The 72,089-nt window shown below is 42.5% G+C and overlaps 1 long non-coding RNA gene and 1 other non-coding gene across 2 annotated transcripts; one reads left to right on the top strand and one right to left on the bottom strand.

The window, feature by feature from the left end:
* Positions 1 to 20,051: 20,051 nt before the first annotated feature.
* On the bottom strand, positions 20,052 to 52,368 carry LOC110122282 (uncharacterized). Its single transcript, XR_011489274.1, has 5 exons — positions 52,284 to 52,368; positions 26,435 to 26,562; positions 22,952 to 23,008; positions 20,453 to 20,571; positions 20,052 to 20,338 (listed from the first exon to the last, which is right to left on the bottom strand). It is a non-coding gene; the product is annotated as an uncharacterized lncRNA (long non-coding RNA).
* Positions 43,065 to 43,136, top strand: TRNAF-AAA (transfer RNA phenylalanine (anticodon AAA)). The gene has a single exon. It is a non-coding gene; the product is annotated as a tRNA-Phe (tRNA).
* Positions 52,369 to 72,089: the final 19,721 nt, after the last annotated feature.

The raw sequence follows: 72,089 nt of genomic DNA, 5'->3' as shown, positions 1-72,089 counted from the left end.
TTTCTAGTAAGAATGAGCCCAGTTGCCCCCAACAATAACTTGTTGGGAGTTTGGGATTAAGAGGTACAAACTACCAGGAATAAAATAAAGATACAAAGATGTAATATGCAGCATAGGGAACCTAGTCAATATTGTAATAATAACTTTAAATGGAGTATAATCTATAAAAATACTGAATTTCTATGTTGTAGACCTAAAACTAATATTGTAAGTCAACTATCTTGTTGTTACTGTAGTTCTATAGTTGCTTAAGTTGTGTTCGACTCTTTGCAAACCTATGCAAGGTAACACACCAGGCTCCCCGTCTATGGAATTTCCCAGGCAAGAATACTGGAGTGGGTTGCCATTTCTTTCTCCAGGGAATCTTCCCAACTCAGGGATGGAACTCATGTCTCCAGCTTGGCAGGTAGGTTCTTTGCCACTGAGCCACCAGATAAACTATACCTCAACAACAAAAAAAAAAGAATTGACCAACCCAAAAAAGAATGCCTGGTAAGCTCAAATCTTAGGTCTAAAATTGAAGCAAAATCCTAAAATGAAAAGATAGACTGAACTTGAGGCAACATTTGCAATAATTCCACAGAATTTTTTTAAAAAAAGAATGTTGCTATTTTTTAAAACTCTATCTGAAACTTTTTTTAAGTTTAGAGTTATTTCAAAATAAAAAAATTCTAAGTGCCTTTGATATTTGAAGAATTCATACAATTTCATAAGAAATCACTAAGATCCCAGTAGATGAATGAGTAAGAGTATAAACAGGATACACAACCACAAACACACATACACTCACAAAAAGACAAAAAGGTGGTTAACAGATAAGGCAGAAAAATATTCGATAGCAAAGAAATGCCAATTAAAATAAGATTTCAAGGAATTCACTGGCCGTTCAGTGGTTAGAATTTCAGGGGCGCTTTCACTGAAGAGGAGCATGGGTTCAATCTCTGGTTGGGGAACTAAGATCTTGAAAGCTACATGCATGGCCTAAAAAACAAATAAATAGACAAAAACAATTGTTATAAAAAAGTAAAATAAGACTTCAATATCTGTCAAATTAAGTATTGACTTTCTACTTTTCCCTCTCCCCCCCCACCCCCACTTCTGCTGGAGTGTTTCCTGGTACCCCATCCCAAACCAACTACTTACACTCACATCCTTAACTCAGGTTTTGCTTCCGGGAAGCCCGACCTAAGACAGTTGGCTAAATGAGTAGGAAAGATGGCAGGGATCACCCTCCCAGTGGAAAGAAAGAGTTAAGGGAAGACGTAGGCAGGAGATAAAGGGGAAAGCCAAGGAGGGTTTGCGATGCTTCCTGCTTCAGCCTAATCAGCCTCTTATCCTCATGTTCCCCCAAAGAATTTCAGACGGGAAGACTCTGGGTATCGCTGTGTCCTTAAGTGGCATCTGCCTTCCTAGCAACTCCCCAGTCAGCATTGTCTGCAGACTTCATTAGGCAGCCACAGTTCCCACCCCACCATCCTCCTGTTTCGAGCAGGCTTCGGAAAAGCCAGGCAGAGGTTGGAGCTGCCATCTCCCTCCCGGTAACCTGGGGTTGGCCCTGGGGGCGGGGGCCGGGGTGTTGGAGGCCTCTGAATGTGCTGTGACTGACTTTTAATAAACATTAACGCGGAGGAGGAGATTGGTTAGAGCAAAATTTGCTTCAAATTAGAGCTGGCAAAGCAGGATCCAGTTATCCACGGGAAAGAGCAACTTGTGAGCTGGCCAAGATTATCACGCCATCATCAATCAGGGAGAAAGAAAAACACGCCTTCCCTGGCCTCCTCCCTCCTCCCTCCTCCTCCTCTCGCTAATGCTTTCCAGCCCCAACCCTGGAATGTTTTGTTTAAGGAAAAAGTTGTTGGGCTGTAATTAGTAATTCTATTAGAGTAATACATCTTTATCTAAATAAACACAACCTGCTTTTCCACCCTGAGAAATTACGCGGCAGGGATGGGGGAGGAGAGAAGCAGGCTGAGGTTTTGAGGGCATTGAGTGAATCTGCCCCCCGGTCACATGAGAGTCCTGGAGTCAGTCTGTGGATAAGCAAATGGGCTGATAGGAGATGTGTTATCAGAGGCTGAGTCAGCTCAGCTGGTTTGCACTGACCCCTGGCAACATCCCCAGCCAGCATCACTCCCGCAGCCCCTTCTGTTAAAGATGTTTCCTCCTTAGCAGGGAGCCCAGAAGGATGGGCAGGACTGAGAGATTAATACCAGTGAGCAACCCACCTTCTTTACAGAGAGCAGAAAAGAGAGCATGGGAAGAAATCCACAATCCCAAATACCTGCCTGGGACCTGGAGTTCAAATCATTTTCACACTGAGGATTATACTAACCTGTGTAGCATCCCCTGTCATTTGCCCCTAAAGTTGTTGCTGGTGAGAGGTGAACAGGGCATCAGGATATAAGTCAAAGAGGTTGACATAACATTCTCAAAAAGTGAAACCAACAAATCAGTCTCTGAGAGCAAAAAAATCATCTGGTACTTCTCTCCAGCTAACCTCTTCCAAGGAGTTCTTACATTTGCCTCTGGGCAGTAGAAGACAATTATGCATGCGTGCTCAGTCACTTTGGACTCCTTGTGACACTATGGACTGTAGCCCACCAGGCTCCTCTGATCATGGGATTCTCCAGACAAGAATACTAGAGTGAGTAGCCATTCCCTCTTACAGGGGATCTTCCCGACCCAGGGATGGAACCCGCGTCTCCTGCCTTGCAGGCGGACTTTGTACAACTAAGCCACCAAGGAAGCCTGGAAATTCATTAATTTCTTTCAATTAATGAATCTTTGTTTCATGCATAAAGGGATTGTTCCATATTATAAATGTATACCCTACAGGCTCATTCTAGAAAGTTTTAGAAGAAAAACAAAACTTGTGTGTTGTTGTCAAGCAGTTCTTCATCACAATGAACTGTAGAGAAAAACTTGGCTACATTTTCTTCCAGTCATTTTTCTATGCAAGCTATTTTGGTTTATTTGTCTTATCTAGTTATGACCAAACCATGTAGACTGTGTTTGTTGAATGGCAGCTGTATGCTGATCCAAGGTGAACCAGGATCCAGGTGCCCTCTGAAAGGCGGATACTACCTGAAAATTTGTAGTCACTATGATCTGCCTACCAAGGTCAGGTAAAGACAAAGAATGACTCTCTGGCTATAGTCATTTTTATGGATTGGTGGTTATCTGTGTGCTTTTGTTTGCAAAGCCAATTTTGGAAGATGAGATAGGCAGAGAATATATGAACGGGATGAAGGTTTACAAACACAACCAATAACATCATCATCATCAAAATAATAAAACATTATGACTGGCCCAAATTCTTCTTAACAGATACCAACTCCCTGGGGCATTAGTTGTGAGGGAATGGATCCACCACTTATCATTCCAGGAGGGACCAAAGACCAACAGGAGAGAGTTCACATTCTTATCAACAAAAAGGAAAGCAAAGATAGATTTCTAAGCTGCAATGTCTCCCATGCCTGTAGCTCATCTTTCTAAAGCAATAATAATATCCCACATTGTTGAGCACTTTCTAAACACCACGCTAAATAGATTCTGGTACCAATTCTGATGGGGGATGGTCCTCATATCAACAAGCAATTCTTGGGATACCAAGCAGGTATCTTACAGGTCAACCAGGTCAACTCAATTCTGACACTGCTTACCCAGGGATAACATCAGATTCCACAAGTTCATGGTTCAGTCCTACAAGACCGCCCATCCCTTCCAGATGTCAGTCCCTAGTCCAGGTTTGTCACCTGTAGTTCTGGCCAACTGGCTATAAATCAGAGGTTCTCAAGAGCCCCTCCTTGGGTTCTATTAATTTGCTAGAGCGACTCGCAGAACTCAGGGAAACTTTACTCTACTAGAATGCTCACTAGATTACTGGTTTGTTTTAAAAGGATGTAACTCAGGAACAGGAAGATGGAGGACATGCATAGGGCAGGACATGGGGAAAGGGGCATAGAGCTTCCATGGCCTCCCCAGACTTATCATTCACACATCCCCACAGGTACAGCAGCCCAGAAGCTCTCCAATCTCTGTCCTTCTGAGATTTTGTGGAGGCTTCTTTACATATCCATAAATGATTAAATCATTGGCCACTGACAATTGATTCGCCCTCCATCTTCTCCACCCTCCCCAGAGGGGCAATAGGGTAGGTGCTGAAAGTTTCAACCTTCTCATCATTTGGTTGGTTTCCTGGCAACCAGCTCCCAGCCTTAGGTTACCTCAAGACACCTTTATAGACCTCATCATAGGAAATTCCAAGGCTAATTTAGGAGCTCTGTGCCAGGCACATGATGGAAGATTAAAGGCGTCCCTGTTGGCTCAGATAGTAAAGAATCTGTCTGCAATGCAGGAGACCTGGATTCAATCCCTGGATGGGGAACACCCCTTGTAGAAGGGCATGGCTACCCACTCCAGTATCCTTGCCTGGAGAATTTCATGGACAGAGGAGCCTGGTGGGCTATAGTTCATGGGGTGGCAAAGAATTAGACACAACTGAGTGACTAACACTTTCACTATTATAAATCACACTATGATTATTATGCCAAACTCTTCATGTGCTGTATCCCCTTTCATTCATATAACAACCCCATAACTTAGATACTCTTATCCCCATTTTTAAGGACTAGGAAATATAGACTCAGATGAAGCTAAGCAAACTGCCTGGTGGAAATTTCCAGCTTTTATTAACAATATTTTGATCTGTTCTGAGGGTTGCTGTGAATGGAGCCCAAATGTCCTCTGTCAAGTTGAAAGTCAGCCTTTAATATGGGCCCCGGAGCCAGTTCCCGGCCTCTTTCTGCTGTTCATCATTTGATACATGTGTACACTGGTGACATTTTTATGGCCATTTCACTTTCCTTAACTAGAACATTCCTTTCCTTCATAGATTTTCTTAATATTTAGTGTCAATATTGCCCACTAGCCTGCAAATTCCATGAGAGCGAGGACCATGACTCTCCTTCCACACTGTGCATGGCATGTGGCAGGAACTGGGTAAACATTCACTGAATGAATGTACCCAGTAGGTAGAGATGATGCCACACATTTCTCCTTTGCACCTTGCTCAGAGTGGAACCCAGTCAGTGTCCAGAAAAATCCTGCTTCACCCATGTTTCACCCCCGCAGTAGTTCCTTTGTGTCTCTATAAACTCTACCATCTGTTAAGGTCAACTTCAACTTCCATCTTCTCTACAAAGTTGTTCATAGACATTGCAGTGTCATGAAGAGCACAGGCTTTGATATCAAACAAGCACAGGTTGTAATCCCACTCTACCACTCAGTTGTGTGACATCTGCTCAGGTTCTCGATTCTCTTAGCTTCAACCGTCACATCTGTAAGGTGGGGTAACGTTAGTCCCCACCATGCATGATGATGATTTATGAAAAGTGCTTACAACAGAATCTAGCTTATCATAAATGCTTGTTTAAGGCAAGTTGTTAACATTCAAACTTAATAAATTGCCTGATTTTTTTTATCCATTCAGTTCAGTTCAGTCGCTCAGTTCTGTCTGACTCTTTGCGACCCCATGAACCGCAGCACGCCAGGCCTCCCTGTCCATCACCAACTCCCGGAGTCCACCCAAACCCAAGTCCATTGTGTCAGTGATGCCATCCAACCATCTCATCCTCCATCGTCCCCTTCTCCTGCCCTCAATCTTTCTGAGCATCAGGGTCTTTTGAAATGAGTCAGCTTTTCCCATCAGGTGGCCAAAGTATTGGAGTCTTGGCTTCAACATCAGGCCCTCCAATGAACACCGAGGACTGATCTCCTTTAGGATGGACTGGTTGGATCTCCTTGCAATCCAAGGGACTCTCAAGAGTCTTCTCCAACACCACAGTTCAAAAGCATCAATTCTTCAGTGAGCTCAGCTTTCTTTATAGTCCACTCTCACATCTATACATGACTACTGGAAAAACCATAGCCTTGACTAGACAGACCTTTGTTGGCAAAGTACTGTCTCTGCTTTTCAATATGCTGCCTAGGTTGGTCATTATTTTCTTTCCAAGGGGCAAACATCTTTTAATTTCATGGCTGCAATCACCATCTGCAGTGATTTTGGAGCCCCAAAAATAAAGTCAGCCACTGTTTCCACTGTTTCCCCATCTATTTGCCATGAAGTGATGGGACCGGATGCCATGATCTTAGTTTTCTGAATGTTGAGCTTTAAGCCAACTTTTTCACTCTCCTCTTTCACCTTCATCAAGAGGCTCTTTAGTTCTCCTTCCATTAGTACTATCCTATTTTCTATAGCAGCATGTACTTGTTTGGGTTTTTTAAGAAGGTGGCAGGTCCTTCCAGGTAAGTCCCAGACATGGATTCTGATTCCCTCCTAAATCTTTTAGTGCCACATAAATGGTCATGAGGGTATCCCTGGTGGCTCAAATGGTAAAGGATCCACCTGAAATGCTGGAGACCTAGGTTCAGTCCCTGGGTTGGGAAGATCCCCTAGACAAGGAAATGGCAACCCACTCCAGTATACTTGCCTGGAGAATCCCATGGACAGAGGAGCCTGGTGCGCTACATAGCCCATGGGGTCACAGAGTTGGATACAACCGAGCGACTAACACACTTTCAAATGGTCACGACATGAGAGTAGGTACCCAACAAAAGTATGAATACTTCACAAGGCTCTGTTTATTATTTTTGCTTTGGTTTGCTAGAGAATTTAGGGAATGTTTGAAAACAAAAGAAAAAATTTTTAATTAGCCACAACTTCCAGAACCACTCAGAAATGACCTAGGCTCTTTCCTTGTCATCCTCCCAAACACATGTGAGATTACGCTGTAAAAACAACTCCATGACCTTTATCCTTTTACACGTTTACTATACGTTTTCTCATAACATTAGAAACATAACTAACAGCCTTTTAAGTGACTCTTATTATATGCCACATTTTGACATAGTTTATTCAGTTATTCCCCTGTGGTGTGTACTTCAGTTGCTTCCAACTTCCTGATATGATGAGTAACACTGAAATTAGCTGCTTTGTGCTTAAGCTTTTCTGCATTTTAGATAATAATAGATAAAATAGAGGATCTTACATTAGAGTGTTAGTTAAACCATTTTTGACCCCCATTTATTGTTTTCCCTTCTGTATGCTTCCAAAAGACCCCTCTTGTTGTTTAGTTGCTCAGTCGTGTCTGACTGTTTGTGACCCCATAGACCGCAGCATACCAGGCTTCGTTGTCCATCACAAACTCCCAGAGCTTGCTCAAACTCTTGTCCATTGAGTCGAAGATGCCATCCAACCATCTCATCCTCTGTTGCCCCCTTCTCCTCCTCTCCTCAATCTTTCCCTGCATCAGGGTCTTTTCCAAAGACTCAGCTCTTTGCAACAGGCGGCCAGAGTATTGGAGCTAAAGACCCCTCTGCTTCTCCTTTATAGCAGCACTGCACTCATGACTACTTGTTTAAGTTTTCTCTTCCCTGATAACAGAAAAAACACCCCACTCCATATCTGACACAATGACTTGCTCAAAATACTGGCTCAATAAATATTTTCATACAAATGATTAATCAATCAGGCAGACCCAAGTTGGGCTACTACACTTACCATCTGCATAAACTCAGAGACAAGCCCCTTAACCAAAAACCCCCATAGATGGAGACAGTCAGAAAGCTTAAGTGACCTGTTCAATGTCACATAGCTGGCGACTGCTAGACCAAGAGCTCGTACCCGCATACTCCAGTTGCACAGACCAGTTCTAACCCTCACGATGCTCTCCCCTTGATTGTCCCAGTGCACAAAGTCCTTCCCTCTCACATGCTGAAGCCACACTCACATCTCAGTACATGACACCAAACTCAGTCCAGAAAACACAAGATAGGCTGCCAGCTGGAGGGGCTGACAGTGAGCTCTCCACTCTGCTGTGCCTTTTAGCCAAAGGCATGGGGGCAGCCAAAGCTGTCATCACCTCTGTTCAAACAAGGGAAGACAGAACCAAGAGCCCATCAGGCAATGAACCACCAAGAGTAGAAATTAAATAGGAGGAAGGTTGGCTATACCACCTGTATTTATTTCTTAGCTGTTTTAATAAAGTATTACAAATGCGGTAGCTTAAAACAACAGGAACATTTTCTCAAGCAGTCCTGGAGGCCAGAAGTCAAAACTTCATGTGTGTTGCAAGCTCAAAAAATCCCTCAACATTAAGGGGAGAATCTTTGCCTCTTTTAACTTCTGGTGGCTCCAGGCACTTGTTGGCTTATGGCCATGTACCTCCAGGGTCTGCATCCTGGCCACATCACCTTCTCCTCCATGTAGCTCTCTCAAAACACCCTCCGGCTCTCTCTTATAACAATGCACCTCATGGCATTTAGGGCTCAGGTGAATAATAGAGGATAAATGCCTCCTCTCAAGATCCTTACATTAATCTCCAATTTTACCATATAAGGCAACATCCACAGGTTCTTAGGGTTTGCTATGGCTTGGGTGGGAAGCATTTTTCACTCTACCTTACATCCCATATTTCAGTAACCCCACTACCACCCCCACCAAACACTGAGGATGGCGAGGCTGCCATCTCCCCTGCTCTTGGAATTGGATGTTTCTCCTGCTGCTGTTGCCAGCACCACCCACCCCAAAGTAGTTTCTCTGCTGCCACTGTCTTAGCTTCCGCACATCCCAGCGCAAAGCCTTGAAACTGTCTGTCTGGCTGAGCAGAGGTCATGTACCCCAGCATTGCCTTAAAAGAAGCAGGGGTAGTGAGTACATGTCCTTTGTGATTCTCTAGGCAGAGGAAGACTGGGCCTTTCCCCAAGTCTCATACAGTGGGGAACGCCCAGCATCAAAGGGAGTTCATGTCCTGGACATGGAAAATGACCACTAGCTTCTCCCAGATCTTCTCAGACATTCACAAGGTTCTTGCATGATCACACAGGCAGATGTGTCTAGTTCTTCTGTGCTGATTGCTCATCAGGATTCCATGATTATGCTTGAGAGTAATGTCTAACCACAACCACTATGGCCCCATCTGCTCTAAAAGTACTAGAATCTATGAGCTGTTCACCTTCTCCTTATGACTCCAGAGCTACAAATACATGTGACAACAATGTATCACAAGATATAAAGCAGATATACCTGCCTGTCCTAGGTTATCCCACAGGCAAACTATAGTATGAGCAAAAGAGAGTGTAAGCCCTTTATCTTCTTCCTTTTGAGCAGCGCTATGCTCCCTGAGCCCCCAGCGACTCACTCGTGGGTTTCTATGGAGCTCCACATCCCTGAGCTCTTCCTACTTCCCCTCTCCACGATGCTCAGATTTGAGTCTTTGGACTTGGCCCAGGAAGTGTCTCCATGAAAGTCTCAACTCTTCTACCATCCCGCTTCAGGACAGCTGTGTATGCCATCTCTTCCCTCTTTCTCATTTAGCCAAATGCCCTCCTGTATGGACCATTCCTGACGGTCTTCCTTCATATATAACTCTGCAGTGCAGTGCAGTGCTCAGTCATGCCCAACTCTTTGCAACTTCATGGACTGTAACCAGCCAGGCTCCTCTGTTCATGGGGTTTTTCATACAGGAATACTGGAATGGGTTGCCATTTCCTCCTCCAGGGTGTCTTCCCGGCCCAGGGATCGAACCTGCGTCTCCTGCATCTCCTGCACTGGCACTTACTGAGCACTTTACCACTGAGCCACCAGGGAAAATCCAAACCCAAGACAGTCATATGTTATGTGGTATGTCGTTCTTTGGGAACTTCTTTCCCAGGTGATGAATGAAAACCCCTCAGCAGGTAGCCTGACTCCAGACTAAACTTTCCTTGCCTTTAAACCCAGAACCTGCCATTCCTTCTACCTACAAAGCCCCTCCCTTGTGGGAAAACTCTTAGCCTGCGGAAGAGCTCGGTAAGAGCAGCTTGAATATGTACTCCCTTTCTCCTGGAGGCAGCACTATATATAATTCTAAATCAGGGTAAATCTAAATACAGGCCAAATAAAGGTACGGCCACAGGCTAGGGAAGCACAAAGAAAAGGAATGGCTTGCAGGGCTTCACGGAGAGTATAGAATGTAAATTACCTTTAGAATGTGCATGTCTGGTCCTGTCTGTTTGGGGCCAAACACATCTGGATACACCCAGTTATCTCCAAGTCAGTTTCCACCATCATCTCACACCTGGAAGACTAATCCCTGGCTTTCACCTGTTTCATTTTCCACCAGAAACTAAAGGGATTATCCTCAAAGTAAAATAGACAGGATTGCCCACTCCTGAAATCTTTCAAAAGCTTCCCCTATCACTTTGGGTTATGGGTCGGATTGTGTTTCCCACTCCCTCAATGGAAAAAAAAAATATATATATATACATATATATGTTGACGTCCTCACTTCTAGTACCTGTGAAAGTGACATCACTTTATTTGAGAATAGATTCTTTGCAGATTTAAGGAAGTAGAGATGAGGTCATTAGGGTGGGCCTTAAGGGTGGGCCTTAGTCCAATGTGACTGGTGTCTTTATAAGAAAAGGGGTGTTTGGAAACAGATGTAGACACAGAGGGAAGACAACCATATGAAGACAGGAAGGGACTGGAGTAATGCTGCCATAAACCAAGAAGTGCCTGGGCTACCAGAAGCTGAACAAGGCAAGGAAGGAGACTCCCCTGGGCTTTGGGGGGATATGGCCCTGCCAGCACCTTGATTTCAGGCTGCCAGCCTTCAGAACTGTGCGGCAACACATTTCTACTGTTTTAAGCCACGCAGTTTGTCATACTTTGTTTCGGCGGCCCCAGGAGGCTTCCCAAGTGGCACTACTTGTAAAAGAACCTGCCTGTCAATGCAGGAGACAGAAGAGACGTGAGTTCAATGCCTGGGTCTGGAAGATCCCCTGCTTTCCAAGTAGCACAGTGGTAAAGAATCCACTTGCCAAAGCAGGAGACCAACCAGATGTGGGTTCAGTCCCTGGATGGGGAAGATCCCCTGGAGAAGGAAATGGCCACCCACTCCAGTGTTCTTGCTGGGAGAATCCCATGGATAGAGGAGCCTGGCGGCCTAAGGTCCATGAGGTCACAAAGAGTTGGACACGACTTAGCAACTAAATAACACTACTACAGTCTTCATAACACTACTACTACTTCATTTCTTTATCTACTTTTACATAGCTTACCTCCTCATTGAAATGTCAGCTCCAGGAGAGCAGGGGCCTCCTCCATCAGACTTACCACCTCTCCCCAACTCACATAGCATTGTCCAAATGAACGCTTGTCAAGAGAATAAACGTAGGTTGGAGACAGGGTAACTAGCATAAGCACAGCCACGGAGGCTGGGAGAGTGCGGTAGATTCTCAGCATGCTGAGGGTAGAATCTGGAAGTAGAGAGTAGCATCCTCCTGGTAGACACGTAGCAGATGTTACTTGCTGGAAAGGCCATTACTTGCTGGAAAGGGCATTACTTGCTTGATTGTAGATGTCTCAGGATGCCCACTGGGGCATTTGGGCTTAATTCTGTATTAAAATCGGAATCATCATAGATTTTTGAGCAGTAGTGACCCAAGATGACCTTGCTTTAAGGAGATCTCTCAAGTCAGAGCACAGAGGGTGGATTAGACAGGTGGGCAACTATAGCCAGGGAGATGAGCATGGCATCTATTAAAATGTTCCAGGTGAGAGGTGAAGGGGGCTTGACCCAGGGCAGGAGCCATGGGGATGGAAAAAGACAGATAAGGCAGGGGTTGAATTGACAAGTTTCAGCAGATGATGGCACATGGAGGTGGTGGGTTTGGGAGGGCAGGACACAGTGCCAGCTTCTCTGACAGGAGTGATTGGATACAGCAGGAGTACCTATAGGAGACAACTTTTAAGGAAATGTGTCCAAAAGTAAGGAAGTAAATTTTTTTATTGGTTCCCAGTAAATGAAATGGCTTGGGCTTAACTAAAATGGCTGGTTGCATTTTTAGAGCTTTCCTGCTCAAAAAGCAAGAAATGAGAGTTGATTCTTCCACATGTCCTCCCTCTCTCAGGGAGGGCTTGGCCATCTGGACCACAGGGGAAGCCACCAGACTTTGGCCAGTTAAGCAAGGCCAGGGAAGCCCAGCCCGCCTCTCAAGCCAAAACCTCTCCACTCAGGACATTCAGGACCTCACCCCCACCCCTCAATGAGCCAGGATGAATTTTTAACTCACTATTGATCAGGCAATTTTAAAATCAATTTTAATTAAATGAAAGATTTCTATCAGGATTGCTTCTTTCTGGACAGTAAATTGGGCCTTGTAATAACACTTACATTGGAACATCTCTCATGCAAGTAACAGAGTTCATCATAAATAAGTAAAGACCCTTCTCCTTATTATGCATTTGGGGAAAATCCGAGGTTAGAGATTTTGCCAAGGCCCAGCAGTCATGGAGACAGAAGTGGGGGACCTAAATCATGAGGATGGTGACATCAAATCCCACTCGTACCACTCTCAGCCTCCAAAATCCCTCTCCTTCACATGGAATAAAGAGAAAATAGATCCTTGTCAGTTACTGGAAAAGGGAAATAGGGGGAATTTAACTGATAAAGATGAAGTAAGTTCATTGAGAGGTGTGCATAGAAGATAGTTCATTATCGGAAGGCACTTTCCTAGTTAGAAATAGTCACGCTTGGTTGGCTTATAGAAATGCTGTCCCAACAGAGAGAACACCTGAGCACATCACTACTTCATATTGCCTGTATCTCTGTTTCTGTATCTCGTACTGGGAGACTGGGACACACAGGACCTCGGTCAGAACATCAGCTCAGCTGTCAGGTTTTATCTTCCCCAGACTGCTTCAGCTGGACTTTATCTCATCACCTGTTTGCAGATTTAGTGCTTTTCCAGTTCCTGAACCATTCTTGATGAGGACTTGACCAACTACACATGGGGTACAGACTTGGTATTAAAAGCCTGGACTCTGTGAGGCAGGCATGAGGTCTGATCAGTGGGCTTATCACGGAGCCCCCTTTGCCTGCTCTCTGGAATTATATACTGTCCTTCTAAACTGGATGGCTCCATCAGATAATAGCTCAGGAGATGGTCCTTCATCAGGTATCCCAAGATACAAGATATCCATGACTTCCCTATAGTGAAATTTATTAAGATACATTTTTAATATAGTGTGAAATTTATCTTTTGGTGTACAATTTTATGAAATCTGGCAAGTCCACAGTTGTGTAACCACCACCACCATCAAGATACAGAATGGCTCCATTATCACCCCCCAACAAATTCCCTTCTGTCCCTTTGTAGACAGCGCTACTCCTACCTCTGGAAACCACTGATTGGTTTCTGTTCTATGGTTTTGCCTTTGCCTTTGGAATCCTGCAGCTTCACCTTGTGAGTCTTGCTGCTTTCACTTAGCATAATGCATTTGAGATTCATCTACATTGTTAAGTGTATCAGCTATTCACTTCTCATGATCAAACAGTATTTTATTGTATGGATGTACCACAACTTGTTTATCTATGCACCAGCTGATAGACATTTGGGTTGTTACCAGTTTGGCATGATAAATCTACTATAAACCTTCATACACAGGTTTTTGTGTTAACATCTCTTTTTATCACTCTTAGGTAAATGCTTAGGATTAGGATTCCTAAGTGCCATGGTGAGTGTGTAACTTTCTAAGAAACCACCACACCATCTGCCAGGGAGGCTGGATTAATTTTGCACTCCTGCCAGCTGTATACAAAAACTCCACTTACTGTACATTCTCACAGCCCTTGGCATTTAGTTTGTTTCCCAGTCTAAGTGGCACAATACCTCAGATTTTACCTTGAATAAATGGGTGCCACACTGCTTCCCGCTTTTAGCAACACTGTCAATTACCTATTCAGCCATTTTCCTTCTCCTTTAGTAAGAGAACCCAGATTTTGTTCATCCTCATCCTAGAGGTCATATCCTTCAGGGTAAGCCCAACCTCAGTCAGTGTGTGAATCCTGGTTTCTCCTCTTGGACTTCAGTCGTGGCTCTGATGCTTACTAGTTGTAGCCCTGCATGCTGCTAAGCCACTTCAGTCGTGTCCGACTGCGTGCGACCCCATCCCTGGGATCCCATCCCTGGGATTCTCCAGGGAAGAACACTGGAGTGGGTTGCCATTTCCTTCTCCAATGCATAAAAGTGAAAAGTGAAAGTGAAGTCGCTCAGTCATGTCTGACTCTTCGCGACCCCATGGACTGCAGCCCACCAGGCTCCTCCATCCATGGGATTTTCCAGGCAAGAGTACTGGAGTGGGGTGCCATTGCCTTCTCCGGTAGCCCTGCGTAGCTACCTAAATTCTCAGAGTCTCTGGTTCTCGGGGATAACTGTAGAACCTACACTGAGAGTTGCTTTAAGAGCTGAATGAATCAATGCATGGAAGGTCTTGGTTTTATCCCCTGTACATAAACATTACCATTATTATATTACCAAATGATTTCTCATTCCCTGCATTTTCCTGACAAACTCTAGTATTGAAAAGGTTAATATCCCCAGGCAAGAGGTATTTAAAGACAATTAACCAGATTAAAATCTCACACAGATATTTCAAAACCATTTACTTGTCTCTTGAACAAATAAACTAACAAATTCAAGAGGGCTTTGTTCTCTGAAAAAGAAGTCACCACCGGAATAGGCTCACTGAAGAGATGCCTGGCTAGTTCCTCTGAATCGACTGTTTCCCTGATGTGGGCCTGCACAGACATGCACATGTGGCAGCTGCATCAGACTCTGGCATCAGTGGACAAGGCTTGGTCTGCAGTGGTATCTTCTCTCACCGCAACCCCAGCCTGGGCCCAGTCCTGGCCTCTGGGACTCTCGTTACCCATTAGAATGAGGACTCTCCTCTTGACCAAAGGACTAAAGGGGTATAATTTCATTTTCAGACCATTTATCTTTTAACCTGGGTGGGTGATGAGACATCTGTCTTCTTAAAACATCTGTCTAATCCTCCCATTCAATTTAACTTCTAATAATACAAAGACTATCCCAGATACCATCCAAATAAAGGGAAAGTACTTATGCCAGGGTAAATAGGATATCAAGAAATTCTGGCCTCTGCTTGTTGTGGCTCTTGCCCTATATTCCAGGAAGAGTTTTTCTAGAAGAGTTGCAGGTACCTCCCAAAGGTAACTAATTCATCAAAATATTTTAGAAGTGTCTCTCAAAGAAAATGATCACTATCTTTATTAGAGCCATCAGGAGGAGGGCTTGGGAATCTGAAATTTAACCTTATTGTGCACACTCACGGTTGAAAACCACTGCTTTAGAGCAGTTGGTGGGCTTCTTAGGTAGCTCAGTAATAAAGAACCCACCTGCCAATGCAGGAGATACAAGAGACATGGATTCCCTCCCTGGGTCAGGAAGATCACCTGGAGTAGGAATACCTGCTTCAGTATTCTTACCTGGGAAATGGGGGGTCTGGCAGGCTACAGTCTATGAGGTTGCAAAGAGTCAGACACGACTGAGCAACTGAGCGCTCTTGCATGCACACACACACAGCAGTTGGTAAAGTGTGGCTCATGAGTGAAACACTGTCAGCTGCTTGTTTTTGTAAATAAAGTTTTATTGGCACACAGCCACAGCCGCTTGTTTGCATATAGCCTATGGCTGCTTTCATGCTAAAACAGCAGAGTTGAGCAGTTGTAACAAAAACCATACGGCCCAAAAAACCTAAAATATATGATATTTAGGCTCCTGGCCCTTTACAGGAAAAGTTGGCCAACCCCTGCTTTCAGGAAAAGTCCTGGTGTTATCTGCAATTAAAGTCCTAGGAAATAGAAAGATAGTCTAGGTCTATTACTAGTGTATTGTCTTCCCTCCTTTCATTCTTTTGTGCATATATTTTAAATAATTATGTTAGATAGCCCATATATACATATGATATCCACTAAGGGCCAGCAGACACCATGCTATATGTTAAAAAAAAATACAGTGATCCCCTTGGAGCCCCCATGAGGTTTGTAGTTATGACTTATTTTATCAAATCTAAGTCATCATTGATTAAAGACATCATTATTTTATGCACTATTAAGAAAGAAAAAAAATGCCACCAATTAAATCATGGCACAGTATTCCCTGATGCCTTAGAAATTTTATTTTCTAATTATTAAAACACTCCTTTAGATTTATTTTTATGGCTCTTGGCATACATAAAAAATTATATGCAATACTACTGGTTAAGAGCTACAGTCTCTGGGGTCTTCTTCCAGGTTACTGACCACCCCTACTCTGCAAGTGACTTGCAGACACTCTCCTGATCTTATCAGAAAGTATCAACAAAGAGTTTTCAGACCAGGTTTATATATGTGAGAGCAATGACAGCTATGTCCCAACTGTTACCTGGCCAAAAGTGTTTATAAGAGGCAATCAATCATAACCCATTTTCAGATTTGGTAAATGGCTTTTAAAATATGCACAGCATAGAATTGATAAGATAGGGTTTATTACTTGCTGAAAAAGAAGTCAAGGGAGAGAGAATGGGTCTAGCCAATATGACCTCCCAAAGATGGGTTGAGCCAGAAGGAGCAGAAGGGGTTAGATCTCCTCTGTAATAGGGAGAACCAAGGATGGCCTCTAGCTACTCCATGTCCTCACTACATCATGCCACATGTACTTCAAGAAGTGGTCTGTTTCCACTTGATACTGTGATGCCTTTCAGGGTCCAGGTGTGACCTCATCAATCTCTGAGCTCTAAGAGACATCACAGAGTGTCTGGGAAATAGCACAGGGCTGCAGTCCTCGTTCCTTAAATGAGCAAGTGAAGAAACTTATACAGGTGGACAGGGAGGAGAGGCTTCCCCAGTGAAAGCTCTAGAAAACAATCCTCAAGGCCACCACATGTGATCAAGGATGTCTGAAAGTCACAAATGGGAAGATGTACCCCTCCGGGAGCCTGACCCAGCCTGGAGTCTGCTCAAGGGAAGAACGTAGAAGAATTTCTTAGGATAAGCTTGGGCCTGTGGCATAACAAGGCTAGGTTGGCACCTAAACCTTGGGCTCCAGCCCTGAGACCCCTAGAGGGCTTCTGTGGAAACACCCTGATTTTATCTTCTCAGCGTCACTACGTCAGGGAAGCAGGATTTCGTGTGTGTCTATGGGGAATGCCAACCGCAGGCCTTGCCTTTTCCTTGAATGACCTCAAGAACGGGTGTGGCCAACTCCTCCATAAGTCAAAACAGGTACTGAGTCTACTGCCCACAACGTTCCCTGGGAGCCCAGGGAACAACGTGATCTCTGGAAATCAAGAGAAAAACAAAAAAAGGATATAAACCAGACTGTATTATATTTGTCCTTATAACAACACAGTAGTAAAATAGAACTCTCAATTTTTTTTCTGATGGAAAATTGAGCCCACAAAGGCATCACAGCTCCAACTCCATAAAAGTTATGAGTGGCCCTGAGAGTAGGCATGTGACAGAGGTTATGCCCATCAGAACCTGGTTCTAGGGACATGAGTTATACAGACAGCAGGGCCAAGAGAGGGACTTGTCTGCCATATTGGTCTTAGAAATGCACGTAAATTAGGAACCCTGGAAGGAGGCACAAGCCCACACCATTGTTTACCTCTGAACAGTAGAGGGAATAGGATTGGAGCCTGGGAAATTAAATGAGTTTTGCTTGTTTATTCAGTCAAACAAAACAAGAACTAAATAATAACAATAAAATAATAATGGAAACTCTAACAAAAGCAAATAGCAAATACAGCAAATGAATACTGTTAACAAAACTGAATTGGGAGGGAGATTACTGTTTATTTATTATTTCTGTGTACATATTATATTACATTACATTATGTTTCTGTGTATTTTTAATTTATCTAAAAATAGTGCCCATTCACCCTTGAACCAACAACCACAGGAACCATTCTAGGCCCTCTTCTTTCTGAGGCTTGGTGGCTTAATTTTTCCTTTGATTCTGCAAACTACTTTTATAATTAGGTTCTTTCCTCACTTCCTTCCATTTAATCAAGATGCTGTTTCTGTCGCTTGTAGTCAAGAAATTTTAATCCAATCGAGTGTACTTGTACTGCCAATACAGATGATAGAAATGAAAATTTTTCTAGGGTAGCAGAGGCCCTTTAACGTGGCTTTCACCCAGTCTCAGTTCAGTTCAGTTCAGTCCCTCAGTCACGTCTGACTCTTTGCGACCCCATGAATCACAGCATGTCAGGCCTCCCTGTCCATTACCAGCTCCCGGAGTTTACTCAAACTCATGCCCATCGAGTCAGTGATGCCACCCAGCCATCTCATCTTCTGTTTTCCCCTTCTCCTCCTGCCCCCATCCCTCCCAGCATCAGGGTCTTTTCCAATGAGTCAACTCTTTGCATGAGGTGGCCAAAGTATTGGAGTTTCAGCTTCAGCATCAGTCCTTCCAATGAACACCCAGGGCAGATCTCCTTCAGGATGGACTGGTTGGATCTCCTTGCAGTCCAAGGGACTCTCAAGAGTCTTCTCCAACACCACAGTTCAAAAGCATCAATTTTTTGGCACTCAGCTTTCTTCACAGTCCAACTCTCACATCCATACATGACTACTGGAAAAACCATAGCCTTGACCAGATGGACCTTTGTTGGTCTAGAGGGCCTTAAAATGCCAGTTACATATGGAAGGGGTGGGCTTGGATGAACAGTGGTCCAGGCTTACTGGTCTACCTTGACATCATCTCAGGCTGCATCCTGAGGACAGAGTTCCACAAGCAAAAGGAGCCTTCCTGATCAGGGGAATTGGGATTGGAGAATAGGAAGGTGCATGCAAAAGGTACAGTCACATTTACTAAGTACCAGGTGGTTTAAGGGTACTTCTCCAGCATCCCCTGAAAACCCTGATCATCTTGTGATTCAGATCTGAAAGTAATGAAGAGTGATCACACAATTTATCATTCAAACCAGGATTTCATTTAAGAATGAAAGAGGGTTCTCTTATAATTATGTTGGGACAACAGATATAAACAAAAAATTCCAGGCAAATTGAGACTTGTTGTCACCCTAACTATGAAGCTGAGTTATGTGCCTTGTGTAAGGAGGTCACACAACTACCATTGGCTGAGTTGGGGTCTGGGTGCAATTGCTTTTATCTCTAAAGAGAGAACATTTCTTGGGAATTCTGAGAATCCCATGTATTTGTATAGGGCTTCCCAAGTGGTGCTAGTGGTAAAGAATCTGCCTGCCAATGCAGGAGACTTAAGAGATAATGGTTCAATCCCTGGGTTGGGAAGATCCCCTGGAGGACAAATGGGAAATGGCAACCCACTCCAGTATTCTCACCTGGAGAATTCCATGGACAGAGGAGTCTGGCAAGCTACAGTCCATAGGGTCACAGAGTCAGACACAACTGGATCAATTTACCATTCAAGTATTTATGTGCATAACTGTGTTCCCCCCCAAATTCATATGATGAAGCCCTTGTCCCCAGTACCTGAGAATATAACCATATTTGGAAATACAGGTAAAAGGGGTGGTTAAATTAAAATGAAGTCTTCAGGGTGGGCCTTAATCCAGTCTGACTGGTGTCCTCAAAAGGAAAGGAAATTTGTACACACAAAAAGACACAAGGGATGCGCTTGCCCAGAGAAAGAGACATGTGATCTCACAGCCAGAAGTCACCGTATGCAAACCAGGGAGAGAGGCCTCAGGAGAAACCCAACCTGCAGATATTAATATGCTGACTGCTAGCCCTTCAGGAAGGTGAGAAATAAATATCTGTCATTTAAGGCACTCAGTCTGTAGTACTTTACTCTGGTGATCTTAGCAAACTAACACATCACATATGAGTTGGAAACAAAAAGCAGTGCTAGGGTTTCCCTGGTAGTCCAGTGGCTAAGAATCCACCTTGCAATGAAGTAGTTCAATCTCTGATTTGGGGAGGTCCCACATGCTGCAGGGCAACTAAACCTGTACATCACAACTACTCAGCCCACGCTCTAGAGCCCGTTCTTTGCAACAGGAGAAGCCACCCCAATGAGAAGCCTGCGCACCATAACTAGAGAACATCCCCCGCACGCTGCAACTAGAGAAAAGCCTGTGCAGCAATGAAGACCCAGTGCAGTTAAAATAACAATACTAATAAGAAAAATAAGATAAATTTAAAAGAAAATTTTTATTTATTTTTTTTTAACTGACTTTTTTTTAGTACACGGTTCTATGAGTTTTAACACATGTAGAAGTTCATGTACCCACCACCATTATCAGGATACAAAGAGTTCCACCCCTCATGCTCCCCTTCATACCCCCTCAGAAGGGACGGTGGGACGGGCAGATACAGTCTGACTTCCTGCTATCCCCTTCTTTGCGTGCATGCTTAGTTGGTCAGTTGTGTCCAAATCTTTGCGATCCCGTGGGCCGTAATCCACCAGGCTCCTCTGGCTGTGGGATTCTCCAGGCAAGAATACTGGAATGGGTTGCCATTTCCTACTCCAAAAAGAAAATTTTTAAAGCAATGCTAGAGAATCTGCTAGGATTCTAAAATCTTGGCCCCTCACCTTTGCCTGCATCCCTATGGATCAGCAGTAAAGTCCAGTTTACCATAAAGAGACCCATGAGCTTGCATCCTTGGACAGCAAGGGAGGGGGAGCGTGCCCCTCAAACTGTAGCTATATCAGGTGCCAGGAACATCCGAAGGGACAGGATGAGTGGTGGCAGTCCTGGAGAGGAAAGAGAAAGAAGCCGTGGCCTGGGAGACGGCTTAGCCCCAGGCAGTGCAGCAACCCCGCCCCCATCCCTTCCTTTCCGTCCCTTGTCCCACACCCCACCCCTGCAGACATTAAAGTCAGAAGGTCTGCGTTCCATCCCCCGCCCCCACCAGACACCAGGGAGATTCAATTACATTTAGAGACACAATGTCTGCCTCCCCTGGATTAATTTCCGGATCCTGCCAAAGCTTGTCCTTATCTCTTTTCTCTTGCTGAGAGTAAGAACCCTATAAAATCATCTCTATCAAGGACCAAGAAATAAGCCAGGGCAAGGCTCACATAAGGATCAGGGCCCTGCATCTCTCTGGGTTCAAACCTTACTTGTCTCCTCACATAGATCTGGGAAGGGCCGAAGCTTGACAGCCTGCCACAGAACTCACATACCTCCTTTCTGTCTAAAACGATCCACCCTGTCAGGGCAGTGGGTGGGCCTGGGTTACATAATAGTATTGGCTAAAAGTCCCCCAAATGCCAACCCTGGTGCCGTTCTCCTTTCACAGAGCTTTATTGTTGTTATTCAGTAAGTTGTATCTGACTCTTTGCAACTCCATGGACTCAGCATACCAGGCTCCTCTGTCCTCCACTGTCTCCCGGAGTTTGCTCAAATTCATGTCCAAATTTGAGTCGGTGATGTTATCTAACCACCTCATCCTCTGCTTCCTCCTTCTTCTTTTGCTTTCAATCTTTCCCAGCACCAGGGTCTTCTCCAATGAGTCGGCTCATTGAGTCAGGTGGCCAAATATTGGAACTTCAGCTTCAGTCCTTCCAATGACTATTCAGGGTCGTTTTCCATTAGGACTGACTGGTTTGGTCTCTTTGCTGTCCAAAGGACTCTCAAGCATCTTCTCCAGCACCTCATAATAGTAATTAAAACAGCAGAAGCTAGCACTTACAAAATGTTTAGGAAGCAACCCCTCACTTACATTGTCTTATTTAATCCTCACAACAGCCTCATGAGACAGGGCTGCCTATCTACCTGTGAGGACATGTTTATCCCTATTTTGCAGATTGGTAAACTGTGGCTTACAGAAATTCAGCAACTTGGCCCGAGTCCTGTAGCTAGCAAGGAGAAAAACAAAAATCCCTTTATTGCTAACACCAATGTATCAGCAATTGTCAGAAAAATCAGAGTGTAAGCTTTTGAACTGTGGTGTTGGAGAAGACTCTTGAGAGTCCCTTGGACTGCAAGGAGATCCAACCAGTCCATCCTAAAGGAGATCTGCCCTGGCTGTTCATTGGAAGGACTGATGCTGAAGCTGAAACTCCAATACTTTGGCCACCTCATGCAAAGAGTTGACTCATTGGAAAAGACCCTGATGCTTGGAGGGATTGGGGGCAGGAGGAGAAGGGGACAACAGAGGATGAGATGGCTGGATGGCATCACCAACTTGATGGGCATGAGTTTGAGTAAACTCTGGGAGCTGGTGATGGACAGGGAGGCCTGGCATACTGCGATTCATGGGGTCACAGGGTCAGACACGACTGAGTGACTGAACTGAACTGAACTGAACTGAAGGCAGTCCATGGGGCAGCAATGATGTCCAAATTTTGATTGATACTGTGAATCAAAAAGTAAATAAATAAAACATTCACTGAGTAAATCTGTGTAGTCACGATTTTCAGGCATCATTTTTATTTAATCTGCACAGCAAGCCTATGACCTGAGTACTTTTATCACCACCACTATCATTTTACAGATTAAAAAAATTAAAGCTTGCCAGGGCTCCCCAGCAGAAAAGTGGAAAATCTCAAATCTGAACCATGGTATCCTGAGTTCAGAACTCCTGTTCTAAGCACGACACTCTCTGACCCTTCCTGTGACTGAGATGTTTTGCTGGCTGAGCAGTGAGCTCTGAGTGTGAAGCCAGAGATATATGAAGTGGTAGGAGCAGAGCGCTAAGTTGTAATGTGTACCCTGGGGCTTAGTTCAGAGTCTGAGATACCCCAACTCCAATTTAAGACGTCCGTCTCCCCTCCCCAGCTCAAATTCCCCAGGCTGGCTGGACAGGATTGGATTTCTCGGATGTTGTACTGTTTAATGTTCTTTCAAAGTGTGTTAGACCCCATCGCCCGCAGTTACTCCCAGGTGCAAAATTGTATGCACAAACAGTTACAGCAGCAATTTACTGACTGTGAGCTCAATCAGCCAATTGTGAGCACAATTAGCTGCTCTCTGCTCATTTGGAAGGAGCCAGGGTGATGATTGCCTCTGCAATTAGCCAGTTGTGGGCAGCTCCGTTTGCTCGTGCAATTGTGCACCCTCAAACATTGGAATGTGCAAAAGTGGTACATGCTCTTTGGGCTCCAAGCTTGCAACCTGATGTCCACTTACCAGTCTCTGTACTTATCCATGATGGCCTGCCTCCTGAAGCAGTTTGGAAGCTGCAGCCTTAGGGAAAGATAAGATACCATGACAGATCAAATCTCAAGGAAAGCTACATAGCCAAAAAAAACCAAATCTTCCCATATTTTGGCACAGGACAAGGGACAGAGATGAGACTAACTTGGGCTGGCTTAGGGAAGTCGTGGTTCGGGTTGGGAAGACCTAAACATGAATATAAGGTACTCTTGAAAGTGGAAGTCACTTAGTTGTGTCCAACTATTTATGACCCCAAGGACTATACAGTCCATGGAATTCTCCAGGCCAGAATACTGGAGTGGGTAGCTGTTCCCTTCTCCAGGGGATCTTCCCAACCCAGGGATCGAACCCAGGTCTCCCACATTGCAGGCAGATTCTTGTAGCTCAGATGGTAAAGAATCTGCCTGCAACGCAGGAGACCAGGTTCAATCCCCAGATCGGGCCAGGGTGTGATCCCCAGGTTGGGAAGATACCCTGGGGAAGGGAATGGCAGTCCACTCCAGTATTCTTGCCTGGAGAATCCCCATGGATGGAAGAGCCCTGGTGGGCTACAGTCCATGGAGTTGCAAAGAGTTGGACACGACTTAGCAACTAATACACAAACATGAATAATCTGTGTCCAAGAGAGATCCATACAAAAATGTATCATCTCAGAATGGGGAGCCTTTAGCATTATCAGAAGGACTTGAGTTCAAGAGTCTGAAAACACTAGAAACTGAATCAGCTGGAGGAACTGAAGTGTCATGTAAGTCACTGGTGCAATCAACAATTTTTCTCTCCCTTCTTCCTGTTTCCTGCTTAGAAAAGAAAACACATCCTCCCACTAAAATTGGGCAGATTCCTGACCACCTGTTCCTATTGAGGGAAACCTGGAAATTTAGAGATTTTTTTATTGCAGCTGTCCACAAAATGAGCTGCATTGTGACTGGATTTGTTCTAGTTTTCCCCTTGCTTTGAATTAATTAAAGAGAAAAGTTCACTATATTTTAGCAAGATTTTTTTGCCTTGATAGTCTTTTCTACCTAGAAGCAAGACACCTGTAGGTTTGAAGGAAATCAAAAGGACATGGGACTTAGAGTTTGGTTAACCCAGCTGTTCTGTGAGCCTTCTATAACCTGAAGGGTACCTGTCTACTTGCCAACTATTCTGAAAACTGTGAGAACAATGAAACATTTTCTATAACAGCCAAAATGTGCAAACAACCTAAAAGGCCATCCACCGACAGTGGATAAATAAAATGTGGTATATCCATATGACAGAATATCATTCTGCCTTAAAAAGGAATGAAGTACTTATATTCCATGTAGCATGAGTGAACTCTGAAAACATTGTGTAGCGAAAGAAGCCAGACATGAAAGGCTACATAAGGTATGATTCCAAATAGAAGTGTTTAGAAGAAGCAAATCCATAAAGATAAAAAGCAAATTAGTTGTTGCCACCATGTAGGAGGTAGGACTAATGAGGGACTCCTAATGGATTTGGGGACCTTCTTAGGGTGATGAAAATGTTCTGGATTTAGATAATGAAATTCACTAGTTGAATAACCTTTTGAATATACCGGCATCATGGAATTGCATATTTTAAAGGGTTGAGTTTCATGGTAAGTGAATTACACATCAGTTACAAAAAACTATTAAGAGTAGAGAAAATTTGCTCCTTGGAAGGTTAGAAGCAGAGAACCAGCCTGAGAACATTCTTGCGTTGACTTGTCCACCAGCCACTCAGAGAACCCTGGGAAATAGCCACTGCAGGGAAGAAAGAACTTGAAAGACATTACCGATGTAGGTCACAGCCAAAAAATCATTAAAACAATTACTATATACCAGATTATTTAGGAAGCATTGAGAAGAAAGATTCAATGTCTTTTGATCTAGTGGTAAGGTCACAGGGTGAGGGTAGATTTCAAAAACATTGGTAGACTACTCCCTGGGTCAATATTTCCAAATTTCCATTCAAAATGTTGAGGCACGTAAGACAACATTTTCCTGGACCAGAATGGAAAGCAAAGGTTTACAAGAGAATTTTCCTGAGTCAATGCCTTTTAGCCAGGACAAAGCCAATTCAGTCAAGAGGGTGTTTTGGTTCTTTTTATTTCATATATTGAATATACTGAACTTTTTACTCTTCTTTACATGATATGGATTTTAAGATAGGCAGACAGTTGAATAAGCCAGGAGTCTCAAGTTAAGTATAAAGGGAGGCATAGGTACTCTAAATTAACATTCACCTTCTCCTGTCGAATGGCTCCCCAAGGAGCTATAGACACAAAGGACAACATTCAAGGGCAAATAAAATATTGTGCTATTAGTGACCAGACAAGTCAGTGTCCCAGTTCTCCCTACATCCCACCATTCTGAAACATACTTCTTGAAAGTGGTACCTTTGCACACTACTCCATTTCTTCACTTCACTGTCATTCACACTTCCCTCTGATATCTGCCTTCGCGACTCCCTGCATTCAGTATTTGGTTGATTATGTAAGAAACACATAAATCCTACTAAATTTATCTCATCTCCACTGTGCAATTCATGGTTCAGATCTATAATCCCTGTGTTCAGTCTCTTAAATTTCCCTGAAACATATCTATTCTTGTGCCACCTTAATCCAGGCCACCACCATCTTGTCCCAAATGACCTCAGAGACTTTCTCATTGGCCTGATCTCATCCACACTTGCCCTGCATCATAACGGATCCAAGTTAAAATAATTCATTGGTCCCTTTGTTAAAATTCTAGCCAAGGGTCGCCCCCCCATATACACACTACCATGTGTAAAATAGATAGCTAGTTATAGCACAGGGAACTCAGCTCACTGCTCTGTGATGACCTAGAGGGGTGGGATGGGGGTGGAGGGGGGCTCAAGAAGGAGGAGATAAATATAAACACATACAGCTGGCCAATGAAGTGTGAGCAGAAGTGATATAAGCTGCTGAGTCTTACATTCAGCTACACATTGGAATCATCTAGAGAAATTTAAAACATACTGATACATGAATCTCAACCTCCTGAAATTCTGATTTAATTGGTATTGGGCACAGCCTGGATATTGAAAAAAATTTAAAGTTCCCCTGATGATTCTAAGATGCAGCAAAGTTTGAGATCTGATGAAAGTCACTCCCAGGTCTGGTCCTTAAAAGCATTTGTTTTCTTCATACCCTCCTTTGGAGACCTCAGAGACCAGCCAATCCAAACACAGTAAGCTGTCAACTTGAGAATCTGAGCAATGTGTATCTCTTGATTGGACTTGTAATCTGAACAAGGAGTACATCTCCATTCATTCTGCAAAAAGCACTACCATATTGTAAAATAATTAGCCTCCAAATAATAAAAATAAATGAAAAATAAATAAATAAATAAAACTATCTTAATACAAAGAAAAAATAAGATAAAATTAATCCGCTATCACAGCACAGCCTTCCGACTAATACAGGAAAAAATCATAGAAAGTCGAAACTACCTTCATCATGCCTTAAGGAGTTGTCCTCAATGGAGTGGCCAACACAGCCCTGTTTTTTCTTCACCACTGACACAGGTCACTGCTTCTTCAGAGCATAGAATTGTTGGCTGACTTTTAGAAGGTATAGTCTATAAAACATGAATCATAAACACTAAAATCACAGTGAGATATTCACAGCATAAAGAAGCAGGTAGAAATTGCAACCTGCCAAAAGAACAGTAAGTTCACGTTGCCTTTCTCACACTCATGACAGGATAGTAGCTTTCTACCTGGGTTATGTTATTTAGAAGTACCTTTGGAGTTTTTGAAATACACCCATGGTCATGGCATTATAGATATTGTGATGACACATTAATACGACAGTTACTTCTACAAGGTTTGATTCATGGAGATAAAAATGAGAAGCATCTATCCCTTTAACCAAGAGTTTCTAAATCTTGATCTGGATATTTACCAAATCGGTACCATGCTTTGTCTGCAAGCCACTTAATGAGCTTAGACTCTATTCTTGATTTACCTTTCACATTTTTCTTTATCATGTTGTTAGGTATTGAACAAACACAAAATACAGGGAGGGTAGATGAATCTCAAAAATAGTATTTTTAACAAAAGATGTCATAAAATGTAACTACCATACAATTTCATTTGCATGAAGTTCAAGAACAGGTCAACTGGTCTATAACAATAGTAATCAGAACAGTGGTTGCCTATTTGGGGATAGGTTGTAGATATGACTGAAAAGGGGCATGAAAATTTTTTTCTGGGGTAATGGAAATGTTCTTTTTCTTGATCAAAATGGGTATATTCCTATACACATGTATATCAAATATCAATTGACATTTAGTGGATTGTTACACTTCACTTAAGATCTATATATATCACTGTATATAAATGTTATCTTAATTTTTTAAAGGAAAGGAAAATTTGAAATAAATAATACAGTGAGGATTATGTGTTCCTTGAGACCGGTGACCTTCATTGGTTGCTCATCATTTTTTTTTCCTGTTAAATCCTCAGGGCTGATGCCTCCTTTTGGTTCGTAATTGATGTATGTAACCTAGAGTGACAAGCATGATAATTTACAAGTCACAGTCATTGGTCATAAGGAATCAGAAACAAATTGAGAATAAGTTCATCTTTGATACTATTACCTGCTGTGCATGTGTGCTGAGTCACTTCCGTCGTGTCCGACTCTTTGTGACCCCGTGGACTATAGCCCACCAGGCTCCTCTGTCCATGGGATTCTCCAGGCAAGAATATTGGAGTGGGTTGTCATGCTCTCCCCCAGAGGATCTTCCCAACCCAGGGTCAAACCTGCATATCCTGTGTCTCCTGCATTAGCAGTGGATTCTTTACCTACTGATCCACCTGGGAAGCCCCACTACCTGCTGTACCTATATACAAAAATTTGAACACATATGTAAAAAAGCAAGACAGAGGAAGATCTAGAGAAGGTTGGCTAAAATAACTCCTAATGAAGGCCCTCTACAAAGCTGAAAGCTAAGACCAAATGGAGTTACCATCTATAAGTTACAGAATAGTGCAGAGAAAGCAAGGCCAGCTTTGCTACTTGGAGAGCACAAGATAAGAAACTGATGTTTTCTTACCAAAAAGACTTCCCAATGCTAGTTGAAGATCACCAATTGGAAGTTTGTTTGGGAAAAGATATTTTTCTTAGGGTTAGGAAGAGAAAGAAATTTTGTTATTAAGTTGTGCTATCAGTCATCCACACCTTAGTATAAAATATGCCTGTCAATCAACTGATTGCCATTTAACTGCCTTGAATCAGCCTCATTCAATTCACTCACCACCTGTAACACCAAAATAAGGACTAACTCTGCACTTGGTCCTTCATGATGACTCTTCCTGTAGAATATCCACTTATTTATTCATCTACTGTCACTCTTTACAGATGTATCTCCAACAAATATGTACCTGGCAGGATTTACCTGGCAGTCCAGTGGTAGAGACTCTGTGCTTCCAATGAAGGAGGCAAGGGTTTGAACCCTAGTCAGGGAACTAAGATCCCACATGCCCTGTGGCACAGACAAATAAATAAGTAAAATGTCTGATTTGCAAAAAAAAAAAAATGTACCTAGCACATAATATGAGCTTAGCAAATATTTGCTGAACAAATAAGTGACTTTCTGAAACATAAGAGTTTCAGAGATCTGATGGGGAACTTAATAAAGGGAGATAATAAATGCAATCCTAACTGTAATAAAATTCCTAAATATAAACCATAAGATTATAGCTGGGGACATGGGGCAAGAAGGGGTAGAGGGGAAGTGGGGTGGAAATTTTCTTCAGGAAAGCCGATTAGGAAAAGAAAGCAAGGTCAGACAGACTTTGCAATCCTTTCTTCAAAGGTCTCTTTGCCTCCAGGGTCTAGATAAAGAATGGTAAACTAAGAAAAAGGGGTCTGTTATTTTTATAGAAGCAGCAGAAATAGAGGGTCAAATAATTTGACCCCCACAGACTTCCCTGTGGTTAAGACTGTGCTTCCATTGTAGGGGGCATGTGTTTGATTCCTGGTCTGAGTACTAGGATTTTGCATTCCCTGCAATACCAAATTTGGCCTGACCAAAAATAAATAAATTAAAAAATAATAACAAAATAAAAATCATTGTGACTTTAAAAAAAGACAAGGGATTTTCTAAAAGAATAATAATAATTTGACCCCTAACCAAAAAAACAAACAAGCAAACAAACAAAAAAACATATGAAAGAGGCAATAAGATTAAAGCATACATTTTACATTTTAAGGTATATTTTGGTCACCAACAGGATTAAACTGATTCTTGCCAATTAGGTTGGCAAGAGTAAGTGTTAGGTGTGTCGCAGAAACCAAATGAAGACCCCCTCTGGTGGACAACTAAGCTTCCAGGCTCATCCACACCGTGACTGCAAAGTTGGTCTTCTCTGGCTTTTAGTTTAGAACCCTCACAGATGAATTTCAGTTGGTATCTGAGCCCAAGGATGACAAGCCCAGAGCTGAGTTGCTGCTCAAGCTGGCTTGGCTGTTGGAGAGTCCATCCCTGCCCACTTTTAAATAACACTTGAAGCCGCTCCTTTCTCAGACGTAATTTCTCTTTTAATCACTTTCAGAGTCTGCAGAATTTTAAAAAGAGCCATCTTTAGCTTGACTTTGAAGTGCGCTATTTGTTTTTGGCTAGCTGCAAATTAGCAGATATTTTAATTATTGATGTTTGTTATTATGGTTGTGTTCGGTGGTCTGTGCGGTTGCTTGGCTGAGTGAGAGCAAATGCTCTGTGAATAAAACTCTAGTCCTCAAACCGATTTGAGGAGGGGGTACCCCAGCAGCAGTGTGGGTGCTATTCATGACTCAAGCTCCATTTCAACCACACTTGGGACTGGAAAACCCAAAACACATTTGGCCCTGAGCACTTTTTCCCCTGATTTTTAATCTTGCGAGCAATTTAAAGGAAATTTAATCCATATGTTTCTTATTCATTTAAATCACAAAAACATTGAGTTTTTAAGAGTTATTTGATGTCCAAATGTCTTTTGAGACTTTTTAATAAACCTTCCAAGTCTTATTGCTTTAAAAACACATACTTAACGTTTTTTCAGGAATGAGTAGATTCAGTCTCCAAAAGATTTGGATTGAATTTTAAGTCCTGAACTCGTAAATTATGGCCATGTTAAGATAAGGCCTGTGTCTACACAATACCAAAGAGCCCCATAGAAAGCCAAAATCCTAGGTTGTCATCCAGAAGTTGCACAACTTCTAAATGCATGGCCAAGCATCAACACAACATCCGGATGGTTTACTGACTCTTTCCCTCTTGATTCAGATGTTTGCTGTTACAGAGTTAAGGACATGGGTAGCAGCTGTGATCCTGGCACACTCCACAGAGTTTATCTGAAAAGGGTCTCTTTATTCACATGCGAACCACAGTATTCATGGGATGAGGTAGGGGTAAGGATAGAACCTGCTTTCCTTTATAAAAAACAGGTTGTGCAGAGTACATTGCTGAGATTTGGAGGGTGGAGAAAAGAAGCTATCCAGATGTGTCTGATCATCCCTTCAGGAGAGTGAGGAAAATGAATTTAATAGCAGGCTCACTACATTTTTCTAAGTGGAAGGAATATGTGCTAAAGCAAAACTGATGAGAATTTAATTCTTTATGATCCTTTCTCCTTAAAGGGAGAAGATCTAGAAGTGCATGTGTAAAATCCAGGCAATTTCAGGTCTTTCAAGAGATGAAAGGAGTGACAATAGATTAAGAACAACTCACTTCCGTATAGACAATTCATGAGATAAGGAGACTAATAATTCAAACAAATGGTAATATTAACAATAACTGACTCATAATAGACCCTTCATGTTCTATGTCTTATTCATTTACAATAATAACTAAAATATTAATAATAACACCTAACTCATATGACAACTTTGATAAGACACATATGATTCTAAAGATTTTCCAGTGTTTACATTGAATCCATCTAAACATTTTTGAGGTGGCCCTTATTGTTGTTTTTTTATAGGAGACCATTTACTTTGTGAACATTGAGAATAGTCAGTAAGATACACTCTCAACTAATGCAGATAGATCAGGAGTCCTCCACCAGTGATGACCTTGCATCCAAGGGGATATTTGATACTGTCTTGGACTGCCAGGAAATCAAACCAGTCAATCCTAAAGGAAGTAAGCCCTGAATATTCATTGGATGGACGGATGCTGAAGCTGAAGCTCCCATACTTTGGCCACCTGATGTAAAGAACCAACTCACTGAAAAAGACCCTAATGATGGGAAAGGCTGAGGGCAGGAGGAGAAGGGGAAGATAGAGGATGAGATGACTAGATAGCATCACCAATTCAATGGACATGTATTTAAGCAAACTCCAGGAGACAGTGGAGGATGAAGGAGCCTAGCACAATGTCGTCCATGGGGTCACATAAAGTCAGACATGATAACAACAACAGAGACAGTTTGTCACAACTTGGGGTAGGAGGAAGCATTATTGGCATCTAGGAAGTAAAAACAAGTGATGTTGCTTAACAGCCTACAGTGCATGAAACCAGTCACAGCAACAAAGAATTAACCAGTCCCAAATGCTGTTAGTGCTCTGAGGCTGGGGAATGCTGAGATAGACAAAAGAACAGGGAAACCTCTGACATTCAAGTTCAGGCTCTTGGTTGCTGATCTAGGCTCTTGGATTCTGACCTGCCAATTTGATTGCAAACCTTCTTAATGGCAGAGCACCGTGTGTCACAGAAAGTCACACTGCCCTTGAGCCAGTTCCAAATTTGAAATCCCATGAGGATCACCTGGAGCAATTGTTCAACCACAGAGGCTTGGGCCTCATCCTCACAGCTTTTGATTCAGATCATCTGGGCTGGGGCCTGAGAGTCTGCATTTCTAACAAGTGCTGAGGTGAGGTTGATGTTGCTGGCCCATGGACCACACCTGCAGAATCACTGCTTTTGAGCATGAGATCTGGCATATGAAGGCATAAGGGCTTCTTAATACTGAAGCCCAGGACTAGAGAAGGAACATGAGGGTTCTGCCCTTGTGAACTTTAAAGCACAGGATCTTCCCTCGTGGTCCAGCAGTTGGGAGTCTGCCTACCGATGCAGGGAACGAGGGTTCGCTCCCTGGTCTGAAAGGATTGCACATGCTCCAAGGCAACTGAGGCCCTACACCACAACTACTGAGCCTGCATGCCTAGAGCCCATGCTCCACAGCAGGAGACGCCACTGCAATGAGGAGCCCACTCACTGCAACTAGAGAAAGCCTGTAAGTAGCAATGAAAACCCAGGGCAGCCAAAAATAAATAAATAAACATTTTAAAAGACAACACAACAACAACAACAAAAAAACAACCTTAAAGCACTAAGAAGCTTCAGTATCAGTCAGTATCAGTTTAGTCACTTAGTTGTGCCTGACCATACAGCCACCAGATCTTACACAGGACTCGGGAAACAGACTCATGGAGGGCACAAACAGAACCTTGTGTGCACCAGGACCCAAGAGAAAGGAGCAGTGACCCCACAGGAGACTGACCCAGACTTGCCCGGGAGTGTCCAGGAGTCTCTGGCAGAGGCGTGTGTCGGTGGTGGCCTGTTGCAGCGTCGAGGGCACTGAGTGTAGCAGTGCCTGGAAGTGACCTTTTGAAGGAGGCCGCCATTATCTTCATTATCTCCACCATAGTTTGGCCTCAGGTCAAATAACAGCAGGTGAACACAGCCCCGCCCTTCAACAGAAAATTGGATTAAAGATTTACTGAGCATGGCCCCGCCCATCATAACAAGACCCAGTTTCCCCCTCAGTCAGTCTCTCCCATCAGGAAGCTTCCATAAGCCACTTATCCTTCTCCATCAGAAGGCAGACAGACTGAAAACCACAATCACAGAAAACTAAGCATAGTAGATATGTATTCTTTGCAGATACTTCATTCTGCCCTAAAAGAGGTAAGGAAGTTAGCTAAGCAATGCACATGCAAGTCTGGCTCCCAAATTTCCCTGCAGAAATTGTTGTAGGGAGGAGAGGAGCTTATGAAGAGGTAGGCAAGGGAATGGGCCGATAGATTCAACACATGAAGTGAAATGTCAATGCTGGCTGAGAACCGTCCCACAAGCAAGTCTGGCCTCTCTTTAGCAATCAAAAATGCCCTTCCTGACCACATGACCCAAAGGAAGCTTCATCACAGCCCCTAAGCCAGTCTCTAGCAACTCAACCAATGTTGTCTTCTTCATATTGTAGCATTTACCATTAACTGAAATTATGTGTTTGATATTTTATTACCTTTCCCCTCCCTTACCCCATAGAATATAAGATTCATGAAGGCTGTGACTTTGTATTTCTTAGTTATTATGGCATTTCCAAACCTAGGAGAATGCCTGACACAGAGTAAGCAATCTATAAACATTTGTTAAGTGAGTGAATCTTGCAACAATTGAAGTAAAGGGATGGTACCTCCTTTGCACAATAAGCTCCTCCCTTCCATGCCTCATCTCTCTCCTGCCTGCCTGTCTCCTCGCTTCACTTCCCTGCCCATCAATGTTTTCTTCCCTTTCTTCCCACAGGCTCCACTGAGAAGTCATAAAACTATAAACATTGAGTACATCAGACAGACTTAACACTCTCAGGGCACCACTTTGGACATTTTTTTGAAAATCAGCCATTTCTGAGAAACACCATAAAATCATCCTGAAAAGAAGGAAACTCTATACAATAACCTGGGGGTCACCCAGAAGTGATAATGATCATAGCAACAATAATAACAACAGCAAAGATATCAAAAACAATGACCGTAGTAGTAGCTAACACTTACTGACTCACATCTCAACTGGTCCCCATAACAACCCGTTGGGCTAAATATAATGATTTTCCTCATTCCCTAAAGGAAGAAATTGAGGCTCAGAGAGGTTTTGGAATTCTCCCAAGGATAAGACATTAGTACAGAAAAACTGGGTCCTGAACTCAGGCATCTGATTCCAGGGTCTGTGTTCTTAGTCAAAATAAGAGATCAATAAATAGTTGCTGATTGATGGGTTGATTGAAGCAGAATTCCAGAATGAGGATTGTCACCATCTGTCCTCATCTGTCATTAGGTTGCCATGTGAAATGAAAATTATTTCAAGAGCCAGTCCTCATCACTGATCTTTCAGAAAAACTCCCATCTAACCTGTCACATTGATGTTATTTTTTGCCACTCAAAGTTTACCAAGTAACAAAGAAGTACTGGATTCCAATTATAATGCCAAAAAAGAAATTGTCTCCATGGAATACTGTGTCTTCCACAGCTTTCCAATGCCTATATGAAATTTCCAGTGGAAGGAAAAGAAAACTAAATTCAGATGTATCAATGTCTTTGTTCATGTAGCTTCCCAAGGAACCGGAAAGCAACAGCATGATCTGATTCAAAAAGTTAACTTTGCTCCTTGCCTTTTGATCTAGATTTCCCAGAAGGTCTATGACCCTGTGACTTTGGTTACTGGAGTATGACCCAGGGATAGGCAAGGTTGACCTTCAAGTAAAAAGCATTAACAGTAAGCCCCCAAGAGTGTCATTTTAGTGATTCCAAGCTTGTCTTTATCAGATAATTGAACTGATATGGTTTGAATGAAGAACATATTCACATTTAAAATGTAAACACTCCTGGAAGGATCAGCAACCTAGCCCCTGTTCACTTCCTGGTCATCTTTTCTCCATAGATCTCTCCTGGACCCATGACTTTTCTGCCTCCACCCATGGATTCTCACTGTTGTTGCTTATTCACTTGCTTCCTTTCTTTCTTTCATAACAATCTTTCTCACAACATTTTCTGTTTAGTCCCACCAAAAAAGGCAGTCTTGTTAGTCATAGTTTCTGTAACTTGTTTTATAAACATTAGCTGTGTTGCTGGAATATGCTTTAATGTTATGCCTTCTCTATTCTATTTTGTTTTCCCATCACTCTTGAACAAGCTGCTCTCTGGATGATCTCATCCTTTCTTATTGTTTTAAAGTTTGGTGAGTTGCTGAGAGTCCCAGATCCCTATCTGCAGCACAGATCTCTGTGGTGAGCTGCAGACACCCAACACATGCCAATTGGTGTCTCAAAAGCACCACAAATGCACAGTTGCATCACATTCTGCCCAACTTTTCCTCTTGTGCTACTCCTCCTCAGTTCTCCAAATCAGCTGATGAAACCAGTATTTACCAATCATTTGAGCCAAAATCTGAGGATTCAATTTCAACAACCAAGCAGGCACTGCATGCTAATGATTTTTCCTCAACATCTCTCAAGCTTCCTCCTGTTTTCCATCCTTTTTGCCATTACCTTAGAGGAGACTATCATCATCTCTTCCCTGGACCACTACTGTTCTTTCCTAACTGATCAGAACCCAGTCCTGTCTTTCTGCCTCCAACTCACCCTCAAAATGATCATTGGAGCATTTTACCTAAAATAAGTCTTACCTAGATCTTTGTTTAAAAGCATTCAACTGATTATTTTAACAGAACATGTTCCAAAGTTCTTAACATGGGATGCAACCCTCCATGATCACACATCTTCAGACTGTACCACCTCTTGCTTGGGTTGCCCCATCTTTCATGCTCCAGCAATACTGAACTTCTCAGAGTTCTCTGGATTGTCTACAATATTCATACCTCAGCACCCTGTTCATGCTCTTTTCTTTACCAGGAATACCTTTCTTTTTTTTTCCCCCCTTGGTTACCTCCACATCTTTTGATATCAAGTTCAGAATCTCCTCTTTCTAGAAGCCTTCTTTATGTATTGGCCTGTCTGTTAGGTTAAATGACCCTCTTCCTGTCTCACATTATGTTCTACGGTTTTCTTAATCTCAGCATTCATCACATGGTGTGATCATTTTCTATTATTGCATAAGATAATGAGCTTCTACAATGAAGGAAATGTGCATATATTTTTATATCCCCAGGCCTCGTGCATTTGCCTAGTGCATAGCCAAAAGCACTAATTTTGGAAACAGGAAAACCAGGATTTGAGTCTTGGTTCTGCTACTAACCATGTTGACAATAAGCTTTGCATTTCTAGGTTTCATGATACTGGTTTGTAAAGTGGAGACATGAATAGTCCTCAGCTCACTGTGTCATTGTAAGGGTTCAATGACAAATTTATATACTATATAATATACGCAGTCCCTAGCACATGGTAAAGATTAGATATTCAGTATTCAATAATGGGTTATTATTATAATTGCAATAAACATTTTGAACTGAATATAGGATGAATCTATTTATAAGTGGTAATGTCTTTCACAAATGACAAAGATCATACTGTTTTCCACACCCACTGGGAACCTCTATCATGAGCTAACAGGCCACCATGAGTCTATGTGAACTTTGAACCTCTGACCATCCAGGAAGAAATGGCACCGAAAATTAGGTTCATTCAGGCTTCTGATCCCATATGCCCTCCCCAAAGAGGCCTCCCGCTTCCCACATCCAAAATTGCAAATCCTGTCATTCACTTTCCCTTGAAGCTTTGTTTTCTTTGTTGTACTTTTCACCACCTGAAATTATTTTCTATTTTAAATTGTTAACGTTTTATTATCTTCTGCCCCAGCTGGAATGTCTAGAAAACCGATGGCTTTGACACATTCTCTGCTGTTCTCCCTAATCCATAATAATCAGGGCCTGACATAAAACAGGTATTCAGAAATATGTCTTGAGTAAATGAGTATATCAAAATCCATTAAACTTTTTGGTTCAAGATTATTTACATCTTTAAAAAGCATTGAAGACATCAATACTTATGGGGGTTATACTTATGTATATCATAATATATTCTTAATTGAGGAAAAAATTAAAATTAAAATGGAATCTCAATAACAGTAATTTGAAAGAAGGATTGGAAGATGTGGCTCCCATGAGGGAGGATAATTGGAAGAAGCAGGGGGGAAAAGACAGAAGTTTAGTAGGGAAGGAACATTCTCTCTCAGAGAGATGTCATTGAAGACAGACAAAGGCTTTGTTGGGGAAAATGTCTCAAAATTGAAAAATTCAATGGAAGATTTGAAAAAGTGGAGAGTCACTCCTGAAATCAAAATTCGTGTTTGGAAAGACCACTTGGAAGAAATATCTTACAAATCAGTGTAAAGACAAATGCAAAAATGCATAAGAGAATTTTTAAAAAGAGATTCAAGAATGAAACGAGGAGAGACCTAGAGGATGGATCGGGGGTCTTCAGAGGTAATTAGCAGGAGAGCCAAAAGAACAGCTGAAGATGGATGGGAGAAAAGTAATCATCAAATAACTGAAGAAAACTGTGAATTGGAGCATGTGACTGCTCTAGTCTTCAGCTGGAAAGAGTTCAGGGAGCCTCAGGCAGAACTAAGGAAAAAAGACATACACTCAATGTGTCTTGTGAAATTCCCAAACTTCAAAGATATAGAGAGATCCTTGCAAGTTTTCAGAAAGAAAACAAGATTTTTAGACCATTTTTACTTATAGCCCTCAGGCTCAAGCAGCTTGGGGGAGCAAATGTTAAACATTTAACTAGCTGTCTCCTGAGCTGGCTGAGAATAGGACCAAAGGATCAGATAGAGAAGACTTAGGAAAGCAAAAGGGAGCAGTGCAAGAAGAGTCGTTGGCAGGAGAATTTATCTGCTCTTAAAGTAGCTCTGTGGAATATATGAGGGACTTTTCTAAGATGGTGTATGTGTACCCTTGACGTCATGTCTCCCCATTTGAAAAGCGTTGCTTGGTGAGCCTCAATTACTGATGGGAATATTTTCATCTGTGCAGATCTTCATTCATTTATTCACTCAACTTATGTTCATTGAGTCAGTGCTCTGTCCCAGGCACTAGGACTTGACTCCAGCGTGGAGCTCTGAACAAGGCAGAGAAATCTCTACATTTAAGGAGATGGTATTCCAGTGGAAGAGACAGATCAGCAAGTGAATGCATTAGCAGCCAAGATAACTGAAGACTGAAATCAATATTATCTAAAGCAGAGTGATGTGAAGGAGAGAACGAAGGGCAACTGATGTGGGCTAGGAGGATCAGGGGCAGAGGTAACACTAACCAGAGTCCTAAAGGACAAGAAATGAGTCAGCTAAGGCAAGAGCAAGGGTCACAGGTCTCCAGGCAGATGGAACAGCAAGGGGAAAAGCCAGAAACAAGGAAGGTTCTGGTATGTTTAAGAGCAAAAGGAAGATTTTTGAGGTTAGGGTAATTAGAGAGCCAGGGGGTAGGAGATGAAGACTGAGAGGACAGGGACAAGATGGCCTCGTGGGTGGAGACAAATCCAGATTCAGACTGCAAAGAGTCAGCTACTTGTGAGCCCAAGACCCTCACGGCTGGCAGAAGGGGTGTCTGTCCCGAGCTGACTCCATGCTGAATCCAGGACTGGGGTCTGGAGGGGGAAACCCGGCCGTGAAGGTGGAGACCGGCAGTGGTGGCTGTCACACCTGGTGAAGCTGTCATCACGGAGCATTAACATAAGAAAGGGAGGCCCCCTGTGTTTGGGCCTGTCACCCTGCGGTGACAGGGTGCACAAATGTGGGCTGGCACCAGGAACTGTGTGCTGACAATGTTGGGTACCACAGCTGTCACTCTGCCGGGGCTGGCCCGCCCCCTACCCACGCTGCCATTAGAAACGCAGCCTCAGCCACCACTCTTATTTCCACACAATGTGTCAGTTGTCACTTGGCAGGTCTTTGCTGAGACACATGGGCGGAGCACACCTGCTTGCTGGGGCAGAAGAGGCTGTTGTAGCCTCCCACCCCCTCTCTTAACTCTCCGTCCCTGGTTTTCCTGCTGAGATTAAAACACACAGGCAAATAAACACCAAGTTGCATGGGACCAACCATGATCCCAGAAATGAGTTTGTTTAGAGAAGAAACTTTTAAATGACTCAAGAAATCAGGTTATGTTTTTGTACTGTTTCGTTAATGTCAAGATCTCCCTTGAGCATCTGGTCAACATCCTCCTATAAACAGAAAAACTGAACAATGATGTCCAATACTCCAGGAAGCTGGAAAAGCATAGAACAGAATAAAGGTGAATGGAGCAAACCAATATTGACTGATCGTTTGCTATTACCAACAATAGCATTAGTAGCAAATAGACTACTGTGATAATATTGCTAGTGCTCACTACATAATATTTATAGGCTGCTTACAACATGCAAAGGACTTTGTATTATCTCTTTAATCCTCACAAAACCCTAAGAGGGGAAACATAGGCCCAGGTTAGGTAAGGAACTTACTCAAAATCACAGTGAGTGAACAGCCAAGCAGGGCTATAATTCAATTCATCTTCCTTCATTGCTTTGATCTTTCAATCCTCAGGATGACCCGGTGAGCTAGGAGTTAATGATGAAGAAACGGAGATCAAGTGAGGTTAAGTGGCTGGTGCCAGGAATCAAACCAGACCTTGCTCTTTCACTTTTCCTGGCAGCCTCTTGATTCTTCACATGTTACCAGTTGCTTAAGGCACCAGCTCCCCTATGGCCAGTTTCTCGCTTAGATCTTTGATTTTGTGCACTTCTTCCAGATGTTTGACAATAAGCAAGCTTCAGCTTGGGATTGAAACAAGGGGCCAGTGAAGGCAAGAATTGGAACTCCAGCTGAAGCTGTCCTGCATCCATCCATGCTACAGACCACCCCATTTTGAAATCAACCCTGAATATTCATTGGAAGGACTAATGTTGAAGCTGAAGCACCAATCCTCTGGCCACCAGAGGCAAAGAGCCGACTCATTGGAAAAGCTCCTGATGCTTGAAAAGATTGAAGGCAGGAGGAGACAAGGGTGACAGAGGACAAGATGGTTGGATGGCATCATTGACTCAGTGGACATGAGTCTGAGCAAACTCCAGGAGACAGTGACGGACAGGGAAGCCTGGTGTGCTGCAGTCCATGGGGTCACAAAGAGTTGGACACGACTGAGCGACTAAACAACGAAAGCACACTCCTCTTGTGTGTAAGATGAGGGCATTGAGGTATGGAGAGGGGGCACACAATTTTGAGCTTGCAAAATTCACCCAGAGCTGGCAGGCCCACTGGGACCAGCCAGTGCAGCCCCTCATTTTACAGCTGAGGAAGCAGGACCCCAAGGTTAAGTAACTGCCCTAAAGTCACATAACCCATTAGCAGCAGAACCCAGATGGAAATCCCCAGACCCCAGTTTGGGCCTGAAGGAGGAAGCAGAGTGGAAAAATAGATGCAAATGCCTTTGTGTGCCTCTGGGCTCTGGGGTCTGGGTGATGCCCATGGAAACCACCCCTTTGAAGGCACTGCCCTAAGCGTGCTTCCTGCCTGTTGTGTCTGGCTGCAGCATCACACCCAGCACCAGCATTTTAGGGTGATCCTTGGAGAGCTGCTGCTGGGTGTGTGTCCCAGAAGCTCATAGTTTGGGGACCAGCTGTGATGGGCACAATCAGTGAAGGTAGCTTCCAGAACACCTCTTCCTGAAAGCTTGAGGGTTCTCAGCAGATCTTCAACAGTCAACAGCAATGAATATCTGTTTGAGACAGGAAGGGAGCAGGACAAAACCTTTAAAAGGAGGACAGTCACTGAGGATACAGTATAAACTGGTCAGAACCAACTAGAGGTCCAAGTTGGTGAAAGATTTGACTTCCAGTGGACCTTGAGCCTCATTATCTGCTCACTGTAATACATTAGCTAAATGATTCACTCACGGGCGCCATGACAGTTCCGAGGTCAACCAAAAAAGGCCAAAAAGTGGACAGTGGCCCAATTCCTGGAGACCTTCTCCCCTTCTCCAAAATAGTTAAAATAGTCCTCATTAGCCTATGGAATAAGCCTACGAAATTGCCCAGCCATAACTAATCACCCCATATTTTGGGGCCTTTTGCCTTCTGAGATGAGCCACACTCTATCTGTGCAGACTGCTTCTCCCAAGATTGTCCTTCCTTTTGAGATGGACCGCACTCTGTCTATGAAATGTGTATCTCTCTAAATCAACTCTGCTCTCATTTGACTATAGCTCACTCTCGAATTCTTTCTGGCATGAAGCCAAGGATCCTCACTTGGTGATCCATCCTAGACACTCACTCAAGACCTAGAATATGACCCTCTTCTATCACCCCATTTTTTTGTTTCTACAACATATTGACTGCTTCCCCTATGCCTTACAACCCAGTGTATTATGATTTTCCCTAAAAGGAAGGGGACTATATGAGCAAATAAAGCTGAAATGTGTGAGTTTAATGTGTTTTTTCATTTCTTCTTGGTATCATAAGACTTTTCAGAGCCTTCAGTACAGTAACCTTAGCATGCTCAAAAGGGCAGAGGGTGTGCAGTCTCTCCAAAACTGTTTGGACCACAGTTTTTTACTTTTTCCTTCCAAATTCCATCAAGGGCTGTTCTGGGGACCAGTTTTAGGATATCCTGGACCAGACCAAGAGGGAAGGTTATGAGCAAATGGAGTTTCAGGGGCCAGTCTTATAAGAGACACATTCTTAACCAAGATACACAAGTACTCAGATTTATGGTAGCATGGCTTCCTTGGTGGCTCAGATGGTAAAGAGTCTGCCTGCAGTGCACGAGACCCAGGTTCTATCTTTGGGTCGGGAAGATCCCCTGGAGAAGGAAATGGCAACCCACTCCAGTATTCTTGTCTGGAGAATCCCACGGACAGAGGAGTCTGGCAGGCTACATCCCATGGGGTCACAAAGAGTCAGACACAACTGAGCGATTTAACTTTCTTTCAAGGCAGACAGAGCTTTCTGCAAAGGTACCCCTTTTCTTCCCCCAAAACATTCTTTCCCTTCATACTTCCTTTCTTTCTGAATGGGTGGATTCTGTTGCTATGAAGGTATGTGTTGATATTTTTGTTTAGTCACTAAGTCATGTCCAACTCTTTTGCAACCCCTTGGACTGTAGCCCACCAGTCTCCTCCGTCCATGGGATTTCCCAGGCAAGAATACTGGAGTGAGTTGTCATGTCCTTCTCCAGGGGATCTTCCCAACCCGGGGATCAAATCAGCATCTCCTGCATTGCAGGCAGATTTTTTACTACTGAGCCACCTGGGAAGCCCCCAGAAGGTGTGGCTGACATCAAAATTGGAAGCTCTAAGGTGACTGTGTGAGTCCTGACCTGTAAGTGTTCGATGCCATAAGCCATGTTTCCTCAAGCTAACGTGCAGAGAACTACACTGATCACATTAAATAAAACTGCACAGCTCTCTGGTTGTGCTAATGGCACTTCTCTCAGCATGAAGCAACTCAGTATGACACTAGGAAGTAAACCCACGTTCTGATTCCCATCCTCTTCTCAGCAAAAGCAAGGTATCATTAAGAAAGAGATCTGCTGCTAAACACCAATATGCTATTATTTAAACTCTCTCCTGCCTCAGATTCCCTGAAAAATAAAATCATAATCCCTCTAATGTAAAGTTTGCCAAGAGAATCAAGACATCAAGCACAAAATGATGGACACAACCATATTGTCCATAGAGAGAAGCAGCTTGGAACAAAAAGGGGAAAAAAAGAGAGAGGGAGGGAGAGAAGATAAATTCGGCCTTGCACTGTAGCTTTTCATGAACTTGTTTTCTTTTTCTTCTGAGCTGGGAGGTCTCAAGGGCAAGGACTGTCTTATTCATTGCTGAATTCCCACTGTGCCCACCTCGTGTCTAGCACACAGCAGGCACTCAATAAATATTTGTTTAATGATGGAGCTGAGAAGCAAATGAAGACAATTAAAGCAGAAATCTCTATTGCACCCAGTGGTTGATGCGGCAGTAGGAAGGAGAATGGAATGAAGGCAAAGCACATGTTCAACTCGGTAACTCCTACTAATTGGAGTTACCTGGCTATGTTGGTATGCAGTAAAATGAGACTTCAAAAGATTGTACTTGGTTGCTCAGAGTACACAGCTATACAAACAAAGCAAATAGTCAGGTCCTCACATCTGTTTAGGACTTATTCTCAGATGATATCCTGCTTTCTCTAAGACAGTTCTGCAACAGACACTAAGACCCTTTTCCAGAAAGCTCTGTTCTGGTCTGGTCACAGTTGGGTTAAAGCACTGAAATCATCTATTGCTCAGCGTTGATTCTCACTGGATGGAGCCTGAAAGCGGACGCACTACCATAAAAGCTTGATGGAGAGCTACTGTGGTGAGCTGCTCATTCTCCTTTTGCCTCTCCAAACCCATTCTTTGTCCACTTCCCTGGTGGCTCAGATGGTAAAGTGTCTGCCTAAAATGCAGGAGAACCAGGTTCGATCCCTGGGTTGGGAAGATCCTCCGGAGAAGGAAATGGCAACCCACTCCAGTACTCTTGCCGGGAAAATCCCATGGACAGAGGAGCGTGCTAGTCTACAATCCATGGGGTCGCAAAGAGTCGGACATGACTGAGCGACTTCACTTCACTTCATCCTTCTTTAAGCTCTCCCCAACCATCCCATCTGAGAATGCCGTCCATACCCTATTAGACCTCCAACTATTTGCAATGGGACCACCAGAGTAGTAGCTTTTCTTTTTCCACTCATATTTACACAGTCCATATAAGTGAGATTATTTGAAGGCCTTCCCTGGTAGCTCAGCTGATAAGGAATCCACCGGCAATGCGGGAAACCCTGGTTCAATTCCTGGGTCAGGAAGAGCCTCTGGAGAAGGGACAGGCTACCCACTCCAGTAATCTTGGGCTCCCTGGTGCCTCAGACAGTAAAGAATCTGCCTGCAGTGTGGGAGACCTGGGTTCAATCCCTGGATTGGGACGATCCCCTTGGAGGAGGGCATGACAACCCAATGCCAGTATTCTTGCCTGGAGAATCCCCATGGACAGAGGAGCCTGGTGGTTATTTTTAGTTCCTTTATTTTCCTACTAGAAAGTAGAATTTTGTACACTAACTCTATTCCCTTCATCCACTAAACTTTGGCCACCTTCTCATCCCAGTTATCATTACCTGAGGTCCCAACTACTAATTTCTTTCTTTCTTTCTTTCTTTTTAAAGAAAGTTCTTTTTCAAGGATGATTATTTACTGATTTATTACCATGTTGCATCTTCGTTGCTGTGAGTGGGCTTTCTCGATCTGCGGCATGCAGAGGTTACACTTTGTAGTGGTGCATGAGCTTCTCATCGCGCTGACTTCTCTTGCTGTGGCCCATAGGCTCCAGGGCACACAGGCTCAGCAGTTGCAGTGGACAGGGTTTGTTGCTCTGCAGCATGTGGGATCCTCCTGGACCAGGGATCGAACCTGTGTCCCATGCGGTGGCAGGCGGATTCTTAACCACTGGACCACTAGCAAAGTTCCCCAACTGCTAATTTATTGAGACTTTGATGCTGCATTTAACTGGCTAAAACCACTGTCCAATCCTTATGCTTCCAATGCTGTGTTTTCCCCAGAGGTTTGGTGTTCTTTGGAAATGACATCTTTACTGTGGATCTTACTATTCATGAACATAATAAATTTCTCCTTAGATTTTTTTTCTGTGACAATCAGTAAAGTATTAAAATGTTTTCCCAAGGTATTGCACATTGTATTCCTAAGTTGTCTGTAGCTTTTGTTTGCTGATAAAAATACTATGCATTTTATATTACATTTTCTAATTAAGACATAATGAAGTTTTAAAATTTTTATACATTGCTTTTATATACAGCAACATTGCTAATCTTTCTTATTAGTAGTAACAAGTATAAGTAGATTATCTCAGTGTCATGTGAGCAATCATATTCTTTAAAAATAATGACTTTTTTTTCTTCCTTTTTAATCTTTATACCTTTATTTCTTAACATTGTTTTATTGTGCTGGTTGAAGCTTCCAAGATGGTGTTGAGCAATGTGACAAGAATAGGCACCCATATATTTCTCATAACCTTAAAGAAAATAGTTTTATGTTAGCTACATTGATTATGATGTTTGCTGTCATTTCTAAGAAGGTATTCTATTTTATCTTAACACAAAAGAAAACTTGAATAACTTTATCAAATTTTATTTCTATATTTATTTGTATTAAAATATTATTTTCTCTGTTATAGCATGTTAATGTGGTGAATTAGATTAAGAGACTCAAATTCAACATCCTTCTATGATGTAATATGTCACATTAATTTACATTGATCACAGTCACAGATGACACAAAACTTGAAGAAACAGTGAAAATGGTGAATAATTAGAATTAATCTCCATGTACCTCCACTATTGTATTTTCAGTTTTAGGCAAAAGAATAGATGCTTGGCATATCTTTGTTGAATGAATGAATGAACACTGAGTTAAAAGAATACTTAACTGCATTGGAATAATGGATCAGATCTAATATTAACAATCAGATCTAAGTAAAACCAGATGATAAGGACTTTCCCGGTGGTCCAGTGATTAAGAATCTGCCTGCCAATATAGGGGACACACGTTCGATCCCTGGTCCAGGAAGATCCCACGTGCTGTGCATGCCAGAAGGACCATACACCACAACTACTGAACCTGTGTTATGAAACTACAGAAACTACAAGCCCTAGGGTCTGTGCTCTGCAATGAGGAAGCCACTGCATTGAGAAGCCCATGCACCACGATCAGAGAGCAGCCCCCTCTCGCTGCAACTAGAAAAAGTCTATGCGCAGCAACAAAGACTCACTGCAGCCAAAAATAAATAAATAAATAAATAGATTTATTTTAAAAAATGAAACTGTTGAAATAAACAGAAGAGAGAAATGTAAATCACTGCACCTAAGTCTGTCAGTTGTGAAAGGACAGGACAGGAAAGCACAGCTAAGAAAAATGTGGGTAAAACTGCTAAGGAACTTAACCTGATGGTAACACGCTAGCTGTGAGACCATCCCATGATCACATGATGAAGAAGCTGAGCAACCTTTAAACCTGGGCTTAAGCGACATAGTCTGCAGCTGGGTGACTGTTTATTCCTTTGCTGTTAGTACCTGTGCCAGCCATAGGACTCCAGAACATTCAGTTTACATTTCAAAATAGCTGTTGCTAACACTCAGCATTAGTTTGAGGTAGATGAAGTATCTGGAAACCATGAAGGAACTGTCGCTGTTTTGCAGGGAGTTCATAAGACTTGGCACCTTTAGTAGCATTATTGAAATAATTAGCACCATCAAGCAGGAGAGGAATCAGATACTGTTACAGAAATCCAAAGGGTCAATAAGAATGCTTAACAGGGAAATTGGATTTGTTTAACATAATGAAAACCTCTTAGATAAGTAAAGTGCTTTGTAATGAACTGAACCACCTTACATGGTGTTGAGTTCCCCTGTATTAGATGTGCATTCTTCATTGCTGGGCTTCCATTTATCCAAGAGGTGTGCGTGCTAAATGGCTTCAGTTGTGACCAACTCTTTGCAACCCTGTAGATTGTAGCTCAGGGATGTGGGTTCCATTCCCTACCCAGGGATGAACCCACATCTCCTGTGGCTCCTGCATTACAGGCAGATTCTTTACTGCTGAGCCACGAGGGAAGCCCTTTTTCCAAGACATTATGGCACAAAGGCACACCCAGGCTGGAGTTGTGAAGATGGCTGTTCAGGCTTCTTCGAATTCCCAAATTCTGTGAACTCGCAATACAAAAAATCCTAATCAGCATGGACTCAGTGTCATGGCCCAACCATGGTTTGTAGGCTGTTCAACAGATTTAGTAGCAAAAAAAAAAAAAAAATACTGCATCTGGTTTAAAGATGCAGACTGTCTGCTAGGTAGTCATATTGAAAATTTCATTCCAATCTACTTCCTAGGGTAAAGGTTTAAACTTTCAGCCTGAGGGACATATTCAAACAACAAAAATTTTGTTTGACCCCCATAATGTGTGTGTGTGTGTGTGTGTGAGTGTGCAGGAAACAAGGTATATACAATGGCCTTCCCTGGTGGTTCAGACATTAAGAATTTGCCTGCAGTGCAAGATAGGGGTTGATCCCTGGGTTGGGAAGGTCCCCTGGAGAAGAGAATGGCTACAACAGAATAAAACTATTAACTATAATCAGATAGTCCCAAGCTCATCAGAAATACAAGCTCTGCGTGTCTTCAGCAAGGAATCAATGGGCTGATATAAATCCACTTTTGACAGCTAAGAACAGCTCTATTAAAAAGCCTATCCTTGGATATTCATTTTGCATTGCTAATAAACCTTAGCCCTACAGCCAGAAATGCTTTGGCTCTGCCTGGAGTGGCTGGAAGGGCAGGAGAGAGAGGACTTCATTATACTCTTCAATCAGTGCGTGTCTTCACCTCAAGAACAACCTCACAGGCAGGAGATTCTAACCACCCGTGGGATTTTCCTTGGAGACAGGACCACACTCAGAGAGGACTTGAATTCCTGAAGTCTTTAACAGGGGATGCTACTTTAAAATGATAATTTTAATTGCACAATAGCTTTTTTATTTTATTTTTAGATTTTATTTTAATCATGTTTTTTAATACAAAAATTTGGGGGAGAAAAGCTGCTTGGAATTCCCTGTGCCAGGCTGCTCTGTGCTGGGCTCAGTCGCTTCAATCGTGTCTGACCCTTTGCAACTCCATGGACTGTAGGTCACCAGGCTCCTCTGTCCACGGAATTCTGCAGGTAAGAATACCGCAGTGGGTTGCCATTTCCTCCTCCAAGAGATCTCCCTGACCTAGGGATCGAACCCGTATCTCCTGCGTCTTCTGCATTGCAGGCGGAGTCTTTATCCACTGAGCTACCCGGGAAGCTGCAGGATTCCCTAGATCAAACTGGTTTTCTCTTTCTTCCAAGTTCTTCTCTTAAGGAGTTCATGAATCTTTTCAACATAATGAAGATGTACATAATTTTCACACAACAGTAGGGTACAGATTCTATTCAAGTTCCCATAAACTAGATAAGTTAATGTATTTTTAATCCAGAAAATAAAGGTATAAATGAGATTTTAATTAAAATTATGACCTACATATGTTCCAGTTGGCTATTATCTATAAAGTAGTTTTTTGTAATTGTGAAATAATTACTACCTACTAAATTAGATGTTGACAAACTTTTTCTTAAACAGCCACTTGGCAAAAAGTTTTAGGTTCTGCAGACCATGTGATCTCTGTATCAAATACTCAACTCTGCTGTCTTGATATAGAAGCAGTCAAACATAATGTGCAAACAAATAAAAAGGCATGTTTTGTACAAAAATAAGTGAGAGATCCAGAGTTACAGTTTCAACACCAAAATCATAATCAATAAAAAGGAAAAAAAATCATAAATTGGACTTCATCAAAATTAATAATGTTGCTCTGTGAAGTACACTTCTGCTGTTGTTGTTGTTGTTCATTTGCTAAGTCAAGTCCGACTCTTTGCGATCCCAAAACTGCAGCACGCCAGGCTTCCATGTCCTTCACTATCTCGCAGAGTTTGCTCAAACTCATGGCCATTGAGTCGGTGATGCAGTCCAACTATCTCATCCTGTTACCCTCTTCTCCTTCTGCATTCAGTCTTTCCCAGCATCAGGGTCTTTTCCAGTGAGTCAGCCCTTCACATCAAGTGGCTGAAGTACTGGAGCTGTGGTTTCAGTATCAGTCCTTCCAGTGAATATTCAGGGTTGATTTCCTTTAAGATTGACTGTTTTTGAGCGCCTTGCTATCCAAAGGACTCTCAAGAGTCTTCTCCAGCCTCATGGTTCAAAGGCATGAATTCTTTGGTGTTCAGCCTTCTTTATGATCCAACTCTCTCATCCATACATGACCAGTGGAAAAACCATAGCTTTGCCTAGATGGACCTTTGTTGGAAAAGTGATGTATTTTCTTTTTAATATGATGACTAGGTTTGTCATAGCTTTTCTTCCAAGAAGCAAGTGTCTTTTAATTTCATGGCTTCAGTCACCATCTGAAGTGATTTTAGAGCCCAAGAAGAGAAAATCTGTCACTGTTTCCACTTTTTCCCCTTCTATTTGCTATGAAGTAATGGGACTGGCTGCCATGATCTTAATTTTTTATATATATATTGAGTTTTAAGCTGGCTTTTTCACTCTCCTCTTTCACCTTCATCAAGAGACCCTTTAGTTCCTCTTCACTTCCTACCATTAGCGTGGTATCATCTGCATTCATCAGATTGTTATTTTTCCCAGCAAACTTGATTCCAGCTTGTTACTCATCCAGCCCAGCATTTCGAATGACATACTCTGGGTATAAGTTAAATAAACAGGGTGACAATATACAACCTTGTTGTACTCCTTTCCCAATTTTGAACCAGTCAGTTGTTCCATATAAGGTTCTAACTGTTTCTTCTTGACCCGAATACAGGTTTCACAAGAGACAAGTAAGATGGCCTAGTATTCCCATTGCTTTAAGAGTTTTCCACAGTTTGTTGTGATCCACAAGTTGGGTCACAAAGTCATAGGCTTTAGTGTAAGTCAAGGAAATACAAGATGTTTTTCTGGAATCCCCTTGCTTTCTCCATGATCCAGTGAATGTTAGCAATTTGATCTCTGGTTCCTCTGCCTTTTCTAAACTCAGCTTGTACATCTGGAATCTCTCAATTCAATAGTGCTGAAGCCTAGCTTAAAGGATTTTGAGCATAACCTTACTAGCATGGGAAGAAAGCACAATTGTCTGGTAGCCTGAACACTCTTTAATAGTGTCCTTCTGGGGAATTGGGATGAAGATTGACCTTTTCTAGTCCTGTGGCCACTGCTGGGTTTTCCAAATTTGCAGACATGTTGAGTGCAGAACTTTAGAAGCACCATCGTTTAGGATTTTAAATAGCTCAGCTGGTACTCCATCACGTCCACTTGCTTTTTTGGCAGCAATGCTTCCTAAGGCCCACTTGACTTCACACTTCAGGATGTCTAGTTCCAGGTGAATGATCACACCATCATGGTTGTCCAGGTCACTGAGACCTCTTTTGTACAATTCTGCGGTCCATTCCCTAGTGGCTCAGACTGCAAAAAATCTGCCTGCAATGGAGGAGACCCGGGTTCGATCCCTGGGTTGGGAAGATCCCCTGGAGAAGGAAATGGCAACCCACTCCAGTATTCTTGCTGGGAAATTCCATGGACAGAGGAGCCTGGCAGTCTATAGCTCATGGGGTGGCAAAGAGTCGGACACGACTGAGCGACAAGCAGTTTCATTTTCCGTGTATTCTTTCCACCTTTTCTTGATCACTTCTGCTTCTGTTAGGTTTTTACTATTTCTGTCCATTATTGTGCTCATCTTTACATGAAATGTTCCTTTGGTATCCCCAATTTTCTTGAAGATATCTCTGGTCCTCCCCCTTCTGTTGTTTTCCTTTATTTCTTTGCATTGTTCATTGAAGAAGTCTTTCTTGTCTCTCCTTGCTGTTCTCTTGAACTCTGTATTCAGAGTTTCTCCATTGCCTTTTGCTACTCTTCTTTCCTTGGCTATTTGCAAAGCCTCCTCACACAATCACTTTGCCTTTTTGCACCTCTTTTTCTTTGGGATGGTTTTGATCACTGCCTCCTGTACCATGTTACAAACTTCTGTCCATAGCTCTTCAGGCAGTCTGTTTACCAGATCTAATCCCTTGAATCTATTCGTCACCTCCACTGTATAATCATAGGAGATTTGATTCAGAACAAATCAAACAACAGAAACGTGCTGTTAAGAGGATGAAAAGATAAGCTACAGACTGAGAAAAAATATTTGAAAAACCACATAGACGACAAAGGATTAACATCTAGAATATACATTCTCAAAAGAGTAAAAGAACAACAGTCAAATAGAAAATCGGCCAAAGACGTGTACAAATATGCCAAAGTACATAAGATGACAAATAAGCATATTAAAAGATGTTCAACCTCATTAACCATTATGGAAATGCAAACTAAAGCCATGATAGGATATTACCACATACCTATCAGAATGGGCAAAGATTTTTTTTTTTTTTTAATATTACAAGATTAGATGCTGGCAAGGATGCAGAGAAACTGGATTACTCACAGTTTGCTAGTAGAAATGTATAATGGTGCAGCCACTCTAAAATATAGTTTGGTACTAGATCCTAAATTAAACACGAAATTATTTCATATCCTAGCAATTGAACTCTGGAATATTTATCCCAGAGAAGTGAAAATTCATTTTCACACAAAAATCTGTACATGACTATTTATAACAGGTTTTTTTCATGATAGAAAAACTGGAAACAAACCAGATAACTGTCAGTGGGTAAATGGTTAAAAACATTGGTACACCAAAAGCATGGACTACTCATCAATAAAAAAGTATGAATTATTGATACATGCAACAATTTGGATGAACTTACAGAGAATCATGCTAAGTGCAAAAAAATTGTAATGGTTATAAACTGTATGATCCCATTCATATGACATTCTTGAAATGAAGAACTTACAGGGAAAAGGACAGAGTGGTGGTCACCTGGGGTTAAGGATGGAACACAAGGTGGGTTGGGGCAGAAGGACATATATGTGGTTATAAGGCAACAAGAGCCTTGGACTGAGTGACTTCCATATCTTGACTGTGAGTGTGGTGGAGACACAGACCTACACATCTGATAAAACTGCGCAGATCTAAATAAACACACAGGGGTATAAGTAAAATGGAGGAAATCTGAAAAAGATCAGTGGATTGTATCTCTATCAAAATCCTAGTTGTGATATTGTACCATAGTTTCAGGCTTCCCAGGTGTCTCAGTGGTAAAGAATCCACTTGCCGAGCAGGAGATGAGGGTTCAATTCCTGGGTCAGGAAGACTCCCTGGAGAAGGAAATAGCAACCCACTTCATTCTGAGTCCTCTTTTCTTGGCTTTCAAGTGACTTCCTTCTCATCCTGGGAAAGGAAATAGCAACCCACTCCAGTATTCTTGCCTGGGAAATCCCATACACAGAGGAGCCTGGCATGCTACAGTCCATGAGGTCACAAAGAGTCAGACATGACCTAGCAACTGAACAACAACAAAAAAACCATAGGTATCCAATATATTATCACTGAGGAAATGGAGTGAAGACTACATGGGTTCTCCCTGTATTCTTCCTTATAATCACATGTGAATATAGAATTAACTCAAAAGCTTAAATTAAAGGGGGGCTAGCAGATACTCAGAGAAATAGATTTTTTTATTGCCAGTGATGAAGAGATATGGACATGTGGTGGGGGGCTACTGTTGTCAAGCAGATATTTGATAAACAGTATCTGCTAGACAATTCATTACACTAGCCCCACATTTAGGCTTGCATTTCTGTCTAATATTTCCTGTAATCTTTATACTGAGAATTGCATTATAATCTCCATTTTATGAATTACAGAATACAAACTTAGAGGCAAGGAAACTCACTTAAAACTCACAGCAAACAAACCATGCAGACAGTACTGACGCTATGATCTTTCTGACTACCAAACCTGGAGACATTTTACTTCCTTCTAAACGGCACATTCACTGAGATTACTATATTCATTTGCACGGTCTGCCATAATAAAATGCCACAGACAAAGTGGTTTAAAGAACTGAAAATTCTTTCTTACAGTTCTCAAGGCTGGGGAGTCCAAGATCAAGATCTTGCCAGCACGACAGGTTTCGTTCTGAGTTCTCATCGTTTGGCTTGCAGGTGACTTCCGTCTCATCATGCATACATGACCTCTTTGTATGCAGGAAAAGCCACCTCTCTGTGGGCTCTTCTTAAAAGGGCAATAATCTCTTGGGACCACGATTCCACCCTTATGACCTCATTTAACCTTGATTGCTTTTGTAAAGTCCTCATCTTCAAATGCACATACAGTGAGGCTAAGGTTAAGTATACAAATCGGGTGTTGGGCTTCCCTGGTAGTTCATTTGGTAAAGAATCTGCCTGCAATGTAGGAGACTGCCTGCCATGCAGGAGACCCAAGTTCAATCTCTGGGTTGGGAAGATCCCCTGGAGAAGGAAATGGCAACCGACTCCAGTATTCTTGCCTGGAAAATCCTGCAGACAGAGGAGCCTGACAGATTACAGTCCATGGAGTTGAACGAATCAGATACAATTTGGTGGCTAAACCACCGTGGGGTGGAGGTGGAGGGACAAACATTCAGTTCATAGAAATTACCCAAGTTTAAAAAAAGAAGAAGAAGAACCAGTTCATGTTTAGAAGCTCAAAAGTCATAACCATTATAAAATTGTTCAAATTTCCAAATTCAAGTCTTGGACTCCCTTTAATATGTTGATAAGAAATCCAGTCTTTTCCTCTTGGAGCTCTTCGCTTTTCTCTTTCCCATTTTTTCACACCCCAGAGGCTCAAGCAGTCCAGAGGAGATCACAACTGAACAGGGATCTCTTTGGCATGAGACCAGCCCATTATGCCCATTTCTTTTCATTGCCTCTCAGTGATGGTGTTGAAAACTGGCTGAGCACCCACATTCCAGAGATGCTGAGGACCCACTGCATGGTGATGCACCGCAGGTGCAGAGGGAGGGCTGGAAACCATGGGTGTCCTCACTCTCCATCACCACAAAGGAGGAAAACACTCAGCTTTCTGCTGATGTTCTGCTAAAGTCACCCACACTCAGACCATGCCTGAACTTCTATTGCTCCTAGAAAGGAAAAAGGAAGTGGTTGAAGAAAGGATGGAGTCCAACGCAAATCAGCAAAAAGAAAAAAAAAAAAAAAAAAACCATGGGAAACAGCTGTGTTTTAGAAAGCCAACCTCAGAAGCATGGCTTTTATCTTCAATAGACCTGCTCCAAAATCCAAATGACCTGGTCATAGAGTTATTAAGAAAAGTATACAAAAGGGTACCTTGTTCTGCAGAGCAGAAGCTTCATGTTTTTGTGATCACATCTGAGTTAAGAGTCAAAAGACACTTGATTCTTTTCCTGTTCAGTAACTGAGAATAATTGAGGTAGGTCTCAATTAATCAAACTCTCTCTCTCTCTCTCTCTCTCACACACACACACACACACACACACCTCATTAAGAGAAGACATTTCTGAATTCTGGGTGGCAGAAAGAGGAAACAGAATGACAAGGTCTTTAATAAGAGGTGGACTCATCTCTAAGACGACCCAACCCTCTTCAAACCCGCTACTATAAAATTGCACAGAGATAAATCACACTTGAGAGTGTCCTGGTTGACGCAGACCAAGAAGCCTAGGTAAATTTCTGAGTGACAGTGTCTTTGGCTGTGTGCTAGGTTCTGGGTGCTACAATGAAGGACTTGCCTTTGTTTGTTGTAAGCTCTCAGACAAGTAAGGGTGACAGCTACGGACACGCAAATCCCCAAACCACACAGTCAATGAATCTAAAGAACAAAATAATCTGGGGAACCAGAGGCAAGAGTTTCTACCACCTCAAAGACAGTTGTTTAAGACAAATCTTAAAGGATGAATAGGAGTTTCTTTCCCATGAGATTCTTGTCTTTGCATTGCTTGAGGAATTTACTGAAAGAAGTGCACACACACAGAGCACTAAATACACACACACCTGAACTAAACATACACATGCACACACACCAACTAAACACGGATGAAAGTTTATGTAGCTCATAAAGCTAAAGGCCCTACTGTTTGCTAATCATCCAGTCCTTCATGGCACTGGGACCAGATGAAAATTTCTCCCAGGAGTCCTCATAAAGAAGACAATGTATGATGTAATAAATACCATTTTATAGCATCGTTAAAAGGAATATAACTATAAGCTTCACAGATTTGCTTCCTACAAGAACCTCACTACAGACTCTCAAAGACCATGTAGTGTCAGACATACTGGGAACCAGCAGAAGGTCCAGGTACCCAGCTTTCTCTTGGTCTAGTTTGTTCCAAGAAAATATTTTAGACTATTTGAAAAAAAAAAAGAGAGAGATGGATTGCAGAGCCTCTAAGCAAGCAGTCCTTTTTGAATATTACTTCTCCCCAGAGACTGTGAAGGAAACCAAGGGCCATGATCAATAGGTCATACTCATTAGTAAATGCTTAGAATGAAGCTACCTGATGATGCCCTTTAAAGATGCCCCCAAGTGCCACAGACAGTCACACTCAGAAGAGTGTTGACATCATTTTGTAAAAATCAAGGAGGTGAGGAGGGAAATGAGCTTCAGTGGGTGGGGAGAATAGTCAAGAGTCTGTTTAAAGACTAGATGAAAGATGATGAGCTTGATGAGATGGGGAAAAAGCAGTGAGGAAATAAATATTACAGAGTCTGCTCAGGTTACTCTTCCTGCAATAAAATAGCCTCTACCACTCTTATCCAAGCAATGGCACGGAACTCATCACCTCCCAAATAGTCCAAAATCCCGTCCACGTAATGAGCATTTCCTGGGACTTCCCTGGTGGTCCAACGGTTAAGGATTCGCCTTGCAATGCAGGGGATGTGGTGATCCCTGGTCAGAGAACTAAGATCCCACTTGCTGTGGGGAAGCTAAGCCCGAGCGCCACAACTACTGAACCTGAGGGTCACAACTAGAAAGTCTATGGACCACATCAAAAGATCCCACGTGACACAGTGAAGATCCATGTGTAGCAACTGAAAGCGGAGGCAGCTGAATTCCGAAGCATGCTGCGCATCATAGCACATGCCAGTTACTAAGATACTGGACAGACATAAGGCTTGAGTTCTGCCCTTGAGAAATACAAGTAACTTGCAGCAAACATCTCTAAGACTTGCCTTTTGTAGTTTCATTGTTAAGCATGGACCAGCAGAAACCATACACCTGGATAGAATCCCCAAGGTCTTCCACGGAGATCACAGAGACATCCCCAGATTCCTAGACATTTCCAAGGGTAAGCATCAGATCCTTGTGTATTTTGAGTAATAAAACTTCACCACGAGAAAGACAAATGAAGGATTATGAGTTCAAAGGAAAACATCTCCACCTGCTTCCCCAGTCCCAACTTTTACCCTCATAAAGCCTCTCTCTAATTAATCATTCATGCTGGTAAGTGTCCACTGATCCTATTAAACAATAGGGCCGGATGGAAGTGATGGGCCAGCCTCACAGCTAAGACCTCCCAACTCTCATTAATAAATTTAATAGCAGCACCAAGATATCTCAGGAGTGCAGTAGGTTATAGGCTGAGTCTTTCCTTGGGGTATAATTTTATGTTCTTGCTCTGCACGGAAGTAATGTATTTATTCCAAGTTAATTTTTTTCTTCCCAAAGTCGGTGAGTTGTGCTCCTTGAGTGCTATCCTAAATTGACAAATTCCAGGCTGCTGGGGCTTGTCATCTGAAAGAAGAAAAATTAGAGAAGCCAGTAATCAATCTGTATTGTGTGAAAATTAACATGCCTGCCCCTCAGGTTAACCAGCCCTAAATGCAAATTGAACTGAGACGTTCAGAAAGTCCTCCTAATCATGCATGCTGTGATTATGAATCTGATGTTTATTTATCACTCTTTGAATTGCCAAACACCAGGCAAGTGGAAGAGACAGGGGTCAACAAACCAAAATGAACTATTATTCTGGGCTTGGTAGCAGGGCGACCGAATAACAGAGGCAAATCTAGGTGGCGTCACATCCGGGGAAAAAAGCAAATGATTTCTCCACTAGAGGTCCTGAGCTGACTTCCACCTTGGTCCCAGGGATGGCAGCTGTTCATGGGCAGATTCCAGGGGAAGGTGTCAAAGGGGATGGATGAGCTATATGAGCAGGGTCCATTTTGGTCCTTTCTCGGGACCAAATCAGATTACAAAATTTTTTTGACTTTAAATAACATTTTGTATTGGGGTATAGCCAATTAATGGCTTCCCTGGTAGCCCAGGCAATAAAGAATCCACCTGCAATGCGGGACCCCAGGTTCAATCCCTGGGTCAGGAAGATCTCCTGGAGAAGGGAATGGCAGCCCACTCCAGGATCCTTGCCTAGGAAATCCCGTGGACAGGGGTCCTGGCAGACTACAGTCCACAGGGTCACAAAGAGTCAGACGTGACTGAGTGGCTAACACTTTGACTTTGCCTTTGACTTTATAACTGATTAATAAACAATGTTGTGATAATTTCAAGTGAATAGCAAAGGGACTCAGCCATTCGTACTCATGTATCCCTTCTCTCCCAAACCCCCATCCCATCCAGCCTGCCACATAACATTAAACAGAGTTCTGTGTGCTATACACTAGGTCCTTGTTGATTATCCATTTTAAATATAGCAGTGTGTATGTGTCCATTCCCACCTCCCTGACTATCCCTTACCCCATCCTTCCTCCAGCAGGTATAAGCTCGTTCTGAATTCTGTGAGTCTATTCCCATTTTGTAAGTAAGTTCATTTGTATCATTTCTTTTGGGATTCCACATATGAGGGATGTCATATATTTCTCCTCTGTCTGACTTACTTCACTCAGTATGACATATCCATGCAATGGCGTTATTTCATTCTTTTTTATGTCAGGCCACAAATTTATTCCAAGGACTTTGGAGAAAAGAGCTCCCGGAGGTGGATAGGCAGAGACTGATGGAACACTATTGGGAAGCACAACTCAGCTTAGTGGCCCTGCTGGGTCATTCGGTTTGGTTCGACATGGTTCTGGATGCCATGAGTGTCTGTGTGCATATGCACTTTCCCTTGGTGTGGGGGTATGACATTCCCACGACCATGAGAAGGACTGACTCCACAAGCGAGTCAAACCTGTGCTCCTTGTACACGTAAGTGCATATTTCATTTGTGTTAATTATTTGTGAACTAGCAACACCTCACTTCAATTTGACCATGTCTAAAAAATTTAACCTGAGTCAATAGTTGGTGTCTCTAAACATGTTTTCCCAAAGAAATAATGCTCCACTCAGCTTCTAATTTTCTCAGAGGTTCATAACTTACCTGAGGGACACAGTGTTGAATCACATTGAGGGTAGGTCCAATTATCACACAATTAGAATAGGATTCATCCAATACAGCATCCAGTGTTTAATGTCATGCTAAGCGGCTTGGATTTCATTATGTGGGTCAGTGGTTCAAGTGCCAAAACTTTTTTTTTTTTTTTAAAGAATCAGGGGACTAGCATTCAGTGACCAACTTTTTATTTTGCCTAGTAAGGAATTTAATAACACAAAAACAACAGCAGCAGAAACAACAAAATAAGCTATGCTCATTATTCCATTTTTTAAACAGGACATTTTTAGCACCAGAAAGTAGGAGGGATATAAATTTTAGGGGAAAAAAATGGCAGGGAGATACAGTTCTAAAACCTTAATGAATTTACCTTTAAGAAAGAAAGCCTTACCAGTTATACTCCACTTTTCATCGTTTGTTTTTTTTTTTTCTGTGAACCTGTGAAACTCCTTCATGGTCAAGCATACTACTGTTTAGACATGATTTGGGGGGAACCAACAACTTCGGGAAACCCTGAGAAGTTCCATAAGCCTGAGCAGTGTGTCGTGCCAGTCAGCAAACATAAAGCAATCGTTTATCATGCTCTCAGATTCTGTGGGTCAGCATTCCAAGGACAGCTTGGCGCTGCTCCACAATCTTGAGGGTCTCGGACCAGAAGCTGGTGGCTGGCACTCTCTAAAGTCTCATTCACTCACATGTCTGGTCTTTGATGCTGGATGTCGACTGGGGAAACTCAGTTCGTCTCCTTGGTCCCTCCAAGCGGGCTAGTTTAAGCTTTCTCACAGCACCAAGGCTGGGTTCCCAGGGGCCAGGAGTTGCGTTCTCTTGACAATCTAGCCTTGAAAGTCACAGGATATCATTTGCACCATTATCTGTTGGTCAAAACTGCCACAAACTCCTGCCCAGATTCAAGGGGTTGTGGGGAACATAAACCCAACCTCTCCAGGGAAGTGTGTGTGTGCGGGGGGGGGGGGGGGGGGGGGGGGTGGGGGGGGGTGGGGGGGGGGTTATGCAACCAACCATGTTTGGAAAATGCAGTATGTCACAGAGCCCATACTGAAAGTCATTCCCTTCGAAAATCTCTCTCTCTTCTGCATACATACACATGCACACAATTGGAACAAAGAAATTTATTTTAAAAATAAGCACAAGGAAGACAGAAACTAACTACACATAAAAGAAAGTGAAGTCACTCAGTCGTGTCCGACTCTTTGAGACCCCATGGACTGTAGCCCACCACGTTCCTCCATCCATGTGATTTTCCAGGCAAGTGTACTGGAGTGGGTTGCCATTTCCTTCTCCAGAGGATCTTCCCGACCCAGGGATTGAAACTGGGTCTCCTATATTGTAGGCAGAAGCTTTATCATCTGAGTCACCAGGAAAGTCATATATATGTATACATGTGTGTACATATATATACAAATATGTACATATATACATATATGTACATGTATATATGTGTGCCTATAGATGTATCTCATAAACACACACACACACACACACACGCACATGCACACACACACGCACACACACCATAACCTCGCATTTCAGTGGGTCCAGGCAATTGACATTCCCTGAATGTCAGTATGAACCTCAAGACAGGAACCCCTGCCCATGGGGTTTGTAGCCTGATATTGCCCTAGGCAGTTGCTCAATGGCATTCTAACAGAATCAACACTGGGCTTAGAGTCCAAACCACCAACTTCACATTCCGTTCCTCTATTGCCCTGATAGTGATATCACACATGTCATGTAATTTCCCTAGGTTTTCATTTGCTCATCAGTTAAATATACATCATTGTATTTATTTTATAGAGTAGCAGCCTTTGCTCCCTTCCTACTTCTCCCCTTTGGGCTTTCTTCATCACCTTCTCCCTACTCAGCAAGTATTTTGCAGCTGGTCCCCGCCTTATCCTCCTCGACACACTCCTTTCTCCACCGCAAACCTCGCTGGCTGCAGATCCAGCCCAAGAAGTCATCTCTGGCTTCACTTCAAGGGAAGACAAGGCAGGGTTTGAAGTCTTGCCACCACCTCAACCCCCACAGGCTAGTTCTGGACTAAAAGGGATGAAGCCGAGTAAAAATCAATTGCAGTTCCATGATGTAGGTGGTAGATGGGTTGTTAAAGATTTTACTACACTTTTTTTTGTAGTTCAGAGAATTTGTTAGGATAAGCAGAGATGTAGATACTGACTTCGCTGAAAATGTGATCTGCTGCAACCAAAAAACTCAGACTAGTAAATCCATGGCTGATTCATGTCAATGTATGGCAAAAACCACTACAATATTGTAAAGTAATTAGCCTCCAACTAATAAAAATAAATGCAAAAAACAAAAAATGTAGACCGGAGTCTAGCTACAGCCCTGACAAGCTGTGTGACCTTGGGCAAGTTACTTAACCTTGCTAGGTCTCAGTTTTCTCAAAGTGAAGCTAATAAGGCCACTTTTTGAGGGTTACTATGAAGAATAACTGAGATCAAGCCTCAAAAGCCCTTGGCACAGTCTAGCAAAATGGTTCTCAAGCTTTGGCATATGCCAGAATCACCTGTAGGGCTTGTGAAAATACAGATTTCTGGGTCTGACTCTCAGAAATAATAATAATAAAATAATGAGGGTTTCTGATTTATTAAGTTTAGGATGGGCTCTGACATTTTGCACTTCTAACTGGCCGCAGGTGACGCTGATGCTGCTGGTCATTACCTACTGCAATGATGATGAAGACGACAATGATAGTTATGATCAGGACTTCAGCTTTACATCAGTGATATAGTAATATGTCAATTTGTTTTCCATAACTTGAAAAAACCATTTTGGTATCCCTCATGTGATAGCCTGCAACTATTCATGAAACCATCTAATGTATTAAATAGTTCAAATAGGTTAGATTTTACCTTCGGTACAAAGTTCTTAGGGCATGAATCATCCCATAAATAGATCAGGCAGAACCCACGCAGGCTATTGGTGGAGAGGATCTATGTACCAGGAGTAGAGAGAAGAGATTTTGGCTGAGAGAGGAGCAGAACCACGCAGAGAGTAAGAAGAACTAGATCCTCCTTGGTTTTACGGGATTTTCTCTGCAAAATGGTAAAACTGAATTAAATTATCACCAACATTCAGCCCACTTCTGCAGAGCAGAGATTCTGTAATGAATTCTAATCTAAAGCAGTCTGAGAACACAGCAGTCCTGCCCCCAGGAAGCCACTTGCTGTTCAGAGCCCTTGGCCCAAGCCCCAGGAGGCCTTCCATCCAAAATCAGCATCACTCAGCAGTGGGAGCTCCTTTGGGACCTGAAGAAGCTCATTGCTTGTTGCCATGAGAGATGAGCCATTTCCTGCCCTGAAAGTCTGTGAAAGTAGACAGCTGGCCCATATTTCCCACTTATCTGGACTGAAATGGGGAGCTTGAGTTCAGCAGATTGGGTTTATTTATTTACCTATTTATTTTTGTGGAAATGATTTTATAAAACTCACACCTAAACCGAAGGAAAGAGAAAGGCCTCAAGTCTTATTCTTCCATTCTCCCCACCCACCTTGGGCTGCATCCTAGTCATCTGACTGTCATGATACCAGATCCCAGAGAAGCTCTGGCCCCCATGGCTTGATTCTTCCTGGATACAAGAAGTCTCCATGTGTACTTGGGCTGATAGATACTTCTGCTTTCTTTTTTTTTTTTCCTTTCTTTTTGATTGTCTATTCTTGGGACATAAACAACAGAGAAGCCCTATCCATTCCCTGAAGGAGAAGCCTTCTGTAATTCATTTGTAAGTATCTGGCATGGGAGCTAACATGGTTGCTGTGTTGTACAAATATTTGTCAAATAAATGAAAGAATGAATGACCATTCATCTTAGGAAGTCTTATGTGTTGAATTTTCTATTAATCTTCCCAAAGTCCAAATATAACTTACAATGAGCACTTATTATATGCCTGAGACTATTCTAAGTACCCTAAATGATACTTCATTCCATACTCAAAATAGCCCTATAAAGTCGAGAATTCTAATCATCACCCCATTATACAGACAGGTAAATAAAACTCAAGATCGCATGGTAACAGGAGAGAGATTTGAATCTAGGCAGTCTGCCCCCTGGGCGAGCATTTTGGGTAGCTCTCTGGCCTCCATCCAAATACACCCGGGCCATCAGGCCACTAGTACTGGATACTTTCTGGTCTCCACCTTCATGACTTCTTGCATGCTCCATGCATCTGCCTTCTGTCACCTCATCTACCTGCACAGAGAAACACACCATAAAAAGAGTTAGGCAGGAGCATGGAGGACCCAGCTGCAGAGTTGAGGTCTCAGGGACAATGGGAGGGAGAAGGGGCAATGACAACCCTTCCATTGTCATCCTAGAGACGGCCACCGTCATACATCCTCAGGGAGGGTCTCCTTAGTAGCAAGCTTCTGCCTTCACTTGTCTTCCCTGCAAAGAAGCCTCCAGGGAAAAGGCTCAATTTCAGCCTTATTTAACAGCTCTCTGACTACGCCTTCCAAGTCTCACTTGGCTTATGCATCCAATGAGGAGCTTGAATTAACCCATTCAGACAGGTCTGGAACTGGCAGGACCCCAGTCAGATAAACAAGGTTACAGATACACAGGCTCATGTTTTCACAGCAATATGACCCTTTCCTTTATTGAACAGCACTTCCTTGGCCATATCTCCTTACTATAGGTCAGGTGATTGATTAAAATGAAACAAGTTCAGTTCCCAACATGGTGGTTTAGTCGCTAAGTCATGTCCGACTCTTGCAACCCCATGGACTATATACTCTGCCAGGCTCCTCTGTCCATGGGATTCTCTGGGCAAGAATACTGGAGTGGGTTGCCATTTCCTTTTCCAGTTCCCAACATACCCAATGTGTTAGTTGCTCAGCCATGTCCAACTCTTTGCAACCCCATAGACTGTAGCCCACCAGGCTCCTCTGTCCATGAGATTCTCCAGACAAGAATACTGGAGTGGGTTGCATATTAAATCTGAAACCGGGGCAAACGATGGTCATGATTCTCAGATCCAGCAGGTATTTTTCAAAATCTATGGTGTCTGAGTTTCTAGGAGAATTCGAGTTCCCTCAGTAGCAGGTCAAGACTCTCTCCTCTGCTTTGATCAGCTTTTGCCTATGGCTCCCCTTTTGCACCCAGTTCCGAGGCCATGAGTTACCTCATCCCACAGCAAAGCCCTGAAGAGCCACCTCCTTGGTGGTGGTCCACAGCACCAAGTCAGGGCCACTGATGTCCCAGAGTGGTTTCCACTGACAATGTCCATCAAAAGAGCTCACCACTGGGTCAGAACACAGCAAGATGTGCAGATCAAGCAGCCAAGGCCATTTCCTTCCATCCATTAGTTAAGTTCCTCGCATACGAATGAGTCCCATTCTGAGAGCAAGTTTTTTAAGTCTAATTTGTTTGTTAAGTCCAACAAAGTTAGTCTAGGTACCTGACTGAGACAATTGGCTATACAGTACTGTACTATAATAGGTTTATAACACTTTTCACACGAATAATACATAAGAACCAAACACACAAAAAATTAATGAAGACATGTTTGATCTTACAGCATAGTACCTTGAAAAATACAGTAAAATACAATAGTTGGCATATAGGGGCTGACATTGATTGAGCAGACCAGAAGAGTTACTGACCCGATCAATGCTTTTATGCTTGCTTAGGGACATCCTGGGCTTGAAATAAAGATACCATTCTACTGTACTCTACACAGTACTACACAACACAGTATACCAAAGCACAACCACTTATAGAGGATGCACACATATGACAATCTATGCTATACATGTAAACTAACTTACATGATTTGACATTCAATGTTCACATCTTTGAAAGTTCGCAACTTGAAGGTTTGTATGTAGAGGATTTACTGTATTTCTCCTTTTGAATCAGAAGAGGTGGGATCTTCAGGGACTACCCTTCTGATTGCTTTTGGAAGTCCGAATGCCTGAATCCAACTTATCCTCTTTGCCCCTACACCCCAAAACAGCCTTTCTCTGTGTGTGTGTGTCTATGTACGCGCGCACATGTGCAGGGGCACACTCACACTCAGTCAGTTGTGCCCGACTCTTTGCAACCCCCATGGGCTGTAGCCCCACCAGGCTCCTCTGTCCATGGGATTTCCCAGGCAAGAATACTGGAGTGGGTTGCCACTTCCTCCTCCAGTCCCTGCGTCTATCTGGGATGAATTTCCCTGAGGGGCTCTATACTTGGAAGTTCTCTCAATAGATATGCAGGTTTCCAGTTAAACACTGTATGTTAATCTGTCTTCCTCAAAAACCTGGATACTCAAGGCAATAATTGTAACCAATGTCTAGACATGGGATAAGATCAGTTTTCATGTTATTTCCCTTCCCGGGGCACAGACAAAATTGCAATTAGCTATCCCATAGTCAAGTTACCTATGATTTAGCTAACAGTATCTAATTCCAAAGATACGCCCAATTCAGTTTAAAGAAATTCACTGTCCAGTTAGCTGTCAAGTCGGTTGTCTCCATAAATAAGTGTCTGGTGAATTTATTTCTCCTTTGAGCTAAATCAGTGGTTTTTAGCCATTCTTGTATATTACAATCATTGGAGAAGCTTTTTTTAAAAAATCCTAATTCCTAGCCCCAGTCACAGAGAATTTTATTCTAGGATGGAGCACTCACATTGTCAAGATTCCCAACTGATTCCAGGGTACAGCTTGGACTGAGAACCACTATCTAATTGAAACTGATTTTGCTGTCTGGTAATCTACCACCATCCCTCCACTTGAAAAGAACACATTTCTCTCATATCTATAAACAAGCTTTATGTATATGCTTCCCATGAGCATGAAAAATTGAATATCCAAATTTTAGGGTCTTCAGAAAATCTTAGAGACACTAATGAAGTAGCCAGTTCGTTCACTGGGTTTTGCTGGGAGCAAGGAGATCCAACCAGTCCATCCTAAAGGAGATCAGTCCTGGGTGTTCATTGGAAGGACTGATTTTTAAGCTGAAACTCCAATACTTTGGCCACCTAATGCGCAGAGCTGACTCATTTGAAAAGACCCTGATGCTGGGAAAGGTTGAGGGCAGGTGAAGAAGGGGACAACAGAGGATGAGATGGTTGGATGGCATCACTGACTCAATGGACATGAGTTTGGGTGGACTCCATGAGTTGGTGATAGACAGGGAGGTCTGGCATGCTGCAGTCCATGGGGTCACAAAGAGTCGGACACGACTGAGTGACAAAACTGAACTGAACTGGGGGGCTTCTTGGATTAGGGCAGCACGTCCCATCCTTTATCCATCATGTAGCAGCATCCTGGTACAGGTCTTCAATTCTGACTCTCCCAGGGTCAGACCTAGGCCAGGAAATGCTGTGCATTTGTGTAATTAATAGGAAACAAATTTCTGTCTTTGTCATTCAGTAAATCAAAAATGCCTTTTCCACCCACTTTCTTCCTGGGCAGGAGGAGACACCTGGAGATAAATAAGACATGTAGGTGGGGACTGGATGAAGAAAGGCTGCATGTTCCATTTCATTCTGAGGGCAAGGAAATGGCACTGATGGGTTTTCACTGTGGTGGGGGTGTGACAAGATCAAATTTTTAATTTTACAAAGATCACCTGGCTATAGAGTAGAGACTGGAAAAGATGAGGGGAGACAGTTGGGACTGAGAGGCAGATAGATGGTTATTGAAGCCATTTTAGCTAGGGATTCAAGTACCTTGAACTATGGAAGCTGCTGCCTAGAACAAGATCTTGGGAGAAAATATTTAAGTGAAAGTGGTGGGATTTGATGATCAATGTGTATTGAGGGCTGAGGAAGAGGTACGTCTTCAACTTTCTGGCTGGAGCAACTGCGTGAATAGCAATGAAGTTCATCAGTTTGGAGAACACAGGGGCGGATGGGGGTGGGGAGTTGGAAGAGCAGCTTTCTGAGTGAAATGCTGAGTTCCAGTGTGGATTTCCTCAGAGATAAGTGCTGAGAGACATTTGCAGTAGGACACTGAACCTATTTCAAATTCTCAGCACACAGTCGTCTCACTCACTCGAAACCTTGGCTTCGGCTAGCTTGGCAAATTTACTTTTTTTATAACCAAGGATATAGAACTGGTTCTAAGTCTAAAGAAATATTGGAAAATGTTTCAAAAAGTAAAAAACAAAAAGAAAATGTGCCACCTCACATCCATTAGAATGGCTACTATCAAAAAAAAAAAAAAAGAAGAAGAAGAAAAAGAAAAGAACCGATGTTAGCAAGGATATGAAGAGATTAGAACCCTGGTGCACCCTATTTATGGGAATGGAACGTGGTGCAGCTGCTGTGAAAAACAGCATGGCAGTTCCTCAAAAATTGAAACATACATCTGCTATATGATCCTGCAAACCCTCTTCTAGATATGTACTCAAAAGTACCAGAATCAGTGACTCAGGGAGACATGTTAGGTCTATATTCATAGCAACATTATTCACTAAGAGGTGGAAGCAACCCATTTGTCAATGAATGGATGGATAAATAAAGAATGTGGTATGTGCACACAGTGGAACAGTATTCTGCTTTGTAAAGGAAGAAAATTCTGACACATGCTGCAGGAACTTTGAGGACATTATGCTAAGTGAAATAAGCCAGTCACCAAAGAACAGAGACTGTATGATTCCATTTATATGAGGTTCTCTGAGTAGTCAAATTACAGGGACAGAAAAGTGAATGGTGGTTTCCAGGGACTGTGGAGAAGCGAATTAGGGGAATTATTGTTTCATGGGTACAGAGTTTTAGTTTTGCAAGATGAAAAGAGGTCTGGGGATGAATGGTCCTGATGGTGGCACAGCAATGCGACTGTACTTGATGCCCCTGAACTGCAAGCCAAAAAAACAGTCAAGATGGCAAATTTTACATTATGTGCATTCTAACACCATTTTTGAAAAGTGTAGAAATATATTGTTTTCATTAATAATCTATGTTTTGCTATTCTTAAATCTCTGCCTGCCAGATCACTAGGCTGCACCAATAGCTGCCTAAACTTTCCCTGATGATGGAGATCCAGCTAATGGCTGACTTCACCACCCTCTCCTAACTTATTAGAAATGGAAGGGATAATTGCTATATTCAGACTGACCAATGGCTTACCCCAGGCTCAAAGCCAGGTTGAACGGCAGCCTTCCATTTCTGCAGAAATGATAGAACTCACCTTCCACTGAGAAAGCTGAACTTTTCAGGTTTGAGGATCAAAGATCCAAGTGTCACCTCTCATCAGAGACTGAGCATCTGAGATCCCAGTTTGGTCCACACTGCAGAAATGGGGCAGGGTAGAACAATTTACAATGAGGGTGGCCACACATAAAGAATGGCTGCTAGAGGAGACACTGGCAGTCTGCGAAGGGACTCTCAAGATGGGACCCTCTTAGCTGATGTGGATACTGGTTCAACCAGAACAGGTGTCCCCTTATTTAAGGGTAATTGCAATAATTACTTTTCCCTTAAAAAATATTGGTAAGATGTCAGCTCACTTAGTCAGAAGAGGAAAACCAAATAATATCTGAACTCTGCAGATGTTAAAAAAAAAAAAAAGGAAAGAAGAAGACTCAAGAGACTTCCCTTGGTCCAGTGGCTGAGACTCCATGAACAGGGGGCCTGGGTTCAATCCTTGATCAGGGAACTAGATCCCACATACTGCAACTAAGAATTGGCATGCTATACCAAAGATCATAGATCCTGCATGTCACAACTAAACAAATAAATATTTTTATTTATTTATTTTTCACAACAAAATAAATAATTTTTTAAAAGAAGACTCAAGCTTTGGAGTTCACAAGTGTGTGCATGTGTACGCATGCATATATGTGTGATTACACTTGTCTACACATATACACACATATATCTAAAGCACAGGAAAGAGGCTTGGGAGCCAGAAGAAGAAATAGCATAGGGAAGGTGAATCACTTGGGAATGTGTGTTGAGTAAGAAGATCGAGAACAAAACTCTAAGGAATCCTAACATATGAGAGGAGAAGTGGAACAGGCATGCACATAGCATTGTGAGGAGAGACAAAGGAGCGGGGGGAAACAAGGGACCATTGTGTTGTATTCATAGACGCGGGCTTCCATGAAAATGTACACATGGCTGAAACAACAGAAGTATATATTGTCTCACAGTTCCAGAAACTGGAAATCTGAACTCAGGGTGTCAGCACGCTCCTTCTGAAGGCTATGAGAAAAGGATCTATCCTATGACTTTCCCCTGGCATCTGGTGATTTGCTGGCAATCTTTGGCTTATAGACACACCACCCTATATCTTCCTTTATCTTCACATGGCATTCTCGCTGTGTGTGTGTACCTGTCTCTAAATTTCTGCTTTTCATATGGGCATGAATTGTACTGGAAGAAGGGGTGCATTGTCTTACATCATTACACCTGCAACAACCCCATTTCCAAATAAGGTACCATTCTGACGCACTGGAGGTTAGGACTTCATATATAAATTTGAAAAAGACAAACCTCAACCATCAACAGAGTTTGTGGAAATCATCTGGGCTGAGCTTTTCTAGGACAGAGTATTTAACTGTTTCAGTGCTGCTGAGAAGTCATCCAAGATAAAGAAAAGATTGTGTCATGAATCAGAGCTCCTTCTCAACCTGCCCTGCCTCCTCCTTTAGCTTGTTGAATTTCAAATCTTAAAATTTAGTAAAATACCAGGTGAAGAGCATTTTCCATAAGAACTCATCTGATTTCTGGGCTCCAGTCCTCACCAAGATGCTCCCCTTAAACCAAATATTTTTATATGATTCACATCACAACACCCATTTGTTGAGCTACTAATTCAGTTCAGTTCAGTTCAGTCACTCAGTCGTGTCCAACTCTTTGTGACCCCATGGACTGCAGCACGCCAGGCTTTCCTGTCCATCACCAACTCCCAGAGCTTACTCAAACTCATGTCCATCGAGGTGGTGATGCCATCCAATCATCTCATCCTCTGTCATCCCCTTCTCCTCCCACCTTCAATCTTTCCCAGCATCAGGGTCTTTTCCAATGAGTCACTTCTTCACATCAGGTGGCCAAAGTATTGGAGTTTCAGCTTCAGCATCAGTCCTTCCAATGAATATCCAGGACTGGTTTCCTTTAGGACTGACTGCTTGGTTCTCTCTGCAGTCCAAGGGACTCTCAAGAGTCTTCTTCAGCATCACAGTTCAAAAGCATTAATTCTTTGGCACTCAGTTTTCTTTATAATCCAACTCTCACATCCACAAATGACTACTGGAAAAACCATAGCTTTGACCAGATGGACCTTTGTTGGCAAAGTTATGTCTTTGCTTTTTAATATGCTGTCTAGGTTGGTCATAACTTTTCTTCCAAGGAGCAAGCATCTTTTAATTTCATGGCTGCAGTCACTATCTGCAGTGATTTTAGAGCCCCTCCAAAATTAAGTCTCTCACTGTTTCCATTGTTTTCCCATCAACTAGCCATGAAGTGATGGGACTGGATGCATTGATCTTCGTTTTCTGAATATTGAGTTTTAAGCCAACTTTTTCACTCTCTTCTTTCACTTTCATCAAGAGGCTCTTTAGTTCTTCTCTTTTTGCCATAAGGGTGGTGTCATCTGCATATCTGAGGTTATTGGTATTTCTCCTGGCAATCTTGATTCCAGCTTGTGCTTCATCCAGCTCAATATTTTGCATGATGTACACTGCATATAAGTTAAATAAGCAGGGTAACAATATACAGCCTTGACAACCTCTTTCCCAACTTGGAGTCAGTCCGTTGTTCCATGTCCCTTTCTAACTGTTGCATTTTGACCTGCATACAGATTTCTCAGGAGGCAGGTCAGGTGGTCTGGTATTCCCATCTCTTGAAGAATTTTCCACAGTTTGTTGTGATCCACACAGTCAAAGGCTATGGTGTAGTCAATAAAGCAGAAGTAGATGTTTTTCTGGAACTCTCTTTTTTATTTTATGATCCAGCAGAAGTTGGAAATGTGATCTCTGGTTTCTCTGCCTTTTCTAAATCCAGCTTGAACATCTGGAAGTTCTCAGTTCATGTATTGAGAAGTTTCTCAGAGAATTTTGAGCATTACTTTGATAGCATGTGAAATGAGTGCAATGTGTGGTAGTTTGAACATTCTCTGGCATTGCCTTTCTTTGGGATTATAATAATAAAAACTGACCTTTTTCAGTCCTGTCGCCACTGCTGAGTTTTCCAAATTTGCTGGCATACTGAGTGTAGCACATTAACAGCGTCATCTTTTAGGATTTGAAATAGCTCAGCTGGAATTCTATCACCTCCACTAGCTTTGGTCATAGTGATGCTTCCTAAGGCCCACTTGACTTCGGACTCCAGGGTATCTGGCTCTAGGTGAGTGATCACACCATCATGGTTATCTGGGTCATTAAGATGTTTTTTGTGTAGTTCTGTGTATTCTTGCCACCTTTTCTTAATGTCTTCTTGCTTCTGTTAGGTCAATACCATTTCTGTCCTTTATTGAGTCCATCTTTTCATGAAACATTCCCTTGGTATCTCTAATTTTCTTGAGGAGATCTCTAGTCTTCCCCATTCTATTGTTTTCTACTATTTCTTGCATTGATCACTGAGGAAGGCTTTCTTACCTCTCCTTGCTATTCTTTGGAACTCTGCATTCAGATGGTTATATCTTTCCTTTTCTCCTTTGCCTTTTGTTTCTCTTCTTTTCTCAGCTATTTGTAAAGCCTCCTCAGACAGCCATTTTGCCTTTTTGCTTTTCTTTTTCTTGGGAATGGTCTTGATTACTGCTTCCTGTACAATGTCATGAACCTCCATCCATAGTTCTTCAGGCACTCTGTCTATAAGATCTAATCCCTTGAATCTATTTGTCACTTCCACTGCATAATCCTAAGGGATTTTATTTAGGTCATCCCTAAATGGCCTAGTGGTTTTCCCTACATTCTTCAATTTAAGTCTGAATTTGGCAATAAAGAGTTCATGACCTGAGCCACAGTCAGCTCCCAGTCTTGTTTTTGCTGACTGTATAGAGCTTCTCCATCTTTGGCTGCAAAGAGTATAATCAATCTGATTTTGGTATTTCCCATCTGGTGATATCCATGTGAAGAGTCTTCTCTTGTATTGTTGGAAGAGGGTGTTTGTTATGATCAGAGCGTTCTCTTGGTAAAACTCTGTTAGCCTTTGACCTGCTTCATTTTGTACTGCAAGGCCAAATTTGCTTGTTACTCCAGATATCTCTTGACTTCCTGCTTTTGCATTTCAGCCTCTTATAATGAAAAGGACATCTTTTTTGAGTGTTAGATCTTGAAGGTCTTGTAGGTCTTCATAGAATCATTCAACTTCAACTTCTTGAGCATTACTGGTCAGGGCATAGACTTGGATTACTGCGATATTGAATGGTTTGCCTTGGAAATGGACAGAGATCATTCTGTCATTTTTGAGATTTCATCCAAGTACTGCATTTCAGATTCTTTTGTTGACTATGATGACTACTCCATTTCTTCTAAGGGATTCTTGCCCACAGTAGTAGATATAATGGTCATCTGAGTTAAATTTACCCATTGCAGTCCATTTTAGTTCACTGATTCCTAAAATGTCAATGTTCACTTTTCCCATCTCCTGTTTGAGTTTCTAGTGAGAGGATTAAAATAGTCTGCCCTATTTTCAAGGAAAGCTTTCCTCTGTTTACCCCCAAATCACAAACCAATGTACCAACAAAACTTCAGGCTGTCCTCCCTTTTACCAATATCTTGGGCACAAAGGCCTTCCAGAATGGGTGTTCCACTATTGATCATTGTTCCACTCTGTCATCTTACAGAGAAATCCATCAGAAATAATGGAAATCTGTTTGTAGCTTTTATTCACCATACATTGGCCTTTGACTGTGAACAGGAATCAGCTATGGGTTAAGCCTCATAAACTCCATATATAGACTTTCAGTAATTGAAGCTTATCCAAAACTTGCATTTTAATACCATGGTAAGATCAGTGGGTCTCCAATAGACCAGAAAGTCATAATGAGCTGCATGAAACAGTTTGTGCCATGATTCCCATCATACATGGCAGGGAGTTGTTTTAGGATAGCGTGTTCCCTTGCCTGATGACTAGAAATGAACTGTCATCCTATATACTAAGTGGTTGTCATCATCACTAGATATGTATTGCCTATCTATGCTTGCACTCATTTATTGCAAGCCTAATATATGTTAGCCCTATAGTGGACACTGGGGATGCAATAGTTCAAAACAAGTTAGGCTCAGTGCCTCCCTCAGTGCACTTTCTGGGTTGGGATGAAAACAAGCAAATAATCAGCCAGTAAAAATAGAGTATAAGAAGTACTTTTGCTAGTATCTACACAGGGGTACCAGAAGAGCACCTCAGTGAATATCACCACCGCCTACACAGCTGGTCCAGTCAAAAATCTGGGAGGCTTCTTGTTCTCTTTCTCCTTTTCTTCTACCAGCACCTTACGCACCACTGAATACTGTCAATCTGGCTCCTATTTCTCAAAAACTGAGTGTTTTCTAGATTCTACTGCTTCAGTTCAAATAATGTTCTATGAATATCAATTCTATCATTTTTGACTTCTGATACGAGCT

The sequence above is a fragment of the Odocoileus virginianus genome, chromosome 9, assembly GCF_023699985.2.
Source record: "Odocoileus virginianus isolate 20LAN1187 ecotype Illinois chromosome 9, Ovbor_1.2, whole genome shotgun sequence".
NCBI lineage: Eukaryota > Metazoa > Chordata > Mammalia > Artiodactyla > Cervidae > Odocoileus > Odocoileus virginianus.
This window is presented reverse-complemented; position numbering and strand designations above follow the sequence as displayed.